Below are 72089 nucleotides of genomic sequence, written 5' to 3'. Positions count from 1 at the left end.
ATAATGTTTACCATACGTGCATGCTACGGGACTTGCAAACTTTAACATAAGTATTTCTCAAATTCACAACTACTCAACTAGCACAACTTTGATATCACTACCTCCATATCTCAAAACAATCATCAAGCATCAAACTTCTCTTAGAATTCAACACACTCATGAGAAAGTTTTTACTAATCTTGAATACCTAGCATATTAAGATTGTTTAAGCAAATTACCATGCTATTTGAGACTCTCAAAATAATCTAAGTGAAGCATGAGAGATCAAAAGTTTCTATAAAACAAATCCACCACCGTTCTCTAAAAGATATAAGTGAAGCACTAGAGCAAAAACTATATAACTCAAAAGCTATAAGTGAAGCACATAGAGTATTCTAATAATTTCCGAATCATGTGTGTCTCTCTCAAAAGGTGTGTACAGCAAGGATGATTGTGTTAAAATAAAAAGCAAAGACTCAAATCATACAAGACGCTCCAAGCAAAACACATATCATGTGGTGAATAAAAATATAGCTCCAAGTAAAGTTACCGATGGAAGTAGACGAAAGAGGGGATGCCTTCCGGGGCATCCCCAAGCTTTGGCTTTTTGGTGTCGTTAGATTATCTTGGGGGTTCCATGGGCATCCCCAAGCTTAGGCTCTTTCCACTCCTTGATCCTTAATCCATCAAATCTTTCACCCAAAACTTGAAAACTTCACAACACAAAACTCAGCAGAAAATCTCGTGAGCTCTGTTAGCGAAAGAAAAAACAAAAGACCACTTCAAGGTACTGTAATGAAATAATTATTTATTTATATTGGTGTTAAACCTACTGTATTCCAACTTCTCTATGGTTTATAAACTATTTTACTAGCCATACATTCATCAAAATAAGCAAACAACACACGAAAAACAGAATCTGTCAAAAACAGAACAGTCTGTAGTAATCTGTAACTAACGCAAACTTCTGGAACTCCAAAAAATCAGCCAAAATAGGACGACCTTTTTTATTGATCAGAAGCAATTGGAATCAATATTTTATCATGTTCTGGTGATTTTTAACAATTATTTTCGTGAACAGAAAGTTTCTGGAAATTACAGCAAGATCAAATAACTATCATCCAAGAAGATCCTATAGGTTTAACTTGGCACAAACACTAATTAAAACATAAAAACACATCTAACCAGAGGCTAGATCAAATATTTATTCCTAAACAGAAGCAAAAAGCAAAAAAAAAAGTTGGGTTGCCTCCCAACAAGCGCTATCGTTTAACGCCCTAGCTAGGCATAAAAGCAAGGATAGATCTAGGTATTGCCATCTTTGGTAGGTAATCCATAAGTGGCTCTCATAATAGATTAATATGGTAATTTTATTTTCTTCCTAGGGAAGTGTTCCATGCCTTTCTTTAATGGAAATTGGAATCTAATATTCCCTTCCTTCATATCAATAATTGCACCAATCGTTCTAAGGAAAGGTCTACCAAGAATAATAGGACATGAAGGATTGCAATCTATGTTGAGAACGATAAAATCTACGGGCACATAGTTCCTATTTGCAACAATAAGAACATCATTAATTCTTCCCATAGGTTTCTTAATGGTGGAATCCGCAAGGTGCAAGTTTAAAGAACAATCATCAAAATAACGGAAACCTAACAAATCGCACAAAGTTTTGGGAATAGTGGAAACACTAGCACCCAAATCACACAAAGCATAGCATTCATGATCTTTAATCTTAATTTTAATAGTAGGTTACCACTCATCATAAAGTTTTCTAGGGATATAAACTTCCAACTCAAGCTTTTCTTTATAAGATTGCATCAAAGCATCAACTCAAGCTTTATTTTGACTATAAGCATGAGGAGAATTTAGCACGGATTGCAACAAGGAAATACAATCTATCAAAGAGAAATTATCATAACTAAATTCCTTGAAATCCAAAATAGTGGGTTTATTAACATCTAGAGTTTTGATCTCTTCAATCCCACTTTTATCAATTTTAGAATCAAGATCTAAAAACTCCGAACTTTTGGAACGCCTTCTAGGTAAAGGTGGATCATATTTAGTCCCATCATTATCAAGATTCATATTGCAATACAAAGATTTAATAGGGGACACATCAATAACTTTTAGATCTTCATCTTTATTTTCCTAGAAATTTGAAGAACACACTTTCATAAAGCAATCTTTCTTAGCACGCATCCTAGCGGTTCTTTCTTTGCACTAATCAATGGAAATTCTCACAGCTTTGAGAGACTCATTGATATCATGCTTAGGAGGAATAGATCAAAGTTTTAAAGAATCAACATCAAGAGAAATTCTATCAACGTTCCTAGCCAATTCATCAACTTTAAGCAATATCTCTTCAAGCAAAGCATTGAAATTCTTTTGCGAATTCATAAACTCTTTAACACTCGTCTCAAATTAATAGGGCATCTTATTAAAATTTTCATAACAATTGTTGTAGGAATTACCATAATTATTAGAGGAATTGCTAGGATAAATTCTAGGATTAAAGTTTCCTCCATACGTGTTGTTACCAAAATTATTCCTACCAACAAAATTCACATCCATAGATTCATTATTATTCTCAATCAAAGTAGACAAAGGCATATCATTAGGATCAAAAGAAACACACTTACTAGCAAATAATTTCATAAGTTCATCCATCTTTCCACTCAAAACAAATTTGTTCTATCGCATGCACTTTTTTATTAGTAGATCTTTTAGTGTGCCATTGAGAATAATTAACCATAATATTATCTAGGAGTTTAGTAGCTTCTCCTAAAGTGATTTCGATAGAAGTGCCTCCCGCGGCCGAATCTAAAAGATTTTTAGAAGCAAATTCAATCCGGCATAAAAAAATTGTATAATCATGCACAAATTCAAACCATGCGTGGGGCAATTACGTATCATTAACTTCATCCTCTCCCAAGCTTGTGCAACATGGTCATGATCAAGTTGCTTAAAATTCATAATATCGTTTCTAAGAGAGATAATCTTAGCGGGAGGAAAATACTTAGAGATAAAAGCATCTTTGCACTTATTCCAAGAATCAATACTATTTTTAGGCAATGACGAAAACCAAGCTTTAGCACGATCTCTAAGCGAAAAAGGAAATAGCTTCAATTTAACAATATCATTATCCACATCTTTCTTCTTTTGCATATCACACAAATCAACGAAGCTATTTAGATGAGTAGCGGCATCTTCACTAGGAAGGCCGACGAATTGATCTTTCATGACAAGATTCAACAAAGCAGCATTGATTTCACAAGATTCAGTATCGGTAAGAGGAGCAATCGGAGTGCTAAGGAAATCATTATTGTTGGTATTGGTAAAGTCACATAATTTGGTATTATCTTGAGCCATCGTGACAAACAAGCAATCCAACACACGAGCAAACAAAAGGCAAGCGAAAAAGAGGCGGACGCAAAAGAGAGGGCGAATAAAACTGCAAGGGTGAAGTGGGGGAGAGGAAAACGAGAGGCAAATGGCGAATAATGTAATGCGGGAGATAAGGGTTTGTGATGGGTACTTGGTATGTTGACTTTTGCGTAGACCTCCCCGACAACGGTGCCAGAAATCCTTCTTGCTACCTCTTGAGCACTGCGTTGGTTTTCCCTTGAAGAGGAAAGGGTGATGCAGCAAAGTAGCATAAGTATTTCCCTCAGTTTTTGAGAACCAAGGTATCAATCCAGTAGGAGGCTACGCGTGAGTCCCTCGCACCTACACAAATAAATAAATCCTCGCAACCAACGCGATAAGGGGTTGTCAATCCCTACAGGGTCACTTACGAGAGTGAGATCTGATAGATATGATAGGTTAATATTTTTGGTATTTTTATGATAAAGAAGCAAAGTAAAATAAAAGCAACGGAAATAACTAAGTGTTGGAAGATTAATATGATGGAAAATAGACCCGGGGGCCATAGATTTCACTAGTGGCTTCTCTCAAGAGCATAAGTATTTTACGGTGGGTGAACGAATTACTGTTGAGAAATTGACAGAATTGAGCATAGTTATGAGAATATCTAGGTATGATCATGTATATAGGCATCACGTCTGAGACAAGTAGACCGACTCCTGCCTGCATCTACTACTATTACTCCACACATCGACCGCTATCCAGCATGCATCTAGAGTATTAAGTTCATAAGAACAGAGTAACGCTTTAAGCAAGATGACATGATGTAGAGGGATAAATTCATGCAATATGATAAAAAAACATCTTGTTATCCTCGATGGCAACAATACTATACATGCCTTGCTGCCCCTACTGTCACTGAGAAAGGACACCGCAAGATTGAACCCAAAGCTAAGCACTTCTCCCATTGCAAGAAAGATCAATCTAGTAGGCCAAACCAAACTGATAATTCGAACAGACTTGCAAAGATAACCAATCATACATAAAAGAATTCAGAAGATTCAAATATTATTCATAGATAAACTTGATCATAAACCCACAATTCATCGGTCTCAACAAACACACCGCAAAAGAAGATTACATCGAATAGATCTCCACGAGAGAGGGGGAGAACATTGTATTGAGATCCAAAAAGAGAGAGGAAGCCATCTAGCTAATAACTATGGACCCGAAGGTCTGAGGTAAACTACTCACACTTCATCGGAGAGGCTATGGTGTTGATGTAGAAGCCCTCCGTGATCGATGCCCCCTCCGGCGGAGCTCCAGAACAGGCCCCAAGATGGGATCTCATGGATACAGAATGTTTCGACGTTTGAATTAGGTTTTTCGCTCCGTATCTGATCGTTTGGGGGTACGTAGGTATATATAGGAGGATGGAGTACGTCGGTGGAGCAACATGGGGCCCACGAGGGTGGAGGGCGCGCCCAGGAGGGTAGGCGCGCCCCCTACCTCGTGGCTTCCTGTTGGCTTTCTTGAAGTAGGGTCCAACATTGGAAATATGCCCTAGAGGCAATAATAAAATGGTTATTATTGTATTTCCTTGTTCATGATAATTGTCTATTTTTCATGCTATAATTGTATTAACTGGAAACCGCAATACATGTGTGAATACATAGACCACAACATGTCCCTAGTAAGCCTCTAGTTGACTAGCTCGTTGATCAATAGATGGTTATGGTTTCCTGACCATGGACATTGGATGTCATTGATAACAGGATCACATCATTAGGAGAATGATGTGATGGACAAGACCCAATCCTAAGCATAGCACAAGATCGTGTAGTTCGTTTGCTAAGAGCTTTTCTAATGTCAAGTATCGTTTCCTTAGACCATGAGATTGTGCAACTCCCGGATACCGTAGGAATGCTTTAGGTGTACCAAACGTCACAACGTAACTGGGTGGCTATAAAGGTGCACTACAGCTATCTCCGAAAGTGTCTGTTGGGTTGGCACGAATCGAGACTAGGATTTGTCACTCCGTATGATGGAGAGGTATCTCTGGGCCCACTCGGTAATGCATCATCATAATGAGCTCAATGTGACTAATGAGTTAGCCACGGGATCATGCGTTACGGAATGAGTAAAGAGACTTGCCGGTAACGAGATTGAACGAGGTATTGGGATATCGACGATCGAATCTCGGGCAAGTAACATACCGATAGACAAAGGGAATTGTATACGGGATTGATTGAATCCCCGACATCGTGGTTCATCGAATGAGATCATCGTGGAACATGTGGGAGCCAATATGGGTATCCAGATCCCGCTATTGGTTATTGGCCGGAGAGGTGTCTCGGTCATGTCTGCATGGTTCCCGAACCCGTAGGGTCTACACACTTAAGGTTCGGTGACGCTAGAGTTTATGGGAAATAGTATGTGGTTACTGAAGGTTGTTCGGAGTCTCGGATGAGATCCTGGACATGACGAGGAACTCCGGAATGGTCCGGAGGTGAAGATCGATATATTGAACGATGGGTATTGGAGTCCGGAATTGTTCTGGGAGTACCGGGTGACGACCAGCGTGACCGAAAGGTGTTTCGGAGGCCCCGGCAAGCGTTGGGGGGCCTTATGGGCCAAGGGGAGGGGGCACACCAGCCCACTAAGGGGCTGTGCGCCCCTCCCAACCCCTCTCACGTAACGTGGAGAGGTGGGGGCGCCTCCCCTAGGGCAGCCACCCCTCCCGGCTTGGGGGGCAAGTTTCCCAGGGGTGGGGGCGCCCAAACCCATCTAGGGTTTCCCCTGTGGCCGCCGCCCCTCCCCTAGGGAACCCTAGGGCGCCTCCTCCACCCCTTCCCCCTATATATAGCGAGGGAGAGAGAGGGCAGCTGCACCCCTTGCCTGGCGCAGCCCTCTCCTCCTCCAACTCCTCCTCCTCCGTAGTGCTTAGCGAAGCTCTGCCGGAGAACCACGAGCTCCATCGCCACCACACCGTCGTGCTGCTGGATTTCTCCTGCAACTTCTCCTCTCCCCTTGCTGGATCAAGAAGGAGGAGACGTCCCCGGGCTGTACGTGTGTTGAACGCGGAGGCGCCGTCCGTTCGGCGCTAGATCGGATCTTCCGCGATTTGAATCGCCGCGAGTACGACTCCATCAACCGCGTTCTTGTAACGCTTCCGCTTAGCGATCTTCAAGGGTATGAAGATGCACTCCCTCTCTCTCGTTGCTAGTATCTCCTAGATTGATCTTGGTGACACGTAGGAAAATTTTGAATTATTGCTACGTTCCCCAACAGTGGCATCATGAGTTAGGTCTATGCGTAGATTCTATGCACGAGTAGAACACAAAGTAGTTGTGGGTGATGATTTGTTCAATTTGCTTACCATTACTAGTCTTATCTTGATTCGGCGGCATTGTGGGATGAAGCGGCCCGGACCGACCTTAGACGTACACTTACGTGAGACAGGGTCCACCGACTGACATGCACTTGATGCATAAGGTGGCTAGCGGGTGTCTGTCTCTCCCACTTTAGTCGGATCGGATCAGATGAAGAGGGTCCTTATGAAGGGTAAATAGCAATTGGCATATCACCGTTGTGGCTTTTGCGTAGATAAGAAACGTTCTTGCTAGAAACCCATAGCAGCCACGTAAAACATGCAACAACAATTAGAGGACGTCTAACTTGTTTTTGCAGGGTATGCTATGTGATGTGATATGGCCAAAAGGATGTGATGAATTATATATATATGTCATGTATGAGATTGATCATGTTCTTGTAATAGGAATCACGACTTGCATGTCGATGAGTATGACAACCGGTAGGAGCCATAGGAGTTGTCTTAATTTATTGTATGACCTGCGTGTCAATGAAAAACGCCATGTAATTACTTTACTTTATTGCTAACCGTTAGCCATAGTAGTAGAAGTAGTAGTTGGCGAGACAACTTCATGAAGACACGATGATGGAGATCATGGTGTCATGCCGGTGACGAAGGTGATCATGCCGCGCCTCGAAGATGGAGATCAAAAGGCGCAAGATGATACTGGCCATATCATGTCACTTTATGATTTGTGTGATGTTTGTCATGTTTACATCTTATTTGCTTAGAACGATGGTAGCATAAATAAGATGATCCCTCACTAAAATTTCAAGAGATGTGTTCCCCCTAACTGTGCACCGTTGCGAAGGTTCGTTGTTTCGAAGCACCATGTGATGATCGGGTGTGATAGATTCTAACATTCGCATACAACGGGTGTAAGCCAGATTTACACATGCGAAACACTTAGGTTGACTTGACGAGCCTAGCATGTACAGACATGGCCTCGGAACACAAGAGACCGAAAGGTCGAACATGAGTCGTATAGTACATACGATCAACATGGAGATGTTCACCATTGATGACTAGTCCATCTCACGTGATGATCGGACACGGTCTAGTCGATTCGGATCATGTATCACTTAGATGACTAGAGGGATGTCTATCTAAGTGGGAGTTCATTAAATAATCAGATGAACTTAATTATCATGAACATAGTCAAAAGGTCTTTGCAAATTATGTCATAGCTTATGCTTTGGTTCTAATGTTTAAGATATGTTCCTAGAGAAAATTTAGTTGAAAGTTGATAGTAGAAATTATGCGGACTGGGTCCGTAAACTGAGGATTATCCTCATTGCTGCGCAGAAGGCTTATGTCCTTAATGCACTGCTCGGTGTGCTGAACCTTGAGCGTCGTCTGTGGATGTTGCGAACATCTGACATACACGTTTTGATGACTACGTGATAGTTCAGTGCGTAATGCTAACGGTTTAGAATTGAGGCGCCAAAGACGTTTTTGAAACATCGCAGAACATATGAGATGTTCCAAAGACTGAAATTGGGATTTCAGACTAGTGCCCACGTCAAGAGGTATGAGACCTCTGACAAGTTTCTTAAGCCTGCAAACTAAGGGAGAAAAGCTCAATCATTGAGCATGTGCTCAGATTGTCTGAGTACTACAATCGCTTGAATCGAGTGGGAGTTAATCTTCCAGATGAGATAGTGATGGTTCTCCATAGTCACTGCCATCAAGCTATTAGAGCTTCTGATGAACTATAACATATCAGGGATAGACATGATGATCCTTGAGCAACTCGCGATGTTTGACACCGCGAAAGTAGAAATCAAGTAGGAGCATCAATTGTTGATAGTTAGTAAAACCACTAGTTTCAAGAAGGGCAAGGGAAAGAAGGGATACTTCATGAAACGGCAAATCAGTTGCTGCTCTAGTGAATAAACCCAAGGTTGAACCCAAACCCGAGACTAAGTGCTTCTGTAATGAGGGGAACGGTCACTAAAGCAGAACTACCCTAGACACTTGGTAGATGAGAAGGCTGGCAAGGTCAACAAAAGTATATTTGATATATGTGTTATTGATGTGTACCTTACTAGTACTCCTAGTAGCACATGGGTATTAGATACCGGTTCAGTTGCTAACATTGGTAACTCAAAATAAAAGGCTACGGAATAAACGGAGACTAGCTGAAGGTGAGATGACGATATGTGTTGGAAGTGTTTCCAAGGTTGATGTAATCAAACATCGTATGCTCCCTCTACCATCGGGATTGGTATTAAACCTAAATAATTGTTATTTGGTGTTTGCGTTGAGCATAGACATGATTGGATTATGTTTATCGCAATACGGTTATTCATTTAAGGAGAATAATGGTTACTCTGTTTATTTGAATAATACCTTCAATGGTCTTGCACCTAAAATGAATGGTTTATTGAATCTCGATCGTAGTGATACACATGTTCATGCCAAAAGATATAAGATAGTAATGATAGTACCACATACTTGTGGCACTGCCATTTGACTCATATTGGTATAAAACGCATGAAGAAGCTCCATGTTGATGGATCTTTGGACTCACTCGTTTTTTAAAAGATTGAGACATGCGAACCATGTCTATTGGTATATATGCATGAAGAAACTCCATACAGATGGATCGTTTGGACTCACTTGATTTTGAATCACTTGAGACATGCAAATCATACCACATGGGCAAGATGACTGAAAGGCCTCGTTTTCAGTAAGATGGAACAAGAAAGCAACTTGTTGGAAGTAATACATTTTGATGTGTGCAGTCCAATGAGTGCTGAGGCACGCAGTGGATATCGTTATGTTCTTACTTCACAGATGATTTGAGTAGATGCTGAGTATATTTACTTGATGAAACACAAGTCTGAATTATTGAAAGCTTTAAGTAATTTCAGAGTGAAGTTGAAGATCGCCGTGACAAGAGGATAAAATGTCTATGATATGATCATAGAGATGAATATATGAGTTACGAGATTGGCACACAATTAAGACATTGTGGAAATTGTTTCACAACTAATACCGCCTGGAACACCATAGTGTGATGGTGTGTCCGAACATCATAACTGCACCCTATTGGATATGGTGCATACCATGATGTCTCTTATCGAATTACCACTATCGTTTATGGGTTAGGCATTAGAGACAACCGCATTCACTTTAAATAGGGCACCACGCAATTCTGTTGAGACGACACTGTATGAACTATGCTTTAGAGAAACCTAAGCTGTCGTTTCTTAAAAGTTTGGGGCTGCGACGCTTATGTGTTTCAGGCTGATAAGCTCGAGCCCAAAGCGGATAAATGCATTTTCATAGGACACTCAAAAACAGTTGGGTATACCTCCTCTCTCAGATCCGGAAGCAAAAGGGATTGTTTCTAGAATCGGGTCCTTTCTCGAGGAAAAGTTTCTCTCGAAAGAATTGAGTGGGAGGATGGTGGAGACTTGATGAGGTTACTGAACCGTCACTTCAACTAGTGTGTAGCAGGGCACAGGAAGTTGTTCCTGTGGCACCTACACCAATTGAAGTGGAAGCTTATGATAGTGATCATGAAACTTCGGATCAAGTCACTACCAAACCTCGTAGGAAGACAAGGATGCGTACTACTTCAGAGTGGTACGTAATCCTGTCTTGGAAGTCATGTTGCTAGACAACAATGAACCTACGAGCTATGGAAAAGCGATGGTGGGCCCAGATTCCGACGAATGGCTCGAGGCCATAAAATCCGAGAGAGGATCCATGTATAAAAACAAAGTATAGACTTTGGAAGAACTACTTGATGGTCGTAAGGCTGTTGGGTGCAGATGGATTTTAAAAGGAAGACGGACAATGATGGTAAGTGTCACCATTAAGAAAGCTCGACTTGTCGTTAAGATGTTTTTCGACAAGTTCAAGGAGTTGACTACGATGAGATTTTCTCACTCGTAGCGATGCTAAGAGTCTGTTGGAATTATATTAGCAGTTACTGCATTATTTATGAAATCTTGCAGATAGGATGTCAAAAACATTGTTCCCTCGACGATTTTCTTGAGGAAAGGTTGTATGTGATACAACCAGAAGGTTTTGTCAATCCTGAAAGATGCTAACAAGTATGCAAAGCTCCAGCACTAAGGACTGGAGTAAGCATCTCGGAGTTGGAATGTACGCTTTGATGAGATGATCAAAGATTTTGGGTTTTTACAAAGTTTATGAGAAACTTGTATTCCCAATGAAGTGAGTGGGAGCACTATAGAATTTTTGATGAGTATATGTTGTTAACATATTGTTGGTCAAAAATGATGTAGAATTTCTGGAAAGCATACAGGGTTATTTGAAAAGTGTTTTTCAATGGAAAACCTGGATTAAGCTACTTGAACATTGAGCATCAAGATCTATAAGGATAGATCAAAAAACGCTTAATAGTACTTTCAAATGAATACATATCGTGACAAGATTTTGAAGGAGTTCAAAATAGATCAGCAAAGAAGGAATTCTTGGCTGTGTTACAAGGTGTGAGTATTGAATAAGACTCAAGACCTGACCACGGCAGAAGAGAGAGAAAGGACGAAGGTCGTCCCCTATGCTTTAGACATAGGCTCTACAGTATGCTGTGCTGTGTACCGCACCTGAAGTGTGCCTTGCCATGAGTCAGTCAAGGGGTACAATAGTGATCCAGGAATGGATCACATGACAGCGGTCGAACTTATCCTTAGTATCTAGTGGACTAAGGAATTTTCTCGATTATGGAGGTGGTAAAAGAGTTCGTCGTAAAGGGTTACGTCGATGCAAACTTTGACACTAATCCAGATGACTCTGAGTAGTAAACCGGATTCGTATAGTAGAGCAGTTATTTGGAATAGCTCCAAGTAGCGCGTGGTAGCTGCATCTGCAAGATGACATAGAGATTTGTAAAGCACACACGGATCTGGAAGGTTCAGACCCGTTGACTAAAAACCTCTCTCACAAGCGAGATATGAACAAACCCCATGGGTGTTGGATTCATTACAATCACATAGTGATGTGAACTAGATTACTGACTCTAGTGCAAGTGGGAGACTATTGGAAATATGCCCTAGAGGCAATAATAAAATGGTTATTATTGTATTTCCTTGTTCATGATAATTGTCTATTGTTCATGCTATAATTGTATTAACTTGAAACCGCAATACATGTGTGAATACATAGACCACAACATGTCCCTAGTAAGCCTCTAGTTGACTAGCTCGTTGATCAATAGATGGTTATGGTTTCCTGACCATGGACATCGGATGTCATTGATAACGGGATCACATCATTAGGAGAATGATGTGATGGACAAGACCCAATCCTAAGCATAGCACAAGATCGTGTAGTTCGTTTGCTAAGAGCTTTTCTAATGTCAAGTATCGTTTCCTTAGACCATGAGATTGTGCAACTCCCGGATACCGTAGGAATGCTTTGGGTGTACCAAACGTCACAACGTAACTGGGTGGCTATAAAGGTGCACTACAGGTATCTCCGAAAGTGTCTGTTGGGTTGGCATGAATCGAGACTGGGATTTGTCACTCCGTATGACGGAGAGGTATCTCTAGGCCCACTCGGTAATGCATCATCATAATGAGCTCAATGTGACTAATGAGTTAGCCACGGGATCATGCATTACAGAACGAGTAAAGAGACTTGCCAGTAACGAGATTGGACGAGGTATTGGGATACCGACGATCGAATCTCGGGCAAGTAACATACCGATAGACAAAGGGAATTGTATACGGGATTGATTGAATCCCCGACATCGTGGTTCATCCGATGAGATCATCGTGGAACATGTGGGAGCCAATATGGGTATCCAGATCCCGCTATTGGTTATTGGCCGGAGAGGTGTCTCGGTCATGTCTGCATGGTTCCCAAACCCGTAGGGTCTACACACTTAAGGTTCGGTGACGCTAGAGTTGTTATGGGAAATAGTATGTGGTTACCGAAGGTTGTTCGGAGTCCCGGATGAGATCCTGGACATGACGAGGAACTCCGGAATGGTCCGGAGGTGAAGATCGATATATTGGACGAAGGGTATTGGAGTCCGGAATTGTTCTGGGAGTACCGGGTGACGACCAGCGTGACCGAAAGGTGTTTCGGAGGCCCCGGCAAGCGTTGGGGGGGCTTATGGGGCAAGGGGAGGGGGCACACCAGCCCACTAAGGGGCTGTGCGCCCCTCCCAACCCCTCTCACATAACGTGGAGAGGTGGGGGCTCCTCCCCTAGGGCAGCCACCCCTCCTGGCTTGGGGGGCAAGTTTCCCAGCGGTGGGGGCGCCCAAACCCATCTAGGGTTTCCCCTGTGGCCGCCGCCCCTCCCCTAGGGAACCCTAGGGCGCCTCCTCTACCCCCCTTCCCCCTATATATAGTGAGGGAGAGAGAGGGCAGCCGCACCCCTTGCCTGGCGCAGCCCTCTCCTCCTCCAACTCCTATTCCTCCTCCGTAGTGCTTAGCGAAGCTCTGCCGGAGAACCACGAGCTCCATCGCCACCACGCCGTCGTGCTGCTGGAGTTCTCCCTCAACTTCTCCTCTCCCCTTGCTGGATCAAGAAGGAGGAGACGTCCCCGGGCTGTACGTGTGTTGAACGCGGAGGCGCCGTCCGTTCGACACTAGATCGGATCTTCCGCGATTTGAATCGCCGCGAGTACGACTCCATCAACCGCGTTCTTGTAACGCTTCCGCTTAGCGATCTTCAAGGGTATGAATATGCACTCCCTCTCCCTCGTTGCTAGTATCTCCAAGATCGATCTTGGTGACACGTACGAAAATTTTGAATTATTGCTACGTTCCCCAACATCCAAGTCGTCTGGATCATGTTCGTTCCGAAAATCACGTTCCCAAAGGTTTCATTCCGTTTGGACTCCATTTGATATTCTTTTTCTGCGAAACTCTGAAATAGGCAAAAAACAACAACTCTGGGCTGGGCCTCCGGTTAATAGGTTAGTCCCAAAAATAATATAAAAGTGAATAATAAAGCCCAATAATGTCCAAAACAGAAGATAATATAGCATGGAGCAATCAAAAATTATAGATACGTTGGAGACGTATCACGTAGCCACAAGGACACCGGCGAACCGAAGATGCTGGAAGGGACGCAGCAAATTGTTGGCCGGGGCCGAGACCGCGCCAGTGGGGACGTCGGCAGACCATGGACACTTGAGAACGCAGGTCCATGGACGCCCGGACCGGAGCAGTGCCGACCAAGAACCACTGTGAAACTTTAGCTGCCTGCCAAAGGACGCCGTGACCACACATACGCAACTCGTTGCCGCAGCTTGGAGGAGACGCCGTCAGGGACGGAGGGTGGCTCGCACCGAGGCGGGACCAAGCCCCGGCCTGCCCGGCCACCTCCCCCAAGGGCCTCACCCGCCCCAATCACCAGCAGCAAGAGTTGCGCCCACGGAAGACAGGAGGCGGACGGGGGTAGGTCACTGCGAGCAAGGCCGCGCCACCGCACCGGAGCAGCAGGAGGGGGCCGCAACAACTGGATGGGAGGGAGAGCCCATGGCACGCCAGATCTGAACTGTGGCCATGGGAGGAAGGGGGCTCCAGCGCGACGTGGTGGTGGGGGTGCAGGGCTCTGGCGCGAGGTGGTGGGAGGCGGGGAGACCGCCGTCACCATCCTCAAGCCCGGCGCGGCCATGCCGGCCGGCCCTCTTGCGGCGGCGTTGCAGGGAGGCGGCGGCGAAGCGGGGGTCCGGTGTAGGAAAGGGGGGGAACAAAATCGCCCTGCCGCCATCCCTGGGCGTGGCCAGGCTTCGCCGGCCGGCCCTCCGGTGGCGGCGTTGCAGGGAGGCGGCGGATTATTTGCATATGTTTGAATTCTTGTTGAAGCCTCCTTTACTTGAGGCCATAGAATTGTGATAGCATACAGTGGGTAATGTTTGTTTATAATTATACAATAATGTTACAGCAGTACATGATGGGATTTCGTTTCCATATTCACTAACCCCGCCACTAAAAGTTCGGTTAAGTTTTGAGTGGATGAAGTGTTTGAAGATCGAGGAGGTCTCGATGTGAGGAGAAGGAGGAGAGGCAAGAGCTCAAGCTTGGGGATGCCCAAGGCACCCCAAGTAAATATTCAAGGAGACTCAAGCGTCTAAGCTTGGGGATGCCCCTGAAGGCATCCCATCTTTCTTCAACAAGTATCGGTATGTTTTCGGATTCGTTTCATTCATGCGATATTTGCAAATCTTGGAGCGTCTTTTGCATTTAGTTTTCACTTTTCTTTTATGCACCATGCTGGTATGAGATAGTCCTTGGTTGATTTATAGAATGCTCATTGCACTTCACTTATATCTTTTGAGTATGGCTTTATAGAATGCTTCATGTGCTTCACTTATATCATTTGAAGTTTGGATTGCCTGTTTCTCTTCACATAGAAAACCGGCATTTGTAGAATGCTCTTTTGCTTCACTTATATTTCTTAGAGCGTGGGCATATCTTTTGTAGAAAGAATTAAACTCTCTCTTGCTTTACTTATATCTATTTAGAGAGATGACAGGAATTGGTCATTCACATGGTTAGTCATAAAATCCTACATAAAACGTGTAGACTGAATATGACATGTTTGGTTCCTCACAATAGTTTTGCGATATAAAGATGGTGATATTAGAGTCATGCTAGTGAGTAATTGTGCATTAGTAGAAATACTTGTGTTGAGGTTTGTGATTCCTGAAGCATGCACGTATAGTGAACCGTTATGTGATGAAGTCGGAGCATGATTTTTTTTGATTGCCATCCTTTGTGTTGAGGTCGGGATCGCGCGATGGTTAACTCCTACCAACCCTTCCCCTAGGGGCATGCGTGTAGTACTTTGTTTCAATAGCTTCTAGACTTTTGCAATAAGTATGTGAGTTCTTTATGACTAATGTTGAGTCCATGGATTATACGCACTCTCACCCTTCCACCATTACTAGCCTCTCTAGTACCGCGCAACTTTCGCCGGTGCATTACACCCACGATATACCTTCCCCAAAACAGCCACCATACCTACCTGTTATGGCATTTCCATAGCCATTCCGAGATATATTGCCATGCAACTTCCATCATCATCATATACATGACTTGAGCGTTCATTGTCATATTGCTTTGCATGATCGTAAGATAGCTAGCATGATATTTTCATGGCTTGTCCATTTTTTGATATCTTTGCTATGCTAGATCATTGCACATCCTGGTACACTGCCAGAGGCATTCATAGAGTCATCATGTATTAGTTTTATCGAGTTGTAATATTAAGTTGTAAGTAAATAAAGTGTGATGATCATCATTATTAGAGCATTGTCCCATGTGAGGAAAGGATAATGGAAGCAATGATTCCCTCACAAGTTGGGATGAGTCTCCGGACTTTATGAAAAATAAAAGAGGCCAAAGAAGCCCAAATAAACAAAAGAGGCCAAAGAAGCCCACCAAAAAAAGAGAACATAAAAAATAAGAGAAAAAGAGAGAAGGGGCAATGCTACTATCCTTTTACCACACTTGTTCTTCAAAGTAGTACCATGTTCTTCATAGAGAGAGTCTCCTATGCTTTCACTTTCATATACTAGTGAGAATTTTTCATTATAGAACTTGGCTTGTATATTCCAATGATGGGCTTCCTCAAAATGCCCTAGGTCTTCGTGAGCAAGCAAGTTGGATGCACACCCACTTAGTTTCCTTTGAGCTTTCATACACTTATAGCTCTAGTGCATCCGTTGCATGGCAATCCCTACTCACTCATATTGATATCTATCGATGGGCATCTCCATAGCCCGTTGATACGCCTAGTTGATGTGAGACTATCTTCCTCCCTTTTGTCTTCTCCACAACCACCATATTCTATTCCACCTATAGTGCTATGTCCATGGCTCACGCTCATGTATTGCGTGAAAGTTGAAAAAGTTTGAGAACACTAAAGTATGAAACAATTGCTTGGCTAATTCTGGGGTTGTGCATGATTTAAATACTTTGTGTGGTGAAGATGGAGCACAGCCAGACTATATGATTTTGTAGGGATAACTTTCTTTGGCCATGTTGTTTTGAAAAGACATGATTGCTTTATTAGTATGCTTGAAGTATTATTGTCCTAATGTCAAATGATAGACTATTGCTTTGAATCACTCGTGTCTTAATATTCATGCCATGATTAGATTACATGATCAAGATTATGCTAGGTAGCATTTCACATCAAAAATTATCTTTTTTATCATTTACCTACTGGAGGACGAGCAGGAATTAAGCTTGGGGATGCTGATACGTCTCCATCGTATCTATAATTTTTTATTGTTCCATGCCAATATTATACAACTTTCATATACTTTTGGCAACTTTTTATACTATATTTGGGACTAACATATTGATCCAGTGCCCAGTGCTAGTTCCTGTTTGTTGCATGTTTTTTGTTTCGCAGAAAACCCATATCAAACGGAGTCCAAACGGGATAAAAACTGACGAAGATTTTTTTTTGAAATATTTATGATTTTTGGGAAGAAGAATCAACGCAAGACGATGCCCGAGGGAGCCACGAGGCAGGGGGCGCGCCTGCTTTTTTGAAATATTTATGATTTTTGGGAAGAAGAATCAACGCAAGACGATGCCCGAGGGAGCCACGAGGCAGGGGGCGCGCCCCAGGGGGGCAGGCGCGCCCCTGACCCTCGTGGACACCCCGTAAAGCGGTTGGAGCCCTTCTTTCGCCGCAAGAAAGCTAATATCCGGATAGAGATCGTGTCCAAAATTCAGCCCAATCGGAGTTACGGATCTCCGGGAATATAAGAAACGGTGAAAGGCCAGAATCTGGAACGCAGAAACAGAGAGAGACAAAGAGACAGATCCAATCTCGGAGGGGCTCTCGCCCCTCCCACGCCATGGAGACCAAGGACCAGAGGGAGAACCCTTCTCCCACCTAGGGAGAAGGCCAAGGAAGAAGGAGAAGGAGGGGGTCTCTCTCCCCCTCGCTTCCGGTGGCGCCAGAACGCCGCCGGGGCCATCATTGTCACCACAATCTTCACCAACATCTTCATCACCTTCCCCCATCTATCTATAGCGGTCCACTCTCCCGCAACCCGCTGTACCCTCTACTTGAACATGGTGCTTTATGCTTCATATTATTATCCAATGATGTGTTGACATCCTATGATGTCTGAGTATATTTTTTTTGTCCTATCGGTAATTGGTGAATTGCTATAATTGGTTTAATTTGCTTGTGGTTATGTTGCTGTCCTTTGGTGCCCATCATATGAGCACGCGTGTGGATCACAACATAGGGTTAGTTGTATGTCAATAGGACTATGTATATGAGGGCAAGAGTGACAGAAGCTTCAACCTAGCATAGAAATTGATGCATACAGGATTCAAGGGGGACCAATATATCTTAATGCTATGGTTGGGTTTTACCTTAATGAACGTTAGTAGTTGCGGATGCTTGCTAATAGTTCCAATCATAAGTGCATAGAATTCCAAGTCAGGGATGACATGCTAGCAGTGGCCTCTCCCACATAAAACTTGAAGGAAATATGCCCTAGAGGCAATAATAAAGTTATTATTTATTTCCTTATATCATGATAAATGTTTATTATTCATGCTAGAATTGTATTAACCAGAAACATAATACTTGTGTGAATACATAGACAAACAGAGTGTCACTAGTATGCCTCTACTTGACTAGCTCGTTGATCAAAGATGGTTATGTTTCCTAGCCATAGACATGGGTTGTCATTTGATTAACGGGATCACATCATTAGGAGAATGATGTGATTGACTTGACCCATTCCGTTAGCTTATTACTCGATCGTTTAGTATGTTGCTATTGCTTTCTTCATGACTTATACATGTTCCTATGACTATGAGATTATGCAACTCCCGTTTACCGGAGGAACACTTTGTGTGCTACCAAACGTCACAACGTAACTGGGTGATTATAAAGGTGCTCTACAGGTGTCTCTGAAGGTACTTGTTGGGTTGGCTTATTTCGAGATTAGGATTTGTCACTCCGATTGTCGGAGAGGTATCTCTGGGCCCACTCGGTAATGCACATCACTTAAGCCTTGCAAGCATTGCAACTAATGAGTTAGTTGCGGGATGATGTATTACGGAACGAGTAAAGAGACTTGTCGGTAACGAGATTGAACTACGTATTGAGATACCGACGATCGAATCTCGGGCAAGTAACATACCGATGAAAAAGGGAACAACGTATGTTGTTATGCGGTCTGACTGATAAAGATCTTCGTAGAATATGTGGGAGCCAATATGAGCATCCAGGTTCCGCTATTGGTTATTGACCGGAGACGTGTCTCGGTCATGTCTACATAGTTCTCGAACCCGTAGGGTTCGCACGCTTAACGTTTCGATGACAGTTATATTATGAGTTTATATGTTTTGATGTACCGAAGATTGTTCGGAGTCCTGGATGTGATCACGGACATGACGAGGAGTCTCGAAATGGTCGAGACATGAAGATTGATATATTGGAAGCCTATATTTGGATATCGGAAGTGTTCCGGGTGAAATCGGGATTTTACCGGAGTACCGGAGGGGTTACCGGAACCCCCGGGGGTTAATGGGCCATAGTGGGCCTTTGTGGAGAAGAGGAGAGGCGGCCAGGGCAGGGCCGCGCGCCCCTCCCCCCTAGTCCGAATAGGACAAGGAGAGGGGGGCGGCGCCCCCCCCCCCTTTCCTTCTTCTCCTCCACCTCTTTCCCCCTCTTCTCCTAATCCAACAAGGAAAAGGGAGGGAGTCCTACTCCCGTTGGGAGTAGGACTCCTCCTGGCGCGCCCCCTCCTGGCCGCCCGCACCTCCCCCCTTGCTCCTTTATATACGGGGGCAGGGGGCACCCTAGGGACACAACAATTGATCGTTTGATCTTTTAGCCGTGTGCGGTGCCCCCCTCCACCATAGTCCACCTCGATAATACTGTAGCGGTGCTTAGGCGAAGCCCTGCGTCGGTACAACATCATCATCGTCACCACGCTGTCGTGCTGACGAAACTCTCCCTCAACACTCGGCTGGATCGGAGTTCGAGGGACGTCATCGGGCTGAACGTGTGCTGAACTCGGAGGTGTCGTGCGTTCGGTACTTGATCGGTCGGATCGTGAAGACGTACGACTACATCAACCGCGTTGTGCTAACGCTTCCGCTTTCGGTCTACAAGGGTACGTGGACAACACTCTCCCCTCTCGTTGCTATGCATCACCATGATCTTGCGTGTGCGTAGGAAATTTTTTTAAATTACTACGTTCCCCAACAGTGGCATCCGAGCCAGGTTTTATGCGTAGATGTCATATGCACGAGTAGAACACAAGTGAGTTGTGGGCGATATAAGTCATACTGCTTACCAGCATGTCATACTTTGGTTCGGCGGTATTGTTGGATGAAGCGGCCCGGACCGACATTACGCGTACGCTTACGTGAGACTGGTTCTACCGACGTGCTTTGCACACAGGTGGCTGGCGGGTGTCAGATTCTCCAACTTTAGTTGAACTGAGTGTGGCTACGCCCGGTCCTTGCGAAGGTTAAAACAGCACCAACTTGACAAACTATCGTTGTGGTTTTGATGCGTAGGTAAGAACGGTTCTTGCTAAGACCATAGCAGCCACGTAAAACTTGCAACAACAAAGTAGAGCACATCTAACTTGTTTTTGCATGGCATGTTGTGATGTGATATGGTCAAGACATGATGCTAAATTTTATTGTATGAGATGATCATGTTTTGTAACCGAGTTATCGGCAACTGGCAGGAGCCATATGGTTGTCGCTTTATTGTATGCAATGCAATCACCCTGTAATGCTTTACTTTATCACTAAGCGGTAGCGATAGTCGTAGAAGCATAAGATTGGAGAGACGACAACGATGCTACGATGGAGATCAAGGTGTCGCGCCGGTGACGATGGTGATCATGACGGTGCTTCGGAGATGGAGATCACAAGCACAAGATGATGATGGCCATATCATATCACTTATATTGATTGCATGTGATGTTTATCTTTTATGCATCTTATCTTGCTTTGATTGACGGTAGCATTATAAGATGATCTCTCACTAAATTTCGAGATAAAAGTGTTCTCGCTGAGTATGCACCGTTGCCAAAGTTCGTCGTGCCCAGACACCACATGATGATCGTGTGTTGTAAGCTCTACGTCCATCTACAATGGGTGCAAGACAATTTTGCACACGCGGAATACTCAGGTTAAACTTGACGAGCCTAGCATATGCAGATATGGCCTCGGAACACTGAGACTGAAAGGTCGAGCGTGAATCATATAGTAGATATGATCAACATACTGATGTTCACCATTGAAAGATAATCCATTTCACGTGATGATCGGTTATGGTTTAGTTGATTTGGATCACGTGATCACTTAGAGGATTAGAGGGATGTCTATCTAAGTGGGAGTTCTTAAGTAATATGATTAATTGAACTTAAATTTATCATGAACTTAGTACCTGATAGTATCTTGCTTGTCTATGTTGATTGTAGATAGATGGCCCGTGTTGTTGTTCCATTGAATTTTAATGCGTTCCTTGAGAAAGCAAAGTTGAAAGATGATGGTAGCAATTACACGGACTGGGTCCGTAACTTGAGGATTATCCTCATTGCTGCTCAGAAGAGTTACGTCCTGGAAGCACCGCTAGGTGTACCACCTGCGCCAGCAACTGCAGACATTGTGAATGCCTGGCAGTCACGTGTTGATGACTACTCGATAGTTCAGTATGTCATGCTTTACGGCTTAGAACCGGGACTTCAACGACGTTTTGAACGTCATGGAGCATATGAGATGTTCCAGGAATTGAAGTTAATATTTCAAAAGAATGCCCGGATTGAGAGATATGAAGTCTCCAATAAGTTCTACAGCTGCAAGATGGAGGAGAATAGTTCTGTCAGTGAGCATATACTCAAGATGTCTGGGTACTACAATCACTTGATTCAACTGGGAGTTAATCTTCCGGATGATAGTGTCATTGGCAGAATTCTTCAATCACTGCCACCAAGCTACAAGAGCTTCGTGATGAACTATAACATGCAAGGGATGGATAAGACGATTCCCGAGCTCTTCGCAATGCTAAAGGCTGCGGAGGTAGAAATCAAGAAGGAGCATCAAGTGTTGATGGTCAATAAGACCACCAGTTTCAAGAAGAAGGGCAAAGGGAAGAAGAAGGGGAACTTCAAGAAGAACAGCAAGCAAGTTGCTGCTCAGGAGAAGAATCCCAAGTCTGGACCTAAGCCTGAGACTGAGTGCTTCTACTGCAAGCAGACTGGTCACTGGAAGCGGAACTGCCCCAAGTATTTGGCGGATAAGAAGGATGGCAAGGTGAACAAAGGTATATGTGATATACATGTTATTGATGTGTACCTTACCAGAGCTCACAGTAGCACCTGGGTATTTGATACTGGTTCTGTTGCTAATATTTGCAACTCAAAACAGGGACTACGGATTAAGCGAACACTGGCTAAGGACGAGGTGACGATGCGCATGGGAAACGGTTCCAAAGTCGATGTGATCGCCGTCGGCACGCTACCTCTACATCTACCTTCGGGATTAGTATTAGACCTAAATAATTGTTATTTGGTGCCAGCGTTGAGCATGAACATTATATCTGGATCTTGTTTGATGTGAGACGGTTATTCATTTAAATCAGAGAATAATGGTTGTTCTATTTATATGAGTAATATCTTTTATGGTCATGCACCCTTAAAGAGTGGTCTATTTTTGCTTAATCTGATAGTAGTGATACACATATTCATAATGTTGAAGCCAAAAGATGCAGAGTTGATAATGATAGTGCAACTTATTTGTGGCACTGCCGTTTAGGTCATATCGGTATAAAGCGCATGAAGAAACTCCATACTGATGGACTTTTGGAACCACTTGATTATGAATCATTTGGTACTTGCGAACCGTGCCTCATGGGCAAGATGACGAAAACGCCGTTCTCTGGTACTATGGAGAGAGCAACAGATTTGTTGGAAATCATACATACAGATGTATGTGGTCCGATGAATGTTGAGGCTCGTGGCGGATATCGTTATTTTATCACCTTCACAGATGATTTAAGCAGATATGGGTATATCTACTTAATGAAACATAAGTCTGAAACATTTGAAAAGTTCAAAGAATTTCAGAGTGAAGTTGAAAATCATCATAACAAGAAAATAAAGTTTCTACGATCTGATCGTGGAGGAGAATATTTGAGTTACATGTTTGGTCTACATTTAAAACAATGCGGAATAGTTTCACAACTCACGCCACCCGGAACACCACAGCGTAATGGTGTGTCCGAACGTCGTAATCGTACTTTACTAGATATGGTGTGATCTATGATGTCTCTTACTGATTTACTGCTATTGTTTTGGGGTTATGCTTTAGAGACGGCTGCATTCACGTTAAATAGGGCACCATCGAAATCCGTTGAGACGACGCCTTATGAACTGTGGTTTGGCAAGAAACCAAAGTTGTCGTTTCTTAAAGTTTGGGGCTGCGATGCTTATGTGAAAAAGCTTCAACCTGATAAGCTCAAACCCAAATCGGAGAAATGTGTCTTTGTAGGATACCCAAAGGAGACTGTTGGGTACACCTTCTATCACAGATCCGAAGGCAAGACATTCGTTGCTAAGAATTGATCCTTTCTAGAGAAGGAGTTTCTCTCAAAAGAAGTGAGTGGGAGGAAAGTAGAACTTGATGAGGTAACTGTACCTGCTCCCTTATAGGAAAGTAGCTCATCACAGAAATCTGTTCCTGTGACGCCTACACCAATTAGTGAGGAAGTTAATGATGATGATCATGGAACTTCAGATCAAGTTGTTACTAAACCTCGTAGGTCAACCAGAGTAAGATCCGCACCAGAGTGGTACGGTAATCCTGTTCTGGAGGTTACTCCACACATCGACCGCTATCCAGCATGCATCTAGAGTATTAAGTTCATAAGAACAGAGTAATGCTTTAAGCAAGATGACATGATGTAGAGGGACAAATTCATGCAATATGATATAAAAAAACCATCTTGTTATCCTCGATGGCAATAATACTATACGTGCCTTGCTGCCCCTACTGTCACTGGGAAAGGACACCGCAAGATTGAACCCAGAGCTAAGCAATGCTCCCATTGCAAGAAAGATCAATCTAGTAGGCCAAACCAAACTGATAATTCGAAGAGACTTGCAAAGATAACCAATCATACATAAAAGAATTCAGAATATTCAAACATTGTTCATAGATAAACTTGACCATAAACCCACAATTCATCGGTCTCAACAAACACACCGCAAAAGAAGATTACATCGAATAGATCTCCACGAGAGAGGGGGAGAACATTGTATTGAGATCCAAAAAGAGAGAGGAAGCCATCTAGCTAATAACTATGGACCCGAAGGTCTGAGGTAAACTACTCACACTTCATCGGAGAGGCTATGGTGTTGATGTAGAAGCCCTCCGTGATCGATGCCCCCTCCGGCGGAGCTCCGGAACAGGCCCCAAGATGGGATCTCGTGGGTACAGAAGGTTGCGGCGGTGGAATTAGGTTTTTGGCTCTGTATCTGATCGTTTGGGGGTACGTAGGTATTTATAGGAGGAAGGAGTACGCCGGTGGAGCAACGTGGGGCCCACGAGGGTGGAGGGCGCGCCCAGGGGGGTAGGCGCGCCCCCCCTACCTCGTGGCTTCCTCGTGGCTTTCTTGACGTAGGGTCCAAGTCCTCTGGATCATGTTCGTTCCGAAAATCACGTTCCCGAAGGTTTCATTCCGTTTGGACTCTGTTTGATATTCTTTTTCTGCGAAACTCTGAAATAGGCAAAAAACAGCAATTCTGGGCTGGGCCTCCGATTAATAGGTTAGTCCCAAAAATAATATAAAAGTGAATAATAAAGCCCAATAATGTCCAAAACAGAAGTTATATAGCATGGAGTAATCAAAAGTTATAGATACGTTGGAGACGTATCAAGCATCCCCAAGCTTAATTCCTGCTCGTCCTCGAGTAGGTAAACCATAAAAATAGAATTTTTGATGCGGAATGCTACTTGGCATAATTTCAATGTAATTCTTCTTAATTGTGGTATGAATATTCAGATCCGAAAGATTCAAGATAAACGTTCATATTGACATAAAAAATAATAATACTTCAAGCATACTAACTAAGCAATTATGTCCTCTCAAAATAACATGGCCAAAGAAAGTTCATCCCTACAAAATCATATAGTTTAGTCATGCTCCATTTTCGTCACACAAGAATGCTCTCATCATGCACAACCCCGATGACAAGCCAAGCAATTGTTTCATACTTTAGTAATCTCAAACTTTTTCAACCTTCACGCAATACATGAGCGTGAGCCATGGACATAGCACTTTGGGTGGAATAGAATATAATGATGGGGGTTATGTGGAGAAGACAAAAAAGGAGAAAGTATCACATCAACGAGGCTAATCAATGAGCTATGGAGATGCCCATCGATTGATGTTAATGCAAGGAGTAGGGATTGCCATGCAACGGATGCACTAGAGCTATAAATATATGAAATCTCAACAAAAGAAACTAAGTGGGTGTGCATCCAACTTGCTTGCTCACGAAGACCTAGGGCACTTGAGGAGGCCCATTGTTGGAATATACAAGCCAAGTTCTATAATGAAAAATTCCCACTAGTATATGAAAGTGACAAAACAAGAGACTCTCTATCATGAAGATTATGGTGCTACTTTGAAGCACAAGTGTGGTAAAAGGATAGTAACATTGTCCCTTCTCTCTTTTTCTCTCATTTTTTTGGACCTTCTCTTTTTTTATGGTCTTTCTCTCTTCTCTTTTTTTTTATTCCTCACTTGGGACAATGCTCTAGAAAATGATGATCATCACACTTCTATTTATTGACAACTCAATGATTACAACTCGATACTAGAACAAAGTATGACTCTATATGAATGCCTCCAGCGGTGTACCGGGATATGCAATGAACCAAGAGTGACATGTATGAAGGAATTATGAACGGTGGCTTTGCCACAAATACTATGTCAACTACATGATCATGCAAAGCAATATGACAATGATGAACGTGTCATGATAAACGGAATGGTGGAAAGTTGCATGGCAATATATCTCGGAATGGCTATGGAAATGCCATAATAGGTAGGTATGGTGGCTGTTTTGAGGAAGATATAAGGAGGTTTATGTGTGAAAGAGCGTATCATATCACGGGGTTTGGATGCACCGGCGAAGTTTGCACCAACTCTCAATGTGAGAAAGGGCAATGCACGGTACCGAAGAGGCTAGCAATGATGGAAAGGTGAGGGTGCGTTTAATCCATGGACTCACATTAGTCATAAAGACTCACATACTTATTGCAAAAATCTACAAGTCATAAAAAACCAAGCACTACGCGCATGCTCCTAGGGGGATAGATTGGCAGGAAAAGACCATCGCTCGTCCCCAACCGCCACTCATAAGGAGGACAATCAAAGAACACCTCATGTTTCAAATTTGTTACATAACGTTTACCATACGTGCATGCTACGGGACTTGCAAACTTTAACACAAGTATTTCTCAAATTCACAACTACTCAACTAGCACAACTTTGATATCACTACCTCCATATCTCAAAACAATCATCAAGCATCAAACTTCTCTTAGAATTCAACACACTCATAAGAAAGTTTTTACTAATCTTGAATACCTAGCATATTAAGATTGTTTAAGCAAATTACCATGCTATTTAAGACTCTCAAAATAATCTAAGTGAAGCATGAGAGATCAAAAGTTTCTATAAAACAAATCCACCACCGTGCTCTAAAAGATATAAGTGAAGCACTAGAGCAAAAACTATATAACTCAAAAGATATAAGTGAAGCACATAGAGTATTCTAATAATTTCCGAATCATGTGTGTCTCTCTCAAAAGGTGTGTACAGCAAGGATGATTGTGTTAAACTAAAAAGCAAAGACTCAAATCATACAAGACGCTCCAAGCAAAACACATATCATGTGGTGAATAAAAATATAGCTCCAAGTAAAGTTACCGATGGAAGTAGACAAAAGAGGGGATGCCTTCCGGGGCATCCCCAAGCTTTGGCTTTTTGGTGTCCTTAGATTATCTTGGGGGTTCCATGGGCATCCCCAAGCTTAGGCTCTTGCCACTCCTTGTTCCTTAATCCATCAAATCTTTCACCCAAAACTTGAAAACTTCACAACACAAAACTCAGCAGAAAATCTCGTGAGCTCTGTTAGCGAAAGAAAACAAAAGACCACTTCAAGGTACTGTAATGAACTCATTATTTATTTATATTGGTGTTAAACCTACTGTATTCCAACTTCTCTATGGTTTATAAACTATTTTACTAGCCATAGATTCATCAAAATAAGCAAACAACACACGAAAAACAGAATCTGTCAAAAACAGAACAGTCTGTAGTAATCTGTAACTAACGCAAACTTCTGGAACTCCAAAAAATCAGCTAAAATAGGAAGACCTAGGCAATTTTTTTATTGATCAGAAGCAATTGGAATCAATATTTTATCACGTTCTGGTGATTTTTAACAATTATTTTCGTGAACAGAAAGTTTCTGGAAATTACAGCAAGATCAAATAACTATCATCCAAGAAGATCCTATAGGTTAAACTTGGCACAAACACTAATTAAAACATAAAAACACATCTAACCAGAGGCTAGATCAAATATTTATTCCTAAACATAAGCAAAAAACAAAAAACAAAAAATAAAATTGGGTTGCCTCCCAACAAGCGCTATTGTTTAACGCCCCTAGCTAGGCATAAAAGCAAGGATAGATCTAGGTATTACCATCTTTGGTAGGCAATCCATCAGTGGCTCTCATAATAGATTCATATGGTAATTTTATTTTCTTCCTAGGGAAGTGTTCCATGCCTTTCTTTAATCGAAATTGGAATCTAATATTCCCTTCCTTCATATCAATAATTGCACCAATCGTTCTAAGGAAAGGTCTACCAAGAATAATAGGACATGAAGGATTGCAATCTATGTCAAGAACAATAAAATCTACGGGCACATAGTTCCTATTTGCAACAATAAGAACATAATTAATTCTTCCCATAGGTTTCTTAATGGTGGAATCCGCAAGGTGCAAGTTTAAAGAACAATCATCAAAATCACGGAAACCTAACAAATCGCACAAAGTTTTGGGAATAGTGGAAACACTAGCACCCAAATCACACAAAGAATAGCATTCATGATCTTTAACCTTAATTTTAATAGTAGGTTTTCACTCATCATAAAGTTTTCTAGGGATAGAACTTCCAACTCAGCTTTTCTTTATAAGATTGCATCAAAGCATCAACGATATGTTTGGTAAAAGCTTTATTTTGACTATAAGCATGAGGAGAATTTAGCACGGATTGCAACAAGGAAATACAATCTATCAAAGAGCAATTATCATAATTAAATTCCTTGAAATCCAAAATAGTGGGTTTATTAACATCTAGAGTTTTGATCTCTTCAATCCCACTTTTATCAATTTTAGAATCAAGATCTAAAAACTCCGAATTTTTGGAACGCCTTCTAGGTAAAGGTGGATCATATTTAGTCCCATCATTATCAAGATTCATATTGCAAAAAAAAGATTTAATAGGGGACACATCAATAACTTTTAGATCTTCATCTTTATTTTCATAGAAATTTGAAGAACACACTTTCATAAAGCAATCTTTCTTAGCACGCATCCTAGCGGTTCTTTCTTTACACTCATCAATGGAAATTCTCACAGCTTTGAGGGACTCATTGATATCATGCTTAGGACGAATAGATCTAAGTTTTAAAGAATCAACATCAAGTGAAATTCTATCAACGTTCCTAGCCAATTCATCAACTTTAAGCAATTTCTCTTCAAGCAAAGCACTGAAATTCTTTTGCGAATTCATAAACTCTTTAACACTAGTCTCAAATTAAGAGGGCATCTTATTAAAATTTCCACAAGAATTGTTGTAGGAATTACCATAATTATTAGAGGAATTGCTAGGATAAGGTCTAGGATTAAAGTTTCCTCTATACGCGTTGTTACCAAAATTATTCCTACCAACAAAATTCACATCCATAGATTCATTATTATTCTCAATCAAAGTAGACAAAGGCATATCATTAGGATTAGAAGAAACACTCTTACAAGCAAATAATTTCATAAGTTCATCCATCTTTCCACTCAAAACATTAATTTCTTCTATCGCATGCACTTTTTTATTAGTAGATCTTTCAGTGTGCCATTGACAATAATTGACCATAATATTATCTAGGAGTTTAGTAGCTTCTCCTAAAGTGATTTCCATAAAAGTGCCTCCCGCGACCGAATCTAAAAGATTTCTAGAAGCAAAATTCAATCCGGCATAAAATTTTTGTATAATCATCCACAAATTCAAACCATGCGTGGGGCAATTACGTATCATTAACTTCATCCTCTCCCAAGCTTGTGCAACATGTTCATGATCAAGTTGCTTAAAATTCATAATATCGTTTCTAAGAGAGATAATCTTAGCGGGAGGAAAATACTTAGAGATAAAAGCATCTTTGCACTTATTCCAAGAATAAATACTATTTTTAGGCAAAGACGAAAACCAAGCTTTAGCAAGATCTCTAAGCGAAAAAGGAAATAGCTTCAATTTAACAATATCATTATCCACATATTTCTTCTTTTGCATATCACACAAATCAACGAAGCTATTTAGATGAGTAGCGGCATCTTCACTAGGAAGGCCGACGAATTGATCTTTCATGACAAGATTCAACAAAGCAGCATTGATTTCACAAGATTCAGTGTTGGTAAGAGGAGCAATCGGAGTGCTAAGGAAATCATTATTGTTGGTATTGGTAAAGTCACATAATTTGGTATTATCTTGAGCCATCGTGACAAACAAGCAATCCAACACACGAGCAAACAAAAGGCAAGCGAAAAAGAGGCGAACGCAAAAGAGAGGGTGAATAAAACGGCAAGGGTGAAGTGGGGGAGAGGAAAACGAGAGGCAAATGGCGAATAATGTAATGCGGGAGATAAGGGTTTGTGATGGGTACTTGGTATGTTGACTTTTGCGTAGACCTCCCCGGCAACGGCGCCAGAAATCCTTCTTGCTACCTCTTGAGCACTGCGTTGGTTTTCCCTTGAAGAGGAAAGGGTGATGCAGCAAAATAGCGTAAGTATTTCCCTCAGTTTTTGAGAACCAAGGTATCAATCCAGTAGGAGGCTACGCGCGAGTCCCTCGCACCTACACAAACAAATAAATCCTCGCAACCAACGCGATAAGGGGTTGTCAATCCCTACACGGTCACTTACGAGAGTGAGATCTGATAGATATGATAGGATAATATTTTTGGTATTTTTATGATAAAGAAGCAAAGTAAAATAAAAGCAACGGAAATAACTAAGTGTTGGAAGATTAATATGATGGACAATAGACCCGGGGGCCATAGGTTTCACTAGTGGCTTCTCTCAAGAGCATAAGTATTTTACGATGGGTGAACAAATTACTGTTGAGCAATTGACAGAATTGAGCATAGTTATGAGAATATCTAGGTATGATCATGTATATAGGCATCACGTCCGAGACAAGTAGACCGACTCCTGCCTGCATCTACTACTATTACTCCACACATCGACCGCTATCCAGCATGCATCTAGAGTATTAAGTTCATAAGAACAGAGTAACGCTTTAAGCAAGATGACATGATGTAGAGGGATAAATTCATGCAATATGATAAAAAACATCTTGTTATCCTCGATGGCAACAATACTATACGTGCCTTGCTGCCCCTACTGTCACTGGGAAAGGACACCGCAAGATTGAACCCAAAGCTAAGCACTTCTCCCATTGCAAGAAAGATCAATCTAGTAGGCCAAACCAAACTGATAATTCAAAGAGACTTGCAAAGATAACCAATCATACATAAAAGAATTCAGAAGATTCAAATAGTGTTCATAGATAAACTTGATCATAAACCCACAATTCATCGGTCTCAACAAACACACCGCAAAAGAAGATTACATCGAATAGATCTCCACGAGAGAGGGGGAGAACATTGTATTGAGATCCAAAAAGAGATAGGAAGCCATCTAGCTAATAACTATGGACCCGAAGGTCTGAGGTAAACTACTCACACTTCATCGGAGAGGCTATGGTGTTGATGTAGAAGCCCTCCGTGATCGATGCCCCCTCCGGCGGAGCTCCGGAACAGGCCCGAAGATGGGATCTCGTGGGTACAGAATGTTGCGGCGGTGGAATTAGGTTTTTGGCTCCGTATCTGATCGTTTGGGGGTACGTAGGTATATATAGGAGGAAGGAGTACGTCGGTGGAGCAACGTGGGGCCCACGAGGGTGGAGGGCGCGCCTAGGGGGATAGGCGCGCCCCCTACCTCGTGGCTTCCTGGTGGCTTTCTTGACGTAGGGTCCAAGTCCTCTGGATCATGTTCGTTCCGAAAATCACGTTCCCGAAGGTTTCATTCCGTTTGGACTCCGTTTGATATTCTTTTTCTGCGAAACTCTGAAATAGGCAAAAAACAGCAATTCTGGGCTGGGCCTCCGGTTAATAGGTTAGTCCCAAAAATAATATAAAAGTGAATAATAAAGCCCAATAATGTCCAAAACAGAAGATAATATAGCATGGAGCAATCAAAAATTATAGATACGTTGGAGACGTATCACGTAGCCACAAGGACACCGGCGAACCGAAGATGCTGGAAGGGACGCAACAAATTGTTGGCCGGGGCCGAGACCGCGCCAGTGGGGACATCGGCAGATCATGGACACTTGAGAACGCAGGTCCGTGGACGCCCGGACCGGAGCAGTGCCAACCAAGAACCACAGTGAAACTTCAGCTGCCTGCCAAAGGACGCCGTGACCACACATACGCAAGTCGTTGCCGCAGCTTGGAGGAGACGCCGTCAGGGACGGAGGGTGGCTCGCACCGAGGCGGGACCAAGCCCTGGCCTGCCCGGCCACCTCACCCAAGGGCCTCACCCGCCCCAATCAGCAGCAGCAAGAGTCGCGCCCACGGAAGACAGGAGGCGGACGGGGGTAGGTCACCGCGAGCAAGGCCGCGCCACCGCACCGGAGCAGCAGGAGGGGGCCGAAACAGCTGGACGGGAGGGAGAGCCCATGGCACGCCAGATCTGAACTGTGGCCATGGGAGGAAGGGGGCTCCAGCGCGACGTGGTGGTGGGGGTGCAGGGCTCTGGCGCGAGGTGGTGGGAGGCGGGGAGACCGCCGTGACCATCCTCAAGCCCGGCGCGGCCATGCCGGCCGGCCCTCTTGCGGCAGCGTTGCAGGGAGGCGGCGGCGAAGCGGGGGTCCGGTGTAGGAAAGGGGTGGGGGAAACAAAATCGCCCTGCCGCCGCCATCCCTGGGCGTGGCCAGGCTTCGCCGGCCGGCCCTCTGGCGGCAGCGTTGCAGGGAGGCGGCGGATTATTTGCATATGTTTGAATTCTTGTTGAAGCCTCCTTTACTTGAGGCCATAGAATTGTGATAGAATACAGTGGGTGATGTTTGTTTATAATTATGGAAAAATGTTACAGCAGTACATGATGGGATTTCTTTGCCATATTCACTAACCCCGCCACTAAAAGTTCGGTTAAGTTTTGAGTGGATGAAGTGTTCGAAGATCGAGGAGGTCTTGATGTGAGGAGAAGGAGGAGAGGCAAGAGCTCAAGCTTGGGGATGCCCAAGGCACCCCAAGTAAATATTCAAGGAGACTCAAGCGTCTAAGCTTGGGGATGCCCCTGAAGGCATCCCATCTTTCTTCAACAAGTATCGGTATGTTTTCGGATTCGTTTCATTCATGTGATATGTGCAAATCTTGGAGCGTCTTTTGCATTTAGTTTTCACTTTTCTTTTATGCACCATGCTGGTATGAGATAGTCCTTGGTTGATTTATAGAATGCTCATTGCACTTCACTTATATCTTTTGAGTATGGCTTTATAGAATGCTTCATCTGCTTCACTTATATCATTTGAAGTTTGGATTGCCTGTTTCTCTTCACATAGAAAACCGCCATTTGTAGAATGCTCTTTTGCTTCACTTATATTTGTTAGAGCGTGGGCATATCTTTTGTAGAAAGAATTAAACTCTCTCTTGCTTTACTTATATCTATTTAGAGAGATGACGGGAATTGGTCATTCACATGGTTAGTCATATAATCCTACATAAAACGTGTAGACTGAATATGATATGTTTGATTCCTTGCAATAGTTTTGCGATATAAAGATGGTGATATTAGAGTCATGCTAGTGAGTAATTGTGGATTAGTAGAAATACTTGTGTTGAGGTTTGTGACTCCCGAAGCATGCGCGTATGGTGAACCGTTATGTGATGAAGTCGGAGCATGATTTTTTTTATTGCCATCCTTTGTGTTGAGGTCGGGATCACGCGATGGTTAACTCCTACCAACCCTTCCCCTAGGGGCATGCGTGTAGTACTTTGTTTCAATAGCTTCTAGACTTTTGCAATAAGTATGTGAGTTCTTTATGACTAATGTTGAGTCCATGGATTATACGCACTCTCACCCTTCCACCATTACTAGCCTCTCTAGTACCGCGCAACTTTCGCCGGTGCATTACACCCATGATATACCTTCCCCAAAACAGCCACCATACCTACCTATTATGGCATTTCCATAGCCATTCCGAGATATATTGCCATGCAACTTCCATCATCATCATATACATGACTTGAGCGTTCATTGTCATATTGCTTTGCATGATCGTAAGATAGCTAGCATGATATTTTCATGGCTTGTCCGTTTTTTGATATCTTTGCTATGCTAGATCATTGCACATCCTGGTACACTGCCAGAGGCATTCATAGAGTCATCATGTATTAGTTTTATTGAGTTGTAATATTAAGTTGTAAGTAAATAAAGTGTGATGATCATCATTATTAGAGCATTGTCCCATGTGAGGAAAGGATGATGGAAGCAATGATTCCCTCACAAGTTGGGATGAGTCTCCGGACTTTATGAAAAATAAAAGAGGCCAAAGAAGCCCAAATAAACAAAAGAGGCCAAAGAAGCCCACCAAAAAAAGAGAAAATAAAAAAATAAGAGAAAAAGAGAGAAGGGGCAATGCTACTATCCTTTTACCACACTTGTGCTTCAAAGTAGCACCATGTTCTTCATAGAGAGAGTCTCCTATGCTTTCACTTTCATATACTAGTGATAATTTTTCATTATAGAACTTGGCTTGTATATTCCAATGATGGGCTTCCTCAAAATGCCCTAGGTCTTCGTGAGCAAGCAAGTTGGATGCACACCCACTTAGTTTCCTTTGAGCTTTCATACACTTATAGCTCTAGTGCATCCGTTGCATGGCAATCCCTACTCACTCATATTGATATCTATTGATGGGCATCTCCATAGCCCGTTGATACGCCTAGTTGATGTGAGACTATCTTCCTCCCTTTTGTCTTCTCCACAATCACCATATTCTATTCCACCTATAGTGCTATGTCCATGGCTCACGCTCATGTATTGCGTGAAAGGTTAAAAAGTTTGAGAACACTAAAGTATGAAACAATTGCTTGGCTAATTCCGGGGTTGTGCATGATTTAAATACTTTGTGTGGTGAAGATGGAGCATAGCCAGACTATATGATTTTGTAGGGATAACTTTCTTTGCCATGTTGTTTTGAAAAGACATGATTGCTTTATTAGTATGCTTGAAGTATTATTGTCCTAATGTCAAATGATAGACTATTGCTTTGAATCACTCGTGTCTTAATATTCATGCCATGATTAGATTACATGATCAAGATTATGCTAGGTAGCATTTCACATCAAAAAATTTCTTTTTTATCATTTACCTACTCGAGGACGAGCAGGAATTAAGCTTGGGCATGCTGATACGTCTCCGTCGTATCTATAATTTTTTATTGTTCCATGCCAATATTATACAACTTTCATATACTTTTGGCAACTTTTTATACTATTTTTGGGACTAACATATTGATCCAGTGCCCAGTGCCAGTTCCTGTTTGTTGCATGTTTTTTGTTTCGCAGAAAACCCATATCAAACGGAGTCCAAACGGGATAAAAACTGACGGAGATTTTTTTTGAAATATTTATGATTTTTGGGAAGAAGAATCAACGCGAGACGATGCCCGAGGGGGCCACGAGGCAGGGGGCCGCGCCCCGGGGGGGCAGGCGCGCCCCTGACCCTCGTGGACACCCCGTAAAGCGGTTGGAGCCCTTCTTTCGCCGCAAGAAAGCTAATATCCGGATAGAGATCGTGTCCAAAATTCAGCCCAATCGGAGTTACGGATCTCCGGGAATATAAGAAACGGTGAAAGGCCAGAATCTGGAACGCAGAAACAGAGAGAGACAAAGAGACAGATCCAATCTCGGAGGGGCTCTCGCCCCTCCCACGCCATGGAGACCAAGGACCAGAGGGAGAACCCTTCTCCCACCTAGGGAGAAGGCCAAGGAAGAAGGAGAAGGAGGGGGTCTCTCTCCCCCTCGCTTCCGGTGGCGCCAGAACGCCGCCGGGGCCATCATTGTCACCACAATCTTCACCAACATCTTCATCACCTTCCCCCATCTATCTATAGCGGTCCACTCTCCCGCAACCCGCTGTACCCTCTACTTGAACATGGTGCTTTATGCTTCATATTATTATCCAATGATGTGTTGACATCCTATGATGTCTGAGTATATTTTTTTTGTCCTATCGGTAATTGGTGAATTGCTATAATTGGTTTAATTTGCTTGTGGTTATGTTGCTGTCCTTTGGTGCCCATCATATGAGCACGCGTGTGGATCACAACATAGGGTTAGTTGTATGTCGATAGGACTATGTATATGAGGGCAAGAGTGACAGAAGCTTCAACCTAGCATAGAAATTGATGCATACAGGATTCAAGGGGGACCAATATATCTTAATGCTATGGTTGGGTTTTACCTTAATGAACGTTAGTAGTTGCGGATGCTTGCTAATAGTTCCAATCATAAGTGCATAGAATTCCAAGTCAGGGATGACATGCTAGCAGTGGCCTCTCCCACATAAAACTTGAAGGAAATATGCCCTAGAGGCAATAATAAAGTTATTATTTATTTCCTTATATCATGATAAATGTTTATTATTCATGCTAGAATTGTATTAACCGGAAACATAATACTTGTGTGAGTACATAGACAAACAGAGTGTCACTAGTATGCCTATACTTGACTAGCTCGTTGATCAAAGATGGTTATGTTTCCTAGCCATAGACATGGGTTGTCATTTGATTAACGGGATCACATCATTAGGAGAATGATGTGATTGACTTGACCCATTCCGTTAGCTTAGTACTCGATCGTTTAGTATGTTGCTATTGCTTTCTTCATGACTTATACATGTTCCTATGACTATGAGATTATGCAACTCCCGTTTACCGGAGGAACACTTTGTGTGCTACCAAACGTCACAACGTAACTGGGTGATTATAAAGGTGCTCTACAGGTGTCTCCGAAGGTACTTGTTGGGTTGGCGTATTTCGAGATTAGGATTTGTCACTCCGATTGTCGGAGATGTATCTCTGGGCCCACTCGGTAATGCACATCACTTAAGCCTTGCAAGCATTGCAACTAATGAGTTAGTTGTGGGATAATGTATTATGGAACGAGTAAAGAGACTTGCCGGTAACGGGATTGAACTAGGTATTGAGATACCGACGATCGAATCTCGGGCAAGTAACATACCGATGACAAAGGGAACAATGTATGTTGTTATGCGGTCTGACCGATAAAGATCTTTCTAGAATATGTGGGAGCCAATATGAGCATCCAGGTTCCGCTATTGGTTATTGACCGGAGACGTGTCTCGGTCATGTCTACATAGTTCTCGAACCCGTAGGGTTCGCACGCTTAACGTTTCTATGACAGTTATATTATGAGTTTATATGTTTTGATGTACCGAAGATTGTTCGGAGTCCCGGATGTGATCACGGACATGACGAGGAGTCTTGAAATGGTCGAGACATGAAGATTGATATATTGGAAGCCTATATTTGGATATCGGAAGTGTTCCGGGTGAAATCGAGATTTTACCGGAGTACCGGAGGGGTTACCGGAACCCCCCGGGGGTTAATGGGCCATAGTGGGCCTTTGTGGAGAAGAGGAGAGGCGGCCAGGGCAGGGCCGCGCGCCCCTTCCCCCCTAGTCCGGATAGGACAAGGAGAGGGGGGCGGCGCCCCCCCTTTCCTTCTTCTCCTCCACCTCTTTCCCCCTCTTCTCCAAATCCAACAAGGAAAAGGGAGGGAGTCCTACTCCCGGTGGGAGTAGGACTCCTCCTGGCGCGCCCCCTCCTGGCCGGTCGCACCTCCCCCCTTGCTCCTTTATATACGGGGGCAGGGGGCACCCTAGGGACACAACAATTGATCATTTGATCTTTTAGCCGTGTGCGGTGCCCCCCTCCACCATAGTCCACCTCGATAATACTGTAGCGGTGCTTAGGCGAAGCCCTGCATCGGTACAACATCATCATCGTCACCACGCCGTCGTGCTGACGAAACTCTCCCTCAACACTCGGCTGGATCGGAGTTCGAGGGACGTCATCGGGCTGAACGTGTGCTGAACTCGGAGGTGTCGTGCGTTCGGTACTTGATCGGTCGGATCATGAAGACGTACGACTACATCAACCGCGTTGTGCTAACGCTTCCGCTTTCGGTCTACAAGGGTACGTGGAAAACACTCTCCCCTCTCGTTGCTATGCATCACCATGATCTTGCGTGTGCGTAGGAATTTTTTTGAAATTACTACGTTCCCCAACAGTGGCATCCGAGCCAGGTTTTATGCGTAGATGTCATATGCACGAGTAGAACGCAAGTGAGTTGTGGGCGATATAAGTCATACTGCTTACCAGCATGTCATACTTTGGTTCGGCGGTATTGTTGGATGAAGCGGCTCGGACCGACATTACGCGTACGCTTACGCGAGACTGGTTCTACCGACGTGCTTTCCACACAGGTGGCTGGCGGGTGTCAGTTTCTCCAACTTTAGTTGAACCGAGTGTGGCTACGCCCGGTCCTTGCGAAGGTTAAAACAGCACCAACTTGACAAACTATCGTTATGGTTTTGATGCGTAGGTAAGAACGGTTCTTGCTAAGCCCGTAGCAGCCACGTAAAACTTGCAACAACAAAGTAGAGGACATCTAACTTGTTTTTGCAGGGCATGTTGTGATGTGATATGGTCAAGACATGATGCTAAATTTTATTGTATGAGATGATCATGTTTTGTAACCGAGTTATCTGCAACTGGCGGGAGCCATATGGTTGTCGCTTTATTGTATGCAATGCAATCGCCCTGTAATGCTTTACTTTATCACTAAGCGGTAGCGATAGTCGTAGAAGCATAAGATTGGAGAGACGACAACGATGCTATGATGGAGATCAAGGTGTCGCGCCGGTGACGATGGTGATCATGACGGTGCTTCAGAGATGGAGATCACAAGCACAAGATGATGATGGCCATATCATATCACTTATATCGATTGCATGTGATGTTTATCTTTTATGCATCTTATCTTGCTTTGGTTGATGGTAGCATTATAAGATGATCTCTCACTAAATTTCAAGATAAAAGTGTTCTCCCTGAGTATGCACCGTTGCCAAAGTTCGTCGTGCCCAGACACCGCATGATGATCGGGTGTGATAAGCTCTACGTCCATCTACAACGGGTGCAAGACAGTTTTGCACACGCGGAATACTCAGGTTAAACTTGACGAGCCTAGCATATGCAGATATGGCCTCGGAACACTGAGACCGAAAGGTCGAGCGTGAATCATATAGTAGATATGATCAACATACTGATGTTCACCATTGAAAGCTAATCCATTTCACGTGATGATCGGTTATGGTTTAGTTGATTTGGATCACGTGATCACTTAGAGGATTAGAGGGATGTCTATCTAAGTGGGAGTTCTTAAGTAATATGATTAATTGAACTTAAATTTATCATGAACTTAGTACCTGATAGTATCTTGCTTGTCTATGTTGATTGTAGATAGATGGCCCGTGCTGTTGTTCCGTTGAATTTTAATGCGTTCCTTGAGAAAGCAAAGTTGAAAGATGATGGTAGCAATTACACGGACGGGGTCTGTAACTTGAGGATTATCCTCATTGCTGCTCAAAAGAGTTACGTCCTGGAAGCACCGCTAGGTGTACCACCTGCGCCAGCGACTGCAGACATTGTGAATGCCTGGCAGTCACGTGTTGATGACTACTCGATAGTTCAGTGTGCCATGCTTTACGGCTTAGCACCGGGACTTCAACGACGTTTTGAACGTCATGGAGCATATGAGATGTTCCAGGAATTGAAGTTAATATTTCAAAAGAATGCCCGGATTGAGAGATATGAATTGTCCAATAAGTTCTACAGCTGCAAGATGGAGGAGAATAGTTCTGTCAGTGAGCATATACTCAAGATGTCTGGGTACTACAATCACTTGATTCAACTGGGAGTTAATCTTCCAGATGATAGTGTCATTGACAGAATTCTTCAATCACTGCCACCAAGCTACAAGAGCTTCGTGATGAACTATAACATGCAAGGGATGGATAAGACGATTCCCGAGCTCTTCGCAATGCTAAAGGCTGCGGAGGTAGAAATCAAGAAGGAGCATCAAGTGTTGATGGTCAATAAGACCACCAGTTTCAAGAAGAAGGGCAAAGGGAAGAAGAAGGGGAACTTCAAGAAGAACAGCAAGCAAGTTGCTGCTCAGTAGAAGAAGCCCAAGTCTGGACCTAAGCCTGAGACTGAGTGCTTCTACTGCAAGCGGACTGGTCACTGGAAGCGGAACTGCCCCAAGTATTTGGCGGATAAGAAGGATGGCAAGGTGAACAAAGGTATATGTGATATACATGTTATTGATGTGTACCTTACCAGAGCTCGCAGTAGCACCTGGGTATTTGATACTGGTTCTGTTGCTAATATTTGCAACTCAAAACAGGGACCACGGATTAAGCGAACACTGGCTAAGGACGAGGTGACGATGCGCGTGGGAAACGGTTCCAAAGTCTATGTGATCGCCGTCAGCACGCTACCTCTACATCTACCTTCGGGATTAGTATTAGACCTGAATAATTGTTATTTGGTGCCAGCGTTGAGCATGAACATTATATCTGGATCTTGTTTGATGCGAGACGGTTATGCATTTAAATCAGAGAATAATGGTTGTTCTATTTATATGAGTAATATCTTTTATGGTCATGCACCCTTAAAGAGTGGTCTATTTTTTATGAATCTCGATAGTAGTGATACACATATTCATAATGTTGAAGCCAAAATATGCAGAGTTGATAATGATAGTGCAACTTATTTGTGGCACTGCCGTTTAGGTCATATCGGTATAAAGCGCATGAAGAAACTCCATACTAATGGACTTTTGGAACCACTTGATTATGAATCACTTGGTACTTGCGAACCGTGCCTCATGGGCAAGATGACTAAAACGCCGTTCTCCGGTACTAAGGAGAGAGCAACAGATTTGTTGGAAATCATACATACAGATGTATGCGGTCCGATGAATGTTGAGGCTCATGGCGGATATCGTTATTTTCTCACCTTCACAGATGATTTAAGCAGATATGGGTATATCTACTTAATGAAACATAAGTCTGAAACGTTTGAAAAGTTCAAAGAATTTCAGAGTGAAGTTGAAAATCATCATAACAAGAAAATAAAGTTTCTACGATCTGATCGTGGAGGTGAATGTTTGAGTTACGAGTTTGGTCTACATTTAAAACAATGCGGAATAGTTTCGCAACTCACGCCACCCGGAACACCACAGCGTAATGGTGTGTCCGAACGTCGTAATCGTACTTTACTAGATATGGTGCGACCTATGATGTCTCTTACTGATTTACCGCTATCGTTTTGGGGTTATGCTTTAGAGACGGCTGCATTCACGTTAAATAGGGCACCATCGAAATCCGTTGAGACGACGCCTTATGAACTGTGGTTTGGCAAGAAACCAAAGTTGTCGTTTCTTAAAGTTTGGGGCTGCGATGCTTATGTGAAAAAGCTTCAACCTGATAAGCTCGAACCCAAATCGGAGAAATGTGTCTTCATAGGATACCCAAAGGAGACTGTTGGGTACACCTTCTATCACAGATCCGACGGCAAGACATTCGTTGCTAAGAATGGATCCTTTCTAGAGAAGGAGTTTCTCTCGAAAGAAGTGAGTGGGAGGAAAGTAGAACTTGATGAGGTAACTGTACCTGCTCCCTTATTGGAAGGTAGCTCATCACAGAAATCTGTTCCTGTGACGCCTACACCAATTAGTGAGGAAGTTAATGATGATGATCATGGAACTTCAGATCAAGTTGTTACTGAACCTCGTAGGTCAACCAGAGTAAGATCCGCACCAGAGTGGTACGGTAATCCTGCTCTGGAGGTTATGTTACTAGACCATGACGAACCTACGAACTATGAAGAACGATGGTGAGCCCAGATTCCGAATGGCTTGAGGCCATGAAATCTGAGATTGGATCCGCGTATGAGAACAAAGTGTGGACTTTGGTTGACTTGCCCGATGATCGGCAAGCAATTGAGAATAAATGGATCTTCAAGAAGAAGACTGACGCTGATGGTAATGTTACTGTCTATAAAGCTCGACTTGTTGCAAAAGGTTTTCGACAAGTTCAAGGGATTGACTACGATGAGACCTTCTCACCCGTAGCGATGCTTAATTCTGTCCGAATCATGTTAGCAATTGCCGCATTCTATGATTATGAAATTTGGCAAATGGATGTCAAAACTGCATTCCTGAATGGATTTCTGGAAGAAGAGTTGTATATGATGCAACCGGAAGGTTTTGTCGATCCAAAGGGAGCTAACAAAGTGTGCAAGCTCCAGCGATCCATTTATGGACTGGTGCAAGCCTCTCGGAGTTGGAATAAACGCTTTGATAGTGTGATCAAAGCATTTGGTTTTGTACAGACTTTTGGAGAAGCCTATATTTACAAGAAAGTGAGTGGGAGCTCTGTAGCATTTCTGATATTATATGTGGATGACATATTGCTGATTGGAAATGATATAGAATTTCTAGATAGCATAAAGGGATACTTGAATAAGAGTTTTTCAATGAGAGACCTCGGTGAAGCTGCGTATATATCGGGCATCAAGATCTATAGAGATAGTTCAAGACGCTTAATTGGACTTTCACAAAGCACATACCTTGACAACGTTTTGAAGAAGTTTAAAATGGATCAAGCAAAGAAAGAGTTCTTGCCTGTGTTACAAGGTGTGAAGTTGAGTAAGACTCAATGCCCGACCACTGCAGAAGATAGAGAGAAAATGAAAGATGTTCCCTATGCTTCAGCCATAGGCTCTATCATGTATGCAATGCTGTGTACCAGACCTGATGTGTGCCTTGCTATAAGTCTAGCAGGGAGGTACCAAAGTAATCCAGGAGTGGATCACTGGACAGCGGTCAAGAACATCCTGAAATACCTGAAAAGGACTAAGGATATGTTTCTCGTTTATGGAGGTGACAAAGAGCTCATCGTAAATGGTTACATTGATGCAAGCTTTGACACTGATCCGGACGATTCTAAATCGCAAACCGGATACGTGTTTACATTGAACGGTGGAGCTGTCAGTTGGTGCAGTTCTAAACAAAGCGTCGTGGCGGGATCTACGTGTGAAGCGGAGTACATAGCTGCTTCGGAAGCGGCAAATGAAGGAGTCTGGATGAAGGAGTTCATATCCGATCTAGGTGTCATACCTAGTGCATCGGGACCAATGAAAATCTTTTGTAACAATACTGGAGCAATTGCCTTGGCGAAGGAATCCAGATTTCACAAGAGAACCAAGCACATCAAGAGATGCTTCAATTCCATCCGGGATCTAGTCCAGGTGGGAGACATAGAAATTTGCAAGATACATACGGATCTGTATGTTGCAGACCCGTTGACTAAGCCTCTTCCACGAGCAAAACATGATCAGCACCAAGGCTCCATGGGTGTTAGAATCATTACTGTGTAATCTAGATTATTGACTCTAGTGCAAGTGGGAGACTGAAGGAAATATGCCCTAGAGGCAATAATAAAGTTATTATTTATTTCCTTATATCATGATAAATGTTTATTATTCATGCTAGAATTGTATTAATCGGAAACATAATACTTGCGTGAATACATAGACAAACAGAGTGTCACTAGTATGCCTCTACTTGACTAGCTCGTTGATCAAAGATGGTTATGTTTCCTAGCCATAGACATGGGTTGTCATTTGATTAACGGGATCACATCATTAGGAGAATGATGTGATTGACTTGACCCATTCCGTTAGCTTAGCACTCGATCGTTTAGTATGTTGCTATTGCTTTCTTCATGACTTATACATGTTCCTATGACTATGAGATTATGCAACTCCCGTTTACCGGAGGAACACTTTGTGTGCTACCAAACTTCACAACGTAACTGGGTGATTATAAAGGTGCTCTACAGGTGTCTCCGAAGGTACTTGTTGGGTTGGCGTATTTCGAGATTAGGATTTGTCACTCCGACTGTCGGAGAGGTATCTCTGGGCCCACTCGGTAATGCACATCACTTAAGCCTTGCAAGCATTGCAACTAATGAGTTAGTTGCGGGATGATGTATTACGGAACGAGTAAAGAGACTTGCCGGTAAAGAGATTGAACTAGGTATTGAGATACCGACGATCGAATCTCGAGCAAGTAACATACCGATGACAAAGGGAACAACGTATGTTGTTATGCGGTCTGACCGATAAAGATCTTCGTAGAATATGTGGGAGCCAATATGAGCATCCAGGTTCCGCTATTGGTTATTGACCGGAGACGTGTCTCGGTCATGTCTACATAGTTCTCGAACCCGTAGGGTCCGCACGCTTGACGTTTCGAGGACAGTTATATTATGAGTTTATATGTTTTGATATACCGAAGATTGTTCGGAGTCCCGGATGTGATCACGGACATGACGAGGAGTCTCGAAATGGTCGAGACATGAAGATTGATATATTGGAAGCCTATATTTGGATATCAGAAGTGTTCCGGGTGAAATCGGGATTTTACCGGAGTACTGGAGGGGTTACCGGAACCCCCCGGGGGTTAATGGGCCATAGTGGGCCTTTGTGGAGAAGAGGAGAGACGGCCAGGGCAGGGCCGCGCGCCCCTCCCCCTAGTCCGAATAGGACAAGGAGAGGGGGGCGGCGCCCCCCTTTCCTTCTTCTCCTCCACCTCTTTCCCCCTCTTCTCCAAATCCAACAAGGAAAAGGGAGGGAGTCCTACTCCCGGTGGGTGTAGGACTCCTCCTGGCGTGCCCCCTCCTGGCCGGCCGCACCTCCCCCCTTGCTCCTTTATATACGGGGCAGGGGGCACCCTAGGGACACAACAATTGATCGTTTGATCTTTTAGCCGTGTGCGGTGCCCCCCTCCACCATAGTCCACCTCGATAATACTGTAGCGGTGCTTAGGCGAAGCCCTGCATCGGTAGAACATCATCATCGTCACCACGCCGTCGTGCTGACGAAACTCTCCCTCAACACTCGGCTGGATCGGAGTTCGAGGGACGTCATCGGGCTGAACGTGTGCTGAACTCGGAGGTGCCGTGCGTTCGGTACTTGATCGGTTGGATCGTGAAGACGTACGACTACATCAACCGCGTTGTGCTAACGCTTCCGCTTTCGATCTACAAGGGTACGTAGACAACACTCTCCCCTCTCGTTGCTATGCATCACCATGATCTTGCGTGTGCGTAGGAATTTTTTTGAAATTACTACGTTCCCCAACAAAACTTGCTATCGGTCTAGTAAAGTAGTCAATTGCTTAGGAACAATTTCACAACTCCAACCACCACTTTTTCACACTCGCTATACTAACTTTATTGCTTCTTTATCTAAACAGCCCCTAGTTTTTATTTACGTGCTATTTATATTCTTGCAAACCTATCCAACAACACCTACAAAGTATTTCTAGTTTCATACTTGTTTTAGGTAAAGCAAACGTTAAGCGTGCGTAGAGTTGTATCGGTGGTCGATAGAACTTGAGGGAGTATTTGTTCTGCCTTTAGCTCCTCGTTGGGTTCGACACTCTTACTTATCGAAAGAGGCTACAATTGATCCCCTATACTTGTGGGTTATCACTGTGAGCACCCCAAGGACGCCGTCCAGCGCCGAAGACGCATCAGATCCGGGCAGAGATCCCTGGATCCGCGCCCCGGGCGCCGCCAGCCAGCACCACCGACCCGCCACTAGCCATCCACCGTCGGGAGCGAGTTGCCGCGGCGCCACCAGCCGCCTGCACCACCATTGTGCCCAGCGGCCATGGAGGCCCGGCGTCACCACGCCTGAAGCTGAAGGTAGCAGCGACCGAATCCCGACCGGCCAGATTCAGATCCGGGATGAGCCGAATAGGACGGAGCCGAGACCCCCGGCCGCCGCTGCCACAGGCAGCGCCACCGGACGGGGCCGCGCCACCACCACAGCCACCGCGCCGAGCAGCCGCCGAAACTTCGCTGATCCACGTCACCAAGCTTCAACCGACGAAGAGCGCCACGCCATGGCTAGGAGAGGGGGGCCGCGCCGAGGAGAGACCCACCCGGCAGCGGCCCTCGACGGCGGCGAGGAGGAGGGAAGGGACGCGGGGGGGGGGGGGGGGAGGGCGGCCGGCGGCGGAGTTCTAGGGTTCCCCCGTGTTGCCTCAAGGAGGGACGCAGGGGTCAGGGGGTGTAGGCGCCGCGGGACCCACACACAAAAGATGAACTCTACAATTGGAAAGCAAATCTAGCCAAGAGAGATGAACTCAACAATTACCAACACAGTAAGCTCCTACCAAGCGGTCAGGTCAAACCGACCGGTCCGGTTAACCCGATGACCGGTGATAGATCGACCTCCTCCTCCTCCACCCCCCTCCCTCTCCCTCACTAGTCCCACTCCCTCCGCGGCCATGGATCCGGCCCCCGATCCGCCCGCCGCCGACGAGGCCCTGGCGGCGCTGTCCCTCCGCGGCGCCTACCTGCCCGCGGACTTCGCCGCCGCCGCCGGCGGCCACGAGATCGCCGACGAGGAGGACGAGGACGACGAGGGGTACGTGACGGCGGCGTCCAGGGGCGGGAGCAGCACGGCCGCGTCCCGGCGGAGGGAGGAGTTCGAGGGGCTCGAGGAGGAGGAGGAGGACGCCTACGGCGACGCCGGCCCGCCCAGCCCCAGCAGCAGCGGCTACGCCGGCGAGCGCGGCAGCAGCGTCGCCTCCAGCGCCGGCGCCGGCGGCGGCATCGAGGAGGCCGAGCCCGACCCCGCCCCGCCCCTCCCCCCCGGCGCCGAGGACTGGGCGCGCGGCAAGAAGCACGCCGACGAGGTCACCCCAGCACGCCCTCTTAATCTTACACTGCACGCTCTGTCTTCTTGTTTCTTGAGCTGCATGGATTATTCTCCCCTCAATTCATTCCTCATTTAGTAATTTCGATGCCGAGCGCAGACATTATTATTAAGTAGCTTTAGCTTCAGTGATGATACATATCCATGCTCACTCATAAATGTTGTATGTACGGATCTAAAAACTACCAAACTTGCAGTACATAGTTTCCAAAATTTTCGTTTTCTGCTACCTTTTCGGTGTCCTGGGTGGCATTCAAGTCAAGTTTGCATGCACCGCAGTAGCTGCTACCGCTGGAGGTGTAGGTGTTTGTGTCGTCTCACCCCTGAATGTGTTCCATCCATGATGTTCCAGGACGATGGTTCAGCTTCATGGAGGAAGAGGAAGAAGCATTTCTTCATCTTGAGCAACTCCGGCAAGCCGATATACTCTAGGTAAAAACACTTAAGAAAGAGGAATTCATGATAGAGTTTATCAGGAATTGCTGCAGTTTCTCAGGTAAAACCATAACATCACATTTCCTTCATCTTGTTCAACTTCTAGGTATGGGGATGAGCACAGGTTAGCTGGGTTTTCTGCTACACTGCAAGCGATTGTTTCTTTTGTGGAGAACAGGTATGCAATCCGCTTTTGGTCATTGCAATGATTAGTCTCCTTAACCCTTTCCTTTGGGCTGTACTGAAATTTACTTTGGTGTTTTTTTCCTTTTTATCCAGTGGTGATCATATCAAATTTGTGAGAGCTGGAAAACATCAGGTCAGATGGCCTTCCTTGTCCAAATTTACTCTGTTCTTTTAATCTTACTTCAGGACAATGCACGCCGCCTGAACAATCAGACACCACTGACATGGGCATTTCACCGGAAAACCTTTTTTTTTGTATTCTAAGCTGATTTTACACTGTTCTTTCAGATAGTTTTCCTTGTCAAAGGTCCCATATATTTAGTTTGTATAAGTTGCACTGAAGAGACGTTTGAAGGATTGAGGGGCCAACTAGAGCTCATGTATGGTCAGGTGCTTCCACTGTTGCATCCATCTTAACACATTTGAATTTCTTGTATTTTTACTGTTATCATAATCATTATACAGTCTTGCATTTCCATTCTTATGCTGATTTCTCTGTCTGAAAACACAAATTTGCAGATGTTGCTTATTTTGACAAAGTCGGTCAACAGGTGCTTTGAGAAGAATCCCAAATTTGATATGGCACCACTTCTAGGTGGCACAGATGCGGTTTTCCTATCTCTTATACGTGCATTCAGCTGGTTAGCTTGTTTCCTTTTCCTTTCCACAGATCCCATCTTAATACATTTTGGACTTTAGTACTTAATTGAAATCATATTGAACCATTCTACAGGAATCCCGCTACATTTCTTCATGCATACACATGCCTTCCCCTTGCCCAAGCAACAAGACAGGCTGCTAGCGCAGTTTTGCAGGACATTGCTGATTCGGGAGTTCTGTTTGCACTGTTGATGTGTGATCACAAGGTTTGTCCGACTTACATTTTCATACTAACCCCATTTGATATTTTCATCTTACTGTACTGAAGTCATGCTTATTTGGTAAGATGTAACATTTTTCCTATTATAGTTACTTCTGAAAACTCTTTAGGTGCCACTTGAACTTTCTAGAGCTTCATATAACATGGGTATAAAACTTACTTTATCGTCAGTCTGTCAGTCAGTTATGTCTTTTACCATATCCAAAGTGGGATTCCACATTTCTGAGAACTTCTGTAGAAAGCTTCCCATTTGTGTTCTTTGGTATCACCATATTAGAATCTTTGATCTTTTTGTAGAGTTAATGGCCTTTCTCGAATAGTCTACAGTTTTTTGTGCTCTGTAGCTTGCCAAAGGGTGCCAGTACCATTTAAATTGCTCCTTCTAGTGCTACTATTTGTTATGGTGGGCTTCTGGCATCCCATCACAAGGCACCAAACTTTATCCATATCAAACATTGCACTTGTGGTTGCTAGTGTTTGGAGACATTTAACATATATCATTTATTTTCTTTAGTCCTCTGTTTGTCTTTGTGAGAGCTACATCGTTTGTTAATTTCAGGTTTGTCCAATTTCCTGCCCATTGTGCTACTTAGTTCATTGGACTCTTTAATCAAACTGTGCTGGAATCGTGCTTATGTGCTAAAATGTAACACATTTCTTATTATAGTTACTCCTCAATACATTTTAGATGCCACTTGACCTTTCTAAAGGTTCATAGAACAGTATCATAAATCTTACTTTATTGTCAGTCAATCAGTTATGTCTTTAACCATATCCAAGCTGATATGCCACATTTCTGAGAATTCTGTAGAAATATTGCCATTTTGTTCTTTGGTATCAGATGTTTTCGATCTCTTCAGTAGACTCAATGACTTCTGTGTTCTGTAGCTTGACAAACGGTACCAATACCAATATGGATTGCTCCTTGCTCATGCTCATGCTAATGTTAGTTATTATGTGCTTCTAGCCAATTGCGTCTGCCATCCCATCACGAGACACAGAACTTTGGCCATTGCCAAATATTACACTTATGATTGCAACTTCGCAAGTCTAAGGAGATGGATACATAAATCTTTTATTTTTTGTCCTCTGCATTCTTATTTCTGAGAGCTATGATCTTGGTTAATTTTCAGGTTATTAGTCTTGTGGGAGCACAAAAGGCAACTTTGCATCCTGATGATATATTACTACTTGCAAATTTCATATTGTCGTCCGAATCTTTTAGGTAATCATCACATGCTATCTGAAAATGAAAAACCTTGACCTGCAAACATCTTACAAGATTTGTCTGTTTAACGCAGGACTTCGGAGTCTTTTTCACCCATATGCTTGCCAAGATACAATCCTATGGCCTTCCTATACGCTTATGTTCATTTTTTTGATGTGAGTAAAATAGGTGCATCTGAATATGCATGTTCACTTAAGTGTGCCGGCAATATCCTCATTATGAGAATTATGATGCATGTCTTACGGCACAGATGGAAGCTTGTAGAAGTTTATATGCAGTGTTGATCAAATTTTATTTATTAGTTTAGGTTTGAGAAAGTCATTTTATTATATGAACTAATCTTTTCTCCATGGCAGGAAAATACTTACTTGACTCTTCTTACTCCGAGATCAGATGCCTTCTTTGATTTGAAAGATTCAAGGTGAGGTACACATTAAACTGTGCAAGACTTACTTAAAAGTATCACAAGATAATGAGTGAATGTTGCCTAATATGTATTGGAACTGAGACAACTACTCTTTTTGTCAACGATGTCTAGGGCCCGCATTCAGGATGTTCTATTGAAATCAAATGTCCTTCTCGAAGTCCAAAGGTCTTTGCATGAGAATGTACTGCGTGTTGAAGATGTCCCCATTGATCCTACTTCTCAATCTACATCAGCTCCTGCACAGTCTTCTCAAGGCCTAAATTCTCAACCGTTGTCTTCTGATGAGGCAATTGGTGGACCAGCTGGACTTTGGCATTTTATATACAAAAGTGTCTATCTTGATCAGTACGTATCGTCTGAGTTTGCCTTGCCCATAAAAAATCCCAAGCAACAGAAGAGGTATTGAATATTGGTGATAGTACATTATTTACTTATGTATTAGTGAACCATCTTTGAGAGAAAACCTGATGTGTGCAGATTGTACAAGGCTTATCAAAAGGTTTATGCTTCCATGCATGATAAAGCAACTGGTCCGCACAAAACTCAATTCAGAAGAACTGAGGATTATGGTGAGTTACACAGGCGCTCCACAACTTACTACCTTGTATTTTATTAATTTTTGATTGGATTGTTGCTGTTAGTTGATTCCCCGAGTTATAATTCTTATTATATAATGTGTAGGTAGCAACTATAGAAATATGCAAATCGTTCTTAGTGTATTTTGCTGCTCTGAGAGCCAATTAGCCACTAATAATATGCCATTAGGATCTAGATATCATCGCTTCAAATCATTTTTCTGGAAACAAAGGGATGTATAAACTGAATTTGCAGAATAATAAAGACAGATTTGATCAAGCTCCACTTATGTCCATAACTCTGTGATATATGTTAGTGTCTGGGGGTATATTTGAACTAGAAACTATATAAGATTTTAGTTTGACTATGGTTGTACGTACCTGGACCCTGTTATAGGGACAAAAGTTATGGCCATTTGATGACATGTTCAAACTTCGAGAGAGATGAAACTATTACCTTTTATTCTAGTTGCTACATGATTCTAAAAGTCACACAGATTTTTCTCATTCACATGACGCAATTGTGCGATCTCAACTTCTGCAAGCAAAGCTATTTAACGAAGTACTTTTCTGAAACCATGAGGGCATATAGTATGCAGGGAACTAATATCTTGTATCTTTTCTGTAAGACCAGTTTTTGAATGTTTACAAATACAGGCACATGTGCAGCATGCTGTTCTATTTTATGTTGAACTGGATGAACTGGAAACACTTCATTCAAACACCTAAAACCATTCAGTAGTACCATCCATTCTGCATTTCTGCTCACATAGACACGTACCCATTGGGATATGAGCTGCTAGCTGTTATGAGGCACCAGATATGTCTTTACTTGCTGCAGTTGTGGTTCTGTTTCATTGATGTCCTCAAATTTTACTAGCTCAAGTGTGATGCTATTTCCTGTTTACCTATGTGTGCCACAATTACTTTGTTACATAATTTCCCTTTTGTTGCAGTTATGTTGAGCTGGATAACCCAGGATTTTGAGCTGTATGCAGCCTTCAGTCCACTGGCCGACAAGGTTAGCATCTGCCACAAACAGTTCAGCAATACTATCAATCCATCATTTATCACTGTGTAATAACCTGATGGATCTTACTTTGAGCACACGTATTTTGCAGACCCAAGCGATCAAGATATGCAACAGAGTATGCCAGTGGATCAGGGATTTAGAGGACAGAGTGTTCATATACGGAGAAAGCACCATTGCCTGGTGATATTTTGTCTTGTATGTAAATTCATGTACCTTTTCTTTTGCCTCTTCCGTCGAATGTTTTCATGATTCATGTACTTATCATACCGACACAGGCAATACCATCACTGTTGGGGAGATGTATGAGGTTTGTCTCTGTAACATTCGCAAATGTGGCCTGTTTTATTCTTGATGATCATTGTTCAAGACAAGTTCAAGCCAATAATTGGTCTTCCCTGTGCATCCCGTCGATGCGATCGGGTGCCATTTCTCATTTATGCGGCCTGTAACCTCCTAATTCCCCATGGAATCCAGATTACATCATCTATATGGGTTTCTTTTCTGTTCTTCTGTATGTTCAATCAATTCAGAAAAAGTTCAGTCTACAAAGATTACAGAACTTTTCATAGTAGCTGGCACCTTGCTTTCTGCCTGAGATAAGTCTGGAAATACATGAATTCCTAGTATCGTCGACGAGTAGAAAATGAGAAGAGCTGCTACCATGGCCCCCAACCCATGGGGGCACGAGAGCCTGAAGGCGCCGATATGACGGGGCTGGGGATCGGCTGCACAGGTGGCGGGTTGCGCCACTGCGGCACCGGCCCTGCCACCAGCAGGTTCTCCAGGAGAGGCCCTGCCTCCATCACCGCCTGCAGTAGCTGCCCCCGCTGCGGCAATGGCCTCTTGGCCGCCAGCTGCTCGAGCACCGCCTCGGTCCTGTCGTCGTCGATAGCAACTGGCGCGCTCCTGGTATCTATGGCGATGGCTGTAACGGTGGTGCCGGCCTCGAGCAAGGTGGGGGGGTTGGCGGCTGGTGGGGAGAAGGTTGGGACGCTCGCGCCCGAGTCGCTGCTGCTTGACGTCGTCGTTGCCGCCAGCTCGCGGGCCAGCTGCAGGTGCTGCCGGAGCTGCTCAAGGTGCTGCCGGAGCTGGTCAAGCTCCTCGGCCGTGAGGCGCACGAGCTCCAGCAGGGCCGCGATGCTCTGCTCCTTGCGGCGCACCTCCTCCTTGGCCGCCTCCAGCTCCGCCGTGGCCGCGGCCAGCCTCCGCCTCACCTCCTCCACGATCTGCATGGCACGCCACGGCGACGAGGAGCTCTGCATGCCACGCCACGGCGACAAAAAGATTAAGCGAAAGGAGCGGTAATGCACGATCTCACCCAATGGAAGATCATTCTCAAGATCCATGGAGGATCTCACCAGTGTCAATCAATCAGCAACCTATGTACACGTCTGGATTCATCAGGGAAGGTAGTCGACAGCAGGGGCAGTTTCTCAGTCAAGACTTGAGAGAAAGCCAGGGAGGAAGATGTATTGGAGGAGAAGAAGGCGGAGAGAAGATTTAAGATGGCCGGCGAACCTCTTGGTCTGGGTAAGTAGAGTGGAGATCCGGCGGGAGCAGCGGCGTCGCCGGCCAGAGGGCGGCGAGGGACGACGCGTCCATGGCGATGGAGAAGTCGCCAAGCTCAAGCGGCAGCTCTTGGTCCATCGCCATTGATCAATCACTTGTCTCTGCTCTTGGATCTCTCCTCTCGTCTCCTCCCTTCCTTTAGGATGGCAAAAGAAGGAAGCCGTAGAGGTCGGTTGTGTATGAGAGAGAGAAGGGGATATGAAGGGAGGACAGATGGTGTACAGCCAGCGCCAGGAGTCAATGTGGTTTTGCTCCCTTCCATACTCGCCGGCCGTGTTTCCATTCCTGAATGGAAACATATGGAATGTGCCATCACGGCTGCCTATTATCACCTGTGTTCGGATGAGAACATGCATATTCCAAATTATTATTATTATTTTGCATGGTGAAAGTTAAAAAGGGAATGAGAAGATGCTGGTTGGCTGGCTGGGGATCCTAGCTTAGGGAGAAAGGACCGTCCTCGCCGTTTCTCTTTCCGTCTTCCCTTTTGCCCTTTTCTCCTTTGTGTCTCCTTCCTTGTCTCGTGTTGGGCCCTCCCACAAAGTGTCACCCCGTCCGGCCCCTTCATTTTTTCCATTTTGTGTACCGCTAAGAGCATCTACAGCCGGACTTTGCAAATTAGGCCCCTCAGACATCCGCGGACAGAGACCAGTAACGCCTCAAATTAGCCACTTTGCATCCGCTTCTCTCATATTTCATCCCCTACATCCATAAAAAGCATGCAAAAAAAAATCCTACGTACTACCCTAGTTACTCTTCGTCGTCGGAGATGTCCACGACGACAATGCCGGGCGCCGGCTGGACGAGCGGGTAGGAGGGCCCCGTCCCACCCTCCTCCTGCTCGACCTCATCCATGTAGGCGAGCATCTCCACCTCCTTTGCGGCCTGCTGTGCCTCCATCTCCTGCCGGCGACGGCGTCTGGCCTCCGCAGCTGCCTCCAACCGGAGGGAATCGAGGATGTCCTGTTGCTTCGCCTGCAAGGGAGAGGGACGCGGCGGAGAGCTCTGTCCACCGCCGCGGCGGGTTACTCGCGTGGATCTACCGCCGGTCGCTTACGACGGCGGAGACAGACGCTCGGCGGCTCCATCGAAAGAATGCAAAGGCTCTTCGGCTAGCTATCGAGCAGTCCGAGCGCGAGGCCAGGTAGAAGGCGACGGAGGCGGCTCGGCTGGCGAAGCTCAAGCGCAAGTAGGACCGGGCCGTTCGGCGCCTCAAGGGCCTCATCATCGTCTCCTCCTTTGACGATGACAACGACGGCTCCTCATCCGACGACTCGGACGATCCTCCACCAGCCGCCGTCGGCTACAGCTGCGCAGACAACCAGAACGGGAAGGGGCCAGCCCGAAAGTGGTGAAGATCCGCTTTTTTTCAATTTAACTTCAAGTTTTAGATGTAGTTTCAAGTTGTCTGTCGTCTATGTGAACTTTGGTGGTCGTTTGAACATCCGATCTTTTGATGAAAGTATTGTGCTTGTCTGTGTCTGTTTGCTGATCTACGTTGTTTGATCGACGTTGTATGGTTTAGCATGTATATAGGGGATCGGATATAAAATATACGGATGTGGACGACGCTATTTGAAAAGTGTCCGGTCACTACTCGCGGACGCGTATGCTGGCGTTTGAGGGGTCATATTTGGCTGTAGATGCTCTAAGTAGCGAGAATTCTAGGACCAGGGAGAGTAGGACCGGACTGTCCCCCTTATTAAGAAGTTTTGCCTTCCAACCGGGGAGATAATGGCAACAATTTTGGATGATAACAGGACATGCATTATAATTTTGAGACAATATCAGGTGGAAACCACATTTTCAGTGGAAGCTTGGAAACCTGAGCACAGGCTGTTGGATTCTGTGTGTATGGACTAGATCCATCCATCACTGCTACGTGCTATTTGCAAATAAACGCCCGCTGGGTTGCATGATATTTTGCACATAACCCCTCGGTGTTTACAAGTCATCAAAGGTAGCATTGTCACCCCATGTCTCCACGTAGACGTTTTGTACCAGAGGTGAAACTTAGTTGCAATCAAAACGGGGTAAGCAAGTACCAATTTTGATATTATATCAGCAAACGCCCCATTTGGGTAAACAAAACAACAGTACACTCTGCTCAACACAATTCTGCCAAAGGCAAGTAAAGCAAACAGTTCAATACAAAGATGCTAGTAGTAGAATTAGAACTCTGTCCAACACAACTCTGCCCCTGAGAAAGAGAACTCTACCCAGAACTCTGTCCTTGTAAATTTAAGTAAAGCAAACGACTCAATACAACAGCGGAAACCACGACCAAACACTTGCTCTTTACAGAGCACATTCTAACAACCGAAACCATTGGCTAGCATAAATTAAAGTAAACCAAACAGTTCAGTTGCACATAGTGCTGATTATGTAGCACCAATATGAGTCAGTCAAATTCAATAATGCATCACTTCAATACATAAGTACATCAGTTAAGATAATGGTCCGAAAACAGTAATTAACAGTGATGGCAAATCTGCGGATTTGTACATCAGTCATTCAACACCTAGTTCTAGGACACTAGGAGAAGAAAAAACCAATGCAGTACTATTAGTCCTAATAACTTGCAGAAATCTTGCCACCAAGCAACCTGAAAGAAGAGTTGAATTGGTCAGGCAATAGAAATTAATTGCAATACCTAATCTCAGCTCACTTCACCAATCAATTGCAATAGAAACTAAACCTGATGGCAAGCATCATTTCTATAATTTTCTATGCTCAACTAGTTCCAACATCTTTCTTATTTCCCATCGTACTACACACAATTCTATCGCCGTAAGAGTTCCTTGTTGCTGCATTAAGGGTGTGTTTGTTTGGGCTGCAATTTTCACGGTTGGAGGTGTTGTAACTCTAAATGACTCGATTAAGACCTGTTTTTGCTGCAGATGGCTACTTTACACAGAATTTTAACTGAAATTACTGTTTTCAATAGTTTAAACAATGTATTTAAATGAATTTCATATAATTTGCTGATTATAAGTTCAATCATCTAAACCACATGTTGACTTAAATGAAACGACTGGGTTGTAAGTTAATCATCTATGACTACACATGAATGTTTTCAGCCAAAAATATGATGTAAAGATGGCACTAGCAGTACCAGTTCACTGTCAATAGGACTAGTAGCAATGGCACACTTTTTTTTTCTCGCTGTCAGTGTCTCTGGTCGCCGGCTTCTCCGCCGGCTGCTAGGGCCCGCCGCCTGGCGGGCCCCGCCGACTGGTCTGGTACGGAGCCGACAGGCCGCCCCCGCCGCTTGCGAGTCTGGTCGGCTGCTGATTACTGTAGCCGCAGTGCTAATGACGCATGCTTGGTCAGGGGAGCGTGGCTACAGTCCCGCCGCCTGGTGGGTGATCACTGTAGCCACTCCGTGTCTCTTCTGGTTAATGGCGCACGGACCCCGAGGGAGGAATGGGCCGCCTGCTAGAGGCCGGCCTCCCTTGGGTCCGACTGGTCGGGCTTCCGCCGTCTTTCGGGCTCTCGCTGACTGGTAGGGCCCGCCGCCTGCAGGCCGTACCGACAGGCCGTCGTGGGAGCAGGGCTTCGCCTGTCAGGAGTGACGTCAAGGGTGGAGTGGCAACAGTCCCGCGCCGTGCGGAGATCTCCGCCTGTACGGGGCACTGTGGCCGCGCCTTGCCCCGGACGTGGGGGTGATGGACTACACTGTAGCCACACCCTGTCTTGTCTTATTAATGGAGGCGCAGACTTTGAGGGCGCCGTGGGCCGACTGCTAGGAGCCGGCCTCTCTGGAGGCCGCCTGCTAGGAGTCGGCCCGTCTTGGTGCCGTCTTTTGGAACTTGGCCGTCTTCTGGAGGCCGGCCTCATGAGCCAGCCGGCCACCATAAGGCGGCGCTTCATTCCGGATGCTTATGGGGCGCAGCCGGCCCAATGTCTTGAAAGGCTCAGGGACTCGGGTTAGGCTACCCGTGGCCCATTACTCCGACAGTAGTCCCCGAAGCTGGTGAGGCGTCGCGGCTGATGAACCGAGAAGCCTCAGCAGTTTCCTTCTCCGGTTGCTCTGGACGGAAGCTTCATCCGGCTCCTGGTGTGCCGCCTGGAGGGAGTCGGCCACGACCAGACGGACTTGCCGGAAAACTTCGAACGCAACGGCGGGAACCAGGTGGCGTATTAGCTAAGTCTCCAGGCCCGCCGCCCGTCGTGGGCGCGCCACGTGGCGTCAGCCAGCCGGGCCAGCCTGCTAGCCCACGCGCGCGATGGGACGCAACAGCAGGCTGGGCCCGCCATTACCGGGCCTCAGCGCGCGAGCGGATCCGCTGCGGCCGAGGCAGCCTGTTGAGCTTCTTCGTGGAGTTACTTTGCACGATAAACGAGGGGACGTGGGGTCGTGGGCACAGTTAATCCCACGATCCCACGCCTCGCCCCCTCGGCTTCATAGCCCACCGGCTATAAGTAGGGGGAGGAGGGGGAGCGGCGGAGCACGCGCGCCCTCCTGCCCCATCCTCGTCTCCTTCTTCCTCCTCTTGCCCCAGCGCCCCCGAGCTACGCCGGAGTGCTGCCGCTGCTCGTCTCCGTCGAGCTCTTCCGTCCCGAGCCCTCTCAGCCCCGCACCAATCCTCAGCTCCCTTGCCGCGCCATTTGCCTCGTCGAGCTCCTCATGGCGCGCGAGCGGGGAGGAGATTGGGACGGGTCGAACGTCACCGAGGACCACATCGCCTTTCTCCGCGATACGTGGCGCCTTCCCGGCGCAGGTTACGTGAAGGCGCGCGTGCCTCCTGCGGGGGAGATTTCGCCGGCGCCGGGGAGAGCGAGCGGGTCGTCTTCCGCTCGCACTTCATCCGTGGCTTTGGCCTGCCAGCGAGCGGCTTTCTCCGCTCGTTCCTCGAGTTCTATCATCTCCAACCGCATCACATTACGCCCAACACCGTGATGTTGCTGGCTGCCTTCGTCACGATGTGCGAAGGCTACCTCGGCATCCTCCCCACCATCGAGTTGTGGGGAGCGTTCTTTTACACCAAACTGGGCACCTCCGCCAAGGAGAAGGCGGCCCAGTGTGGTGCCTTCGTCGCGGTGCGTCGGCCGTCGCCGAAGAACGTCTACCCCGCCATCAAGCTGCCACAATCGGTCAAGACGTGGCAGCAATCTTACTTCTACGGGGAGAATGTTGACCCGGCCGTCGACTTCATCAACCTGCCGGCCTATGAAGCCGGCCCACCAGCTGAGCCTCGGGCCAACTGGGGCTACAAGCCGAAGCCCGTGTCAGCAGACGCCGCCGCCGCCATCAACCGACTCCGGGAGCTGACCGACGCCGAAGGCCTCAAGGCGTCCGACTTGCTGGTCACCTTCGTCGCGCGCCGGGTTCTCCCGCTCCAAGGCCGACCTCACTTGATCAGCCGGATGAGCGGGCATCGCGACCCGTGCCGGCTGAGCACCAAGGAGATGCCGGCTGCCGAGGTGGCGAACTTGGTGAACGAGATCTCCGACCTCAAGCTGGAGGGGTCCGGGCGGTTTGGCAAGCAGCCGTACTCCCGCGCGGACCCGCCGCCTGCCGTAAGCTCTTCAATCTTTTCCCTCTTACGTACTTCATCTTGATTTCGTCTTGCGTATCGATCAGTCGGCCTCTTGCTTTTTGAAACAGATCTTCATGTCCGAGGCGACGGCCGCCATCATGGGGGCGGGTGGTGCCTATGAACCGGACCGGGCCGTGAGCGACGTGGACGACCCCGACTTGGGGGCGGCAGCCTTGGAAGATGACGCCACAGGCGGCGTCTACGGAGCAGGCGGCTCCGAAGAAGGAGGCGGCGTCGAGACGTGGCTGGACGACTTCGAGGAGGAGGACGCGCCGCGCCACACGCGGGGGGCCGACAAGGCGGTTGCGGCCTCCTCCGCTGCGCCGACCGCGCAAGCCGGCACGCGCAAGCGCAAACAAGGCGCCGCCTTGTTTGGCAGCGTGCCGAAGAAGGCCAAGAACCCGATGATGACCCACAAGTATAGGGGATCGCAACAGTTTTCGAGGGTAGAGTATTCGACCCAAATTTATTGATTCGACATAATGGGAGCCAAAGAATATTCTCAAGTATTAGCAGTTGAGTTGTCAATTCAACCACACCTGGATAACATAATATCTGCAGCAAAATATTTAGTAGCAAAGTAGTATGATAGTAGCGGTAACAGTAGCAAAAGTAATATTTTTGGGTTTTGTATTGATTGTAACAGTAGCAACAGAAAAGTAAATATGCGAAGAACAATATGTGAAAAGCTCGTAGGCATTGGATCGGTGATGGAGAATTATGCCGGATGCGGTTCATCATGTAACAATCATAACATAGGGTGACACAGAACTAGCTCCAATTCATCAATGTAATGTAGGCATGTATTCCGAATATAGTCATACGTGCTGATGGAAAAGAACTTGCATGACATCTTTTGTCCTACCCTCCCGTGGCAGCGGGGTCCTAGCGGAAACTAAGGGATATTAAGGCCTCCTTTTAATAGAGTACCAGACCAAAGCATTAACACATAGTGAATACATGAACTCCTCAAACTATGGTCATTACCGGGAGTGGTCCCGATTATTGTCACTTCGGGGTTGCCGGATCATAACACATAGTAGGTGACTATGGACTTGCAAGATAGGATCAAGAACTCACATATATTCATGAAAACATAATAGGTTCAGATCTGAAATCATGGCACTCGGGCCCTAGTCACAAGCATTAAGCATAGCAAAGTCATAGGAACATCAATCTCAGAACATAGTGGATACTAGGGATCAAACCCTAACAAAACTAACTCGATTACATGATAAATCTCATCCAACCCATCACCGTCCAGCAAGCCTACGATGGAATTACTCACGCACGGCGGTGAGCATCATGAAATTGGTGATGGAGGATGGTTGATGATGACGACGATGACGGATTCCCCTCTCCGGAGCCCCGAACGGACTCCAGATCAGCCCTCCCGAGAGAGTTTAGGGCTTGGCGGCGGCTCCGTATCGTAAAACGCGATGAATCTTTCTCTCTGATTTTTTCTCCCCGAACATGAATATATAGAGTTGGAGTTGAGGTCGGTGGAGCTCCAGGGGGCCCACGAGGCAGGGGCGCGCCCAGGGGGGCAGGCGCGCCCCCACCCTCGTGGCAAGGGTGTGGGCCCCTGGCCTTGATTCTTTCGCTAGTATTTTTTATTATTTCCAAAAATAATCTCTGTGGAGTTTCAGGTCATTCCGAGAACTTTTGTTTCTGCACATAAATAACACCATGGCAATTCTGCTGAAAACAGCGTTAGTCCGGGTTAGTTCCATTCAAATCATGCAAGTTAGAGTCCAAAACAAGGGCAAAAGTGTTTGGAAAAGTAGATACGACGGAGACGTATCAACTCCCCCAAGCTTAAACCTTTGCTTGTCCTCACGCAATTCAGTTGATAAACTGAAAGTGATAAAGAAAAACTTTTACAAACTCTGTTTGCTCTTGTTGTTGTAAATATGTAAAGCCAGCATTCAAGTTTTCAGCAAAGATTATGAACTAACCATATTCACAATAACCCTTAGGTCTCATGTTACTCATATCAATGGCATAATCAACTAGCGAGCAATAATAATAAATCTCGGATGACGACACTTTCTCAAAACAATCATGATATGATATAACAAGATGGTATCTCGCTAGCCACCGCAGAACATAAATGCAGAGCACCTTTAAAGATCAAGGACTGACTAGACATTGTAATTCATGGTAAAAGAGATCCAGTCATAGTCATACCCAATATAAATTAACAGTAATGGATGCAAATGACAGCGGTGCTCTCCAGCTGGTGCTTTTTAATAAGAGGGTGATGACTCAACATAAAATTAAATAGATAGGCCCTTCGCAGAGGGAAGCAGGGATTTGTAGAGGTGCCAGAGCTCGATTTTGAAATAGAGATAAATAATATTTTGAGCGGCATACTTTCATTGTCAACATAACAACCAAGAGATGGCGATATCTTCCATGCTACACCCATTATAGGCGGTTCCCAAACAGAATGGTAAAGTTTATACTCCCCCTCCACCAACAAGCATCAATCCATGGCTTTCTCGAAACAACGAGGGCCTCCAACTAACAACAGTCCCGGGGGAGTTATGTTTGCAATTATTTTGATTTGGTTTGCATAAAGCATGGGACTGGGCATCCCGGTGACCAACCATTTTCTCGTGAGTGAGGAGCGGAGTCCACTCCTCTTGAGAATAACCCGCCTAACATGGAAGATACGGACAGCCCTAGTCGATACATGAGCTATTCGAGCATACAAAACAGAATTTCATTTGAAGGTTTAGAGTCTGGCACATACAAATTTACTTGGAACGGCAGGTAGATACCGCATATAGGAAGGTATAGTGGACTCATATGGCATAACTTTGGGGTTTAAAGGATTGGATGCACAAGCAGTATTCCCACTTAGTACAAGTGAAGGCTAGCAAAAGACTGGGAAGCGACCAACTAGAGAGCGACAACAGTCATGAACATGCATTAAAATTAATAAACATTGAGTGCAAGCATGACTAGGATATAATCCACCATGAACATAAATATCATGAAGGCTATGTTGATTTGTTTCAACTACATGTGTGAACATTTGCCAAGTCAAGTCACTTGAATCATTCAAAGGAGGATACCACCCCATCATACCACATCACAACCATTTTAATAGGATGTTGGCACGCAAGGTAAACCATTATAAGCTCTTGGCTAATCAAGCATGGCACGGGCAACTATAATCTCTAATTGTCATTGCAAACATGTTTATTCATAATAGGCTGAATCAGGAACGATGAACTAATCATATTTACAAAAACAAGAGAGGTCGAGTTCATACCAGCTTCTCTCATCTCAATCAGTCCATCATATATCGTCGTAATTGCCTTTCACTTGCACGACCGAACGATGTGAATAATAATAGTAGTGCACGTGCATTGGACTAAGCTGGAATCTGCGAGCATTCAATAAACAGGAGAAGACAAGGTAATATGGGCTCTTGGTTAAATCAACAGTAATGCATATAAGAGTGACTTCAACAATTTCATCATGGTCTTCTCCTATCAACCCCCAAAGAAAAGAAAAGAAATAAAAACTATTTACACGGGAAAGCTCCCAACAAGCAAAAGAAGAACAGGAAATCTTTTTGGGTTTTCTTTTTAATTATTACTACTACAGCAAGAAAAATAAAATAGCTAAAAGCTACTACTATTTTTTTGTTTTTTAAGGTTTATTAAACACATAAGAAGAAAGCATAAAAAGAAAATAAACTAGCATGAATATTACATTGAAAGAGTATGAGCACCGACAACTAGCAATGAGTGTGTGAACATAAATGTAATGTCGGTGAGAGATACGTACTCCCCCAAGCTTAGGCTTTTGGCCTAAGTTGGTTTATTGCCACGGATGGCCTAGCGGATATCCAAAGTTATAGTAGGGGTCGTACTGAGATGAAGAAGCCTCTGATTGCCACTGGTTGGCAATTACTTCCGGATCCCACTGGTAATTAGACTATCGTGGAGGATCAAATTGTGGTTCCGGCTCTGGCTCTGTGGCTGATGTAGGGTTCCGGTACGCCTGGATGGTCGCTAGCGGAACGAGATACTGGCATGCAGATAAATCAAACAAGGAAGGAGCAGGCAAGGTAATAGTCTCAGGGTGATGTTTATCAAATAACAGTTTGTATTTAAGCGCCCCTTCCCTATTCTTAACAATAAAGTCATGCGCTACCATACTCTTATAATCTAAATAAACAGTAGGCAGCAATTTTTCTTCTTTCTCATAGTGCCTAATAGGAATGTTATAGTATGCAGCGAGGCGCGAAGCATAGACACCTCCAAAGATGGGGACCTTTGTACGGTTCAGACTTAACCGTTTGGCAATAATAGCGCCCATACTAACAGAGTCATCACAGAATAAAGCATGGAACAAAATAATAATATCAGGAACACTAAGGTTTCCACAGTTTCCGCGACCAATTAAGCAACGACTAGCAAATATTGCAAAGTAGCGTAAAACAGGAAAATGTATGCTAGTGATTCTTGCATCGGAAACCTTCCTAGTTTCCCCTACAGTAATAGTATCAATAAACCCATCCACATCTCTACGATGTGGTTCCTCTAAGCTACCCTCGAAAGGTATTTTGCAAACCCTGCAAAATTCATATAGTGACATCTTCTTAACCACATCATATAAATAAAACTCTACTGAAGGAGGTGATTCCTTAGGATAATAGTAGAAGTTTTGCACAAAAGTATTGGTGAGTAAGAGATACTGTTCGATCTGGTCGTGAAGGAAGTCGGTGAGGCCCGCATTCTCAGCCAATTCATAAAAATCATCATAAATCTCGGCTGCTCTTAAGAAATCATCACAAGGCCATTCACACGGCCGAACTTCCGCGGTGCGAGGCAGATTATATTTGGGCCTCTATGCTTCTTCACTTTGCTTTTCCTTCGAGCTTTGGCTCGATGAGCCCCTCAAAAATCTCTTCATCATTTTCTGAATTTTTTTGAAATTTTCAGTAACTTCAAATAAAAGTAAACCAAACTCAACAAAATTGATAGCAACTACTCCTACAGTGCCGAGAGCCTATATCATGCATTAGAACTACTTGGAACCATATAAATTTGACATGCAAGCTCAAGAACATGGTCACCTAGGCAGCACAAATTTGCAATGAATAAAGCACTAGAACAAAAACTAATTGGACCAATAGAGGAGTCACATACCAAGGAACAATCCCCCAAAGCAGTTTTGTGAGAGGTGCTTTGAGCAAGGAGATAGAAAATCGCAGAAAAATGAGCTAGAACTCGTGCTTGAGCTGGATGGTGATTTTTTGGGAGGAAGAAGAAGTGTGTGGGTGCAGGAATAAGTGGAGGGGAGCCACCATGGGCCCATGAGGTATGGGGCGCGCCCAGGGGGTGGGCGCGCCCTGGACCCTCGTGCCCAGGTGCTTGCTCCCCCTGATGTGTTCTCAGTGCCAGATATTCTCAAATATTCTAGAAAAAATCATATTTCATTTTCGGGGCATTTGGAGAACTTTTATTTTCGGGGTATTTTTTATTGCACGGATAATTCAGAAAACAGACAGAAAAATACTATTTTTACTTTATTTCAACTAAATAACAGAAAGTAGAGAGAGGGTACAGAAGGTTGTGCCTTCTAACTTCATCCATCTCATGCTCATCAAAAGGAATCCACTAACAAGGTTGATCAGGTCTTGTTAACAAACTCATTCCGAATTGCATGAAACCGGAGAAATTTTGAATAACACTATGCTACCTCAACGGGGATATGCACGTCCCCAATAATAACAATATCATATTTCTTCTTGGCAGTAGGAAGAGGAAATTCAAAACCTCCAAAAATAATCGATGGAAATTTTCCAATAGAATTGATACTGTGGACTTGAGGTTGTTTCCTCGGAAAGTGTACCGTATGCTCATTACCATTAACATGAAAAGTGACATTGCCTTTGTTGCAATCAATAACAGCCCCTGCAGTATTCAAAAAATGTCTTCCAAGAATAATAGACATACTATCGTCCTCAGGAATATCAAGAATAACAAAGTCCGTTAAAATAGTAACGTTTGCAACTACAACAGGCACATCCTCACAAATACCGACAGGTATAGCAGTTGATTTATCAGCCATTTGCAAAGATATTTCAGTAGGTGTCAACTTATTCAAATCAAGTCTACGATATAAAGAGAGAGGCATAACACTAACACCGGCTCCAAGATCACATAAAGCAGTTTTAACATAGTTTCTTTTAATGGAGCATGATATAGTTGGTACTCCTGGATCTCCTAGTTTCTTAGGTATTCCACCCTTAAAAGTATAATTAGCAAGCATGGTGGAAATTTCAGCTTCCGGTATCTTTCTTTTATTAGTATCAATTTCTTTCATATACTTAGCATAAGGATTCATTTTGAGCATATTAGTCAAACGCATACGCAAAAAGATAGGTCTAATCATTTCAGCAAAGCGCTCAAAATCCTCATCATCCTTTTTCTTGGATGGCTTGGGATGAAAAGGCATGGGTTTCTAAACCCATGGTTCTCTTTCTTTACCGTGCTTCCTAGCAACAAAGTCTCTCTTATCATAACGTTGATTCTTTGATTGTGGGTTATCAATATCAACAGCAGGTTCAATTTCTACATCATTATCATTGCTAGGTTGAGCATCATCATGAACATCATCATTAACATTATCACTAGGTTCATGTTCATTACCAGATTGTGTTTCAGCATCAGAAATAGAAATATCATTGGGATTCTCAGGTGTGTCTACAACAGGTTCACTAGAAGCATGCAAAGTCCTATCATTTTTCTTTTTCTTCTTTTTAGAGGGACTAGGTGCATCAATATTATTTCTCTGAGAGTCCTGCTCAATTCTCTTAGGATGGCCTTCAGGATACAAAGGTTCCTGAGTCATTTTACCAGTTCTAGTAGCCACTCTAACAGCATAGTCATTATTCTTACTATTTAATTCACTGAGCAAATCATTCTGAGCTTTAAGTACTTGTTCTACTTGAGTGATAACCATGGAATCATGTTTACTAATGAGTTTAAGTTCACCTTTAACTCTAGATATATAATCACCCAAGTGTTCAATCATATAAGCATTTTGTTTTAATTGTCTACCAAAATAAGCATTAATGTTTTCTTGTTTGACCATAAAGTTATCAAACTCATCCAAACATTGGCTAGCAAACTTAGTAGGAGGGATTTCAGCTTTATCATATCTATAGAGAGAATTTACCTTTACTACCTGTGTCGGGTTATCAAGACCATGTGTTTCTTCAATAGGTGATGAATTAAGATCATATATTTCTTCAACAGGCGGTAAATTAAGACCATGTATTTCTTCAATAGGAGGTAAATTCTTAACATCTTCAGCTTTAATACCCTTTTCTTTCATAGATTTCTTTGCCTCTTGCATATCTTTAGGACTGAGAAATAGAACACCCCTTTTCTTCGGAGTTGGCTTAGGAGTTGGTTCAGGAAGTGTCCAATTATTTTCATTTGTCAACATATTATTCAATAGAATTTCAGCTTCATCTGGTGTTCTTTCCCTGAAAAGAGAACCAGCACAACTATCCAGGTGGTCTCTGGAAGCATCGGTTAGTCCATTATAAAAGATATCAAGTATTTCATTTTTCTTAAGAGGATGATCAGGCAAAGCATTAAGTAATTGGAGAAGCCTCCCCCAAGCTTGTGGGAGACTCTCTTCTTCAATTTGCACAAAATTATATATTTCCCTTAAAGCAGCTTGTTTCTTATGAGCAGGGAAATATTTAGCAGAGAAGTAATAAATCATATCCTGGGGGCTACGCACACAACCAGGATCAAGAGAATTAAACCATATCTTAGCATCACCCTTTAATGAGAAGGGAAATATTTTAAGGATATAAAAGCAGCGAGTTCTCTCATCATTAGTGAACAGGGTGGCTATATCATTTAATTTAGTAAGATGTGCCACAAGAGTTTCAGATTCATAGCCATAGAAAGGATCAGATTCAACCAAAGTAATTATATCAGGATCAATAGAGAATTCATAATCCTTATCAGTAACAAAGATAGGTGAAGTAGCATAAGCAGGATCATATTTCATTCTAGCATTCAGAGTTTTTTGTTTAAGCTTGGCTAATAATTTCTTAAGATCACTTCTATCATTGCAAGCAAGAAAGTCTCTAGCAGTTTCTTCATCCATAACATAGCCCTCAGGCACAACAGGCAATTCATATTTATTAGGAGAGTCTTCATCATCACTTTCTTCAATATTATCAGTTTCAATAATTTCATTCTCTCTAGCCCTAGCAAGTTGTTCATCAAGAAATTCACCAAGTGGCATAGTAGTATCAAGCATAGAAGTAGTTTCATCATAAGTATCATGCATAGCAGAAGTGGCATCATCAATAACATGCGACATATCAGAATTAATAGCAGAAGCAGGTTTAGGTGTCGCAAGCTTACTCAAAACAGAAGGTGAATCAAGTGCAGAGCTAGATGGCAGTTCCTTACCTCCCATCGTAGTTGAGGGATAATTTTTTGTTTTCCCGTCTTTCAAGTACCTCATAGTGACCAGCAGATATAAATCCCAAGTGACTCAAAGAATAGAGCTATGCTCCACGGCAACGGCGCCAGAAAATAGTCTTGATGACCCACAAGTATAGGGGATCGCAACAGTTTTCGAGGGTAGAGTATTCAACCCAAATTTATTGATTCGACACAAGGGGAGCCAAAGAATATTCTCAAGTATTACCAGTCGAGTTGTCAATTCAACCACACCTGGATAACTTAATATCTGCAATAAAGTATTTAGTAGCAAAGTAGTATGATAGTAGCGGTAACAGTAGCAAAAGTAATATTTTTGGGTTTTGTATTGATTGTAACAGTAGCAACGGAAAAGTAAATAAGCGAAGAACAATATGTGAAAAGCTCGTAGGCATTGGATTAGTTATGGAGAATTATGCCGGATGCGGTTCATCATGTAACAATCATAACATAGGGTGACACAGAACTAGCTCCAATTCATCAATGTAATGTAGGCATGTATTCCGAATATAGTCATACGTGCTTATGGAAAAGAACTTGCATGACATCTTTTGTCCTACCCTCCCGTGGCAGCGGGGTCCTAGCGGAAACTAAGGGATATTAAGGCCTCCTTTTAATAGAGTACCGGACCAAAGCATTAACACATAGTGAATACATGAACTCCTCAAACTATGGTCATCACCGGGAGTGGTCCCGATTATTGTCACTTCGGGGTTGCCGGATCATAACACATAGTAGGTGACTATGGACTTGCAAGATAGGATCAAGAACTCACATATATTCATGAAAACATAATAGGTCCAGATCTGAAATCATGGCACTCGGGCCCTAGTCACAAGCATTAAGCATAGCAAAGTCATAGGAACATCAATCTCAGAACATAGTGGATACTAGGGATCAAACCCTAACAAAACTAACTCGATTACATGATAAATCTCATCCAACCCATCACCGTCCAGCAAGCCTATGATGGAATTACTCACGCACGGCGGTGAGCATCATGAAATTGGTGATGGAGGATGGTTGATGATGACGACGGCGACGGATTCCCCTCTCCGGAGCCCCGAACGGACTCCAGATCAGCCCTCCCGAGAGAGTTTAGGGCTTGGCGGCGGCTCTGTATCGTAAAACGCGATGAATCTTTCTCTCTGATTTTTTCTCCCCGAACACGAATATATAGAGTTGGAGTTGAGGTCGGTGGAGCTCCAGGGGGCCCACGAGGCAGGGGCGCGCCCAGGGGGGCAAGCGCGCCCCCCACCCTCGTGGCATGGGTGTGGGCCCCCTGGCCTTGATTCTTTCGCCAGTATTTTTTATTATTTCCAAAAATAATCTCCGTGGAGTTTCAGGTCATTCCGAGAACTTTTGTTTCTGCACATAAATAACACCATGGCAATTCTGCTGAAAACATCGTCAGTCCGGGTTAGTTCCATTCAAATCATGCAAGTTAGAGTCCAAAACAAGGGCAAAAGTGTTTGGAAAAGTAGATACGACGGAGACGTATCACCCGACCACCGCGACCAGGCGGAAGGAGGCCGCTGCGAAGGCGGCCAAGTTTCAGAAACTCTCGAAGGCGCCTCCCATGGTGTCGGCGTAAGTATCTTTTCTTGTGCTTTTTCTTTCTTGTTGATTCTGTCTAATCTTCCTTGCTTTATTTTCCTCAACTTACGGCCCCGCTCTCTCTTGAGAAGTTGGCCGCCGGCTCCGTCATTGGGTCGGCGGAGACCTCGGCAACCACCCGGAGAATCGATCCGGCCGTCGACCTCCGGGAGGCACAGGAGCGAAACGCGCGGGAGGCGCGCGAGGAGCAGGAAGCCGCCCGCCTGGAGAAGGTGGAGGCAGACAAGGAGGAGGCCGCCACGCTGAAGAAGCTGGCAGAGGCTGAGGCTGACGCCGCAGCGAAGAAGCGGCTTGAAGAAGCTGCGCGCCGCTAGGAGCCACTATTCGCCGTTCCCCTGAACTCTGCGCCGCCTCCACCAGAGTTCACGGCGCTGACTTGGGGAGCCGGCGACGAGCACCCGCTCATGGAGAGGGAAGGTGGCGACGTCGCCATGCCGGACGTGGCCGTGCCTCCGCCGCTGCCGTCTGGAGGGGCGCGAAACAAGCAGCCAGCCGCCCTGCCGGCGCCACCAGCCGAAAACGAGGTGGTGACGGGCCCGACTCCTGAGGCCCTCACACCAACGCGTCATCGTCTTGCGAAGGCGGCCTCAGCGCCACGACCGCTGGAAGCCAGCGCCGTGAGCTCATCAGTCCCAGACGCCGAAGCGACCAGCGCCGCGCCCACCGACTGGGTGCGTGGGGGCGGTACGGGAGCCTTAAACCAAGCGATCCTTGACGTCCAGGCCAAACTCTGAGCTGAGGCCGACGCTCTCAAGCACTGCAACCAGGCATTCTTGGATTTGCGAGCGGCCATCCGGGTATGTTTCTTGCTTCTTCGTCTTTGATTCTTGTACTTCTCTGTGGGGTGCGTCAGCGCACCTACTGGGTGTAGCCCCCGGGTTTTGGGCCGGCTGCTGAGCAGGCGGCTCGGAACTTTAATTGGCAAGCTCCGAGTGCTAACATTATCTGGTGTCTTCATTGTAGGATTATCATAACCTTCGCGCGGCCGCCTTCAACTCCAACGTCCGAGAGCTGGACCTGCGGACCGCCGACTTGTCCGACAGCCGGAGTAAGTCTTTGTTTTCTTTCTCTGCGGGGGCGCGCTGGCGCACCCGCGAGTTGTAGTCCCCGAGATCCGGGCCGACTGCTGAGCAGTCGGTCCAGATATCCCCGGCAACTATATTTCTTCTTTGCCGATTGTTGACAACTTCTTTCTCTGCGGGGGCGCGCTGGCGCACCCGCGGGCTGTAGTCCCCGAGATTCGGGCCGACTGCTGAGCAGTCGGGCCGGATCTCCCCAGCAACTGTACTTGTTCCTTGTTGATTGTTGACGTCTTTTTCTTCCTCTACTTTTGCAGAGGCCAACACCGTCCTCCAATAGCAGCTGGGTGCGGCCAACACCGTGTTGCGTGCCAAGGAGGCAGAATGCAGCAAGCTGGCCCAGGAGCGTGCCGGCTGGCCACACAACTGGCGGAGCAGGCGGAGCTTCTTCAGAAGGCACAGAAGGAGGCGGAGGTGAAAGAGTCCAATCTCCTCACCGAGTTTGAGACCGAACACTCCGCCTGGGCCGACAAGGAGGCGTTGTTGACTGCCGGCTTCGGCAGGATTGAAGATATGGTTGACGGTAAGCTTTCTTTCCTTTTTCTTTCTTTGAGCTGCCGGCTTCTGATCAGGTCGGCTTCTAGCTTCTGACTTTTGGCCTCTTTGCTTTCTGCCTGAGCAGACTTCTTCCATGGCCACTCTGGCACCGCCAACCAGGCTATTGAGACTTATCGTGAGGAGCGGAGGGCGGAAGGTGCACAGATCGCCGCCAACGCCCCCCGGACCCTTAGCGAACAACTCCTCAGCATCCAGGCCCACCTTCGGCCGGCTCATCAGATGCTACGCCGTCTTCTGCATGTCGGGGCTCAGCCGATCTTCGCCCTTTGGCCAGACATGCCGGCTCCGCGCACTCCCAGTAGGACTGGCGACTGGCTGGAGGTGGCGGCCGGCCATCTGGAGGCTTGGAAGGGTTCCTCGGCCCGGGCCGGAGCGCGCCGGGCCTTGGAGTTCGTCAAGGCATGGTACCCTGGGATAAATCTAGCCCAGTTGACCATGTTCCGACAGGAGGCCCAGGAGGAGTTGGTGGCGGTGGAGTTTGACCTTGTCAAACGGGCGGCGACGATCGCCGAGTACACCAACACCAGCATCTTCATTCCTGAGCTGGCTGAGAATGGTGCCGAGGCGCCCCCGGAGTGGTTCGGGCTGAACCCGGAGGTCAGCGAGTACTCGGCGGAGGTGATCGACTCCAGCGACGAGGGAGAAGGCGAGGAGCGTGAGGAAAGCGAAGAAGATGCACCGGAGGTCGGAGCAGACGGCCAGCCTCAGCTTGACCGTGCCTCGAACAACGAGCCGCGCTCGAGCGCACCGACTGCTGCTGGAGGCGACCAAGCGGGTACAGACCAGCCGTCCACTCCACCAACTGGCACCACCGACTCCGCCACCCAGCCGGACCCTTCTGCTGCTCCTTAGGTCGTCGACTTTTATTTTTTCCTGCTTATCAGTCTCGACAAACTTTGTTAAATTTGCACAATTCCACCCACGGGGTGTATTTCAAACTCTGTTGAATGCCGGCCAATGGGCCTTTTGACATGTAAATATTTTTGCCGAGTTCTGTCTTTTCTTGCTTCTGCTCCTTGGCTTTTTTCCTTTGCCGCCCTCCCTTGGTTGCCGCCTTGCCAGCCAAGCAGCCGCTCTGCGGACTGTGGCTGGGTCAAGTACTTAGCCACTTCGGGAAGGCAAGTACTTAGCCGACCAGAGTGTTAGCAAGTTAAGAAGAAGCCGGTCGGCCGGCTGCTGGGCAGCCGGTCGGTGAGGCGGGAAGCCGGCTTGAACTATGCACATGCTTTGGGTCCTTAGCCATTTTTCGTGTGGGCACCCTTTTTCTGCCTTTAACCCCTGCCTGCCGGACAGTCGCTCTGCGCTGTGGCCTTGGCAGGAGAAAGTTTTAAGTGCCAACACACTACTTGTCCGGCTGCAGGAAGCGCTACATAGTACAAGGAGGCGAGCCCCCGGGTCGACTGGTCGAACCCGGTGCCAGGCGGAAAAATGAAATAACACATTCATAGGCATAATACTTATCATATAGATAAAAGAGGGCAGTCCCCGAGCTCTTCTCGGGGGACCCGGAGTCTTCGTACTTAATACAAAATACTACTAGGAAAAGGGCTATAGATGGAATGGCCACTAATGGCGCACCAGACATGTGGTGTGCCATTGCTATATAGCAGTGGCGCACCATGTGCTGGTGCGCCATTAGTGTGAAAGACACTAATGGCGCACCAGCCACACGGTGCGCCATTAGTAACAATTTTTTTTTGCCAAACATACTAATGGCGCACCAGGGCACAGTGCGCCATTACTAGTTCTAACTAGTAATGGCGCACCAGCCAGATAGTGCGCCACTACTAATTTTTTTTATTCTTTTGCAAAACTACTAATGGCGCACCAGGGAACAGTGCGCGAGTACTAGTTTAAACTAGTAATGGCGCACTGTTCCCTGGTGCGCCATTAGTGTTTTTTTTGCAAAACTACTAATGGCGCACCACCAGCAGGTGTGCCATTAGTAACCAGGGTTACTAATGGCGCATTAGGTGGTGGTGCGCCATTAGTAACCTGGGACGAGCTAGATATTTTGGACAGCCACACCTACCCACTCACTTTCCCCACTTCATTCTCTCCACCTCCTACTCCAAGCTTGTCTCGGCTGCCTCCTCCTCCTCACCTCATTTGCACCATAAATTCATCCAAATTAAGTGGTTAAATTACCTTTTTTTGATAGGTAAGTAAGGGGGAAGCTATCTTTATGTTGTTCTCCCTCTCGAACAACGTGCACATGCACTTTTTATGGCCTAGCTAGATCTATGTATGTTTGTGGTGTTACATATGTTTGTGGTGTTGCATATATGTTTGTGTTTGCAGGTACCGGTATTTGAAATGTGATAGTTGCCAATATTTTGCCGGAATGTTGATTCATTTCCGTTTCGGCGAGAATTTTGGCACTATGCATTCTTTTTGGTCCTATTTTTAGGGAAAGTCGCGCCAAATTTTTTCTTGGTTCTAAAATATCGTTTTGCTCTACCCCGCAGGCGACCATGGTCCGCACGATGACCGAAGG

At 45.0% G+C, this 72089-nt stretch overlaps 2 protein-coding genes across 3 annotated transcripts; one reads left to right on the top strand and one right to left on the bottom strand.

Moving 5' to 3' along the window:
• Positions 1-45382: 45382 nt before the first annotated feature.
• Positions 45383-51296, top strand: LOC109771276 (vacuolar fusion protein MON1 homolog). 2 transcript variants are annotated; one of them, XM_020329973.4, is made up of 15 exons: positions 45383-45941; positions 46314-46393; positions 46503-46574; positions 46676-46715; positions 46871-46972; positions 47102-47223; positions 47316-47448; positions 48596-48687; positions 48764-48845; positions 49047-49111; positions 49229-49516; positions 49595-49686; positions 50649-50713; positions 50814-50920; positions 51001-51296. In XM_020329973.4, exons 1-14 carry the CDS (start codon positions 45531-45533, stop codon positions 50907-50909), a joined length of 1740 nt encoding a protein of 579 aa, XP_020185562.1. In that variant the 5' UTR covers positions 45383-45530; the 3' UTR covers positions 50910-50920; positions 51001-51296. The 2 variants fall into 2 exon arrangements, with proteins under 2 accessions (XP_020185562.1, XP_020185560.1); XM_020329971.4 differs by having other exon boundaries at positions 45427-45941; positions 50814-50905.
• An 85-nt stretch (positions 51297-51381) lies between these two features.
• On the bottom strand, positions 51382-52562 carry LOC109771303 (uncharacterized). The gene is made up of 2 exons (XM_020329991.4): positions 52244-52562; positions 51382-51981 (listed from the first exon to the last, which is right to left on the bottom strand). Exons 1-2 carry the CDS (start codon positions 52376-52378, stop codon positions 51382-51384), a joined length of 735 nt encoding a protein of 244 aa, XP_020185580.1. The 5' UTR covers positions 52379-52562.
• Between the last annotated feature and the right edge of the window lie 19527 nt (positions 52563-72089).

Source organism: Aegilops tauschii, chromosome 3 (genome assembly GCF_002575655.3).
Source record: "Aegilops tauschii subsp. strangulata cultivar AL8/78 chromosome 3, Aet v6.0, whole genome shotgun sequence".
Lineage (NCBI taxonomy): Eukaryota > Viridiplantae > Streptophyta > Magnoliopsida > Poales > Poaceae > Aegilops > Aegilops tauschii.
The sequence above is the reverse complement of the archived record's forward strand: the minus strand, read 5'-3'. Positions and strand labels throughout refer to the sequence as shown.

Bases quoted from the DNA above. Each gene is read 5' to 3' on its own strand.
- LOC109771303 (XM_020329991.4), bottom strand. From the start codon at position 52,378: ATGGCGATGGACCAAGAGCTGCCGCTTGAGCTTGGCGACTTCTCCATC. The intron at 51,982-52,243 runs GTTCGCCGGCCA...CGTGGCATGCAG, and splicing joins CTACTTACCCAGACCAAGAG to AGCTCCTCGTCGCCGTGGCG.
- LOC109771276 (XM_020329971.4), top strand. From the start codon at position 45,531: ATGGATCCGGCCCCCGATCCGCCCGCCGCCGACGAGGCCCTGGCGGCG. The intron at 49,517-49,594 runs GTATTGAATATT...TGATGTGTGCAG, and splicing joins AATCCCAAGCAACAGAAGAG to ATTGTACAAGGCTTATCAAA. The intron at 50,714-50,813 runs GTTAGCATCTGC...CGTATTTTGCAG, and splicing joins TCAGTCCACTGGCCGACAAG to ACCCAAGCGATCAAGATATG.